The sequence below is a fragment of the Vanessa atalanta genome, chromosome 23, assembly GCF_905147765.1.
Source record: "Vanessa atalanta chromosome 23, ilVanAtal1.2, whole genome shotgun sequence".
In the NCBI taxonomy this organism is placed as follows: Eukaryota; Metazoa; Arthropoda; class Insecta; order Lepidoptera; family Nymphalidae; genus Vanessa; species Vanessa atalanta.
Genome location: NC_061893.1, coordinates 7,549,056 through 7,619,437, shown reverse-complemented (window position 1 = coordinate 7,619,437; position 70,382 = coordinate 7,549,056). Strand labels below are relative to the sequence as shown.

The 70,382-nt window shown below is 31.8% G+C and overlaps 4 protein-coding genes and 1 non-coding gene across 5 annotated transcripts; 4 read left to right on the top strand and 1 right to left on the bottom strand.

The window, feature by feature from the left end:
* The first annotated feature begins 4,271 nt into the window (after positions 1–4,271).
* On the top strand, positions 4,272–6,314 carry LOC125073153 (sperm flagellar protein 1-like). The gene is made up of 5 exons (XM_047683865.1): positions 4,272–4,422; positions 4,753–4,962; positions 5,229–5,333; positions 5,474–5,619; positions 5,783–6,314. The coding sequence occupies exons 1-5, from the start codon at positions 4,305–4,307 to the stop codon at positions 6,299–6,301; spliced, it is 1,098 nt and encodes a 365-aa protein (XP_047539821.1). The 5' UTR covers positions 4,272–4,304; the 3' UTR covers positions 6,302–6,314.
* A 264-nt stretch (positions 6,315–6,578) lies between these two features.
* On the bottom strand, positions 6,579–24,056 carry LOC125073017. Its single transcript, XM_047683679.1, has 18 exons — positions 23,999–24,056; positions 19,184–19,367; positions 18,695–18,842; positions 18,069–18,238; positions 17,441–17,580; positions 14,819–14,969; positions 14,348–14,506; positions 13,428–13,558; positions 12,499–12,572; positions 12,025–12,109; positions 11,800–11,862; positions 11,195–11,271; positions 10,503–10,562; positions 9,949–10,021; positions 9,262–9,391; positions 8,194–8,406; positions 7,530–7,650; positions 6,579–6,687 (listed from the first exon to the last, which is right to left on the bottom strand). Exons 2-18 carry the CDS (start codon positions 19,365–19,367, stop codon positions 6,579–6,581), a joined length of 2,088 nt encoding a protein of 695 aa, XP_047539635.1. The 5' UTR covers positions 23,999–24,056.
* Trnal-aag lies at positions 16,190–16,271 on the top strand. Its single transcript has one exon. It is a non-coding gene; the product is annotated as a tRNA-Leu (tRNA).
* LOC125073016 (serine/arginine repetitive matrix protein 2-like) lies at positions 21,085–32,748 on the top strand. The gene is made up of 8 exons (XM_047683678.1): positions 21,085–21,280; positions 24,281–24,507; positions 24,639–26,105; positions 26,180–28,722; positions 28,981–29,100; positions 29,294–29,434; positions 30,172–30,308; positions 30,560–32,748. Exons 2-8 carry the CDS (start codon positions 24,283–24,285, stop codon positions 30,721–30,723), a joined length of 4,797 nt encoding a protein of 1,598 aa, XP_047539634.1. The 5' UTR covers positions 21,085–21,280; positions 24,281–24,282; the 3' UTR covers positions 30,724–32,748.
* An 8,175-nt stretch (positions 32,749–40,923) lies between these two features.
* LOC125073094 (homeobox protein HMX3-B-like) lies at positions 40,924–70,181 on the top strand. The gene is made up of 4 exons (XM_047683789.1): positions 40,924–41,116; positions 53,487–53,801; positions 65,134–65,237; positions 68,901–70,181. The coding sequence occupies exons 2-4, from the start codon at positions 53,518–53,520 to the stop codon at positions 69,542–69,544; spliced, it is 1,032 nt and encodes a 343-aa protein (XP_047539745.1). The 5' UTR covers positions 40,924–41,116; positions 53,487–53,517; the 3' UTR covers positions 69,545–70,181.
* The last annotated feature ends 201 nt before the right edge of the window (positions 70,182–70,382 follow it).

Sequence of the window (70,382 nt, the reverse complement as noted above, 5' to 3'; positions counted from 1 at the left end):
TGCTCCTAAGCCGTCAAATAAGTGTCAAGTCGCTCGATATAGACAACTTCACACTTCAATGTTTATATTCTATACATATGATAAAATTGGAATGTCTGTTTGTAATATTAATATAACCACTTTACATACAATACGTATATATACGAAAATAACACTTTTTTGTTTTTTAATTTTTTTTCTGTCTGTCTGTTTGTTCCGGCTAATCTGTGGAACGACTGAACCGATTTTGACGGGATTTTCACTGGCAGAAATCTGATGTAATAAAGAGCCACTTAAGCAACAGTGATAACTTTTTTGTTAAATTCAAATGCGCACGAAGTCGCGCGCACATCTAGTTTTATTATAAATTAAAATTGTGAAAGTTTTTTTTGTGAGTGAGTTTTAAAGTTTTGGTGAAAAAAAAGGAATTACATCTATAATTATAATAATTATTGTATTTAATTATTTACAGGCATTATAAGCTATTTTATTTATATTTACGGGAAAATAAAATACACGCACCTTTTTGGTTATTTTTCAATAATTTTAGGTAAACACTATTATAACATTTCAACTTATACACATTTTGAATACTTGTAAAGTTATATTACGCTTATTAATGTTATAAACTTATGCTAGCCAGTGTACGCAAATAGGCATTATATAGAAAGTGTTTATTTCCGAAGTAACAGACAGACAAACGAAAGGTTGTACTACTACTTGTTGTGTGTTGACACATTGACACACATTTCTGCGATTCAGTCGCCATGAGATATTTTAAAAGCAAAAACATGTAAATGGATGTTATTTTTAAAAATACAATAAAACTATTTCGACAATTGATGTATAATGAACGAATGAATTATCTTTTTCTCCTATTCTTGTGTTAGTAGACATTGACCAGAATTTATACAGCCAAAAGTGTCATTCGCATAGTCAATTGTTTTTATTCAATTGTGTTAATATATGTAAGTGGTTTTTAGGAATATGTCTAAACAAAATTTGTAAAAATTTGTAATTGTCTATGGTTCATTTAATGTATTTAAGAAAATATCTATTTATTTTGGCAGTATGGTTAAGGTCTGTGCCGGGTACCCTTTAAGTAATTAAAACGAATTTTATAGAGTAGCGGAACTTACGGCTTTACCCGTGCGAAATTATTAGAATACAAACTTCCAAACCCCGTTTTTCTCCCTTATTTTACGAAATTCCACCAGAGATTCGTAAAAATTCATTCTTAGCAGATATAAGGAACCTACCTGCCAAATTTCAAGTTTGTAGGTGTTATAGTTTCTGAAATTTCGTGATTAATTATATGTTATTACTCCTGCCTGTTTCTACTCATATACAATGATCTATCTAATTAATTTGACGTAAAAGAAAAAAAAAAGTCCCGCTGTGTTTCTTTCGCCGGTTCTTCTCAGGTCAGGGTGTTTTCTTTTTCCGAACCGGTGGTAGTGTTTAATTTGACCATCAATAAGAAAGTGTAATACTTCTATATTGAATAAAGGAATTTGAGTTTGAGTTTATTTCGCTTTTATATACATCAATTAAAAGATAAACAAGACGAAATACTGTTCGTGATACTAATGCAATAGTTATTTCTACAACTAGCTCATCCAATGTTCTCGAATGACATAAGAAATTTAGAATTTAATATGAAATGATAACTATTATTATATACACGCTTATGGGGAGAATGAACATCAGGGCGCTCGGAACTTTATAGTGCAAAAACAAAAGCGAATACAAAAGCAATAGTGCGAAACGACGCGTATTATTGTTAATACGTCAAAAGTGCTGTCACCTTAATTTAATTAATTATTGGCGAATTAACAAATTATTTATACATGCCATCGGCTCATGACGCAGATCCCGGAACCTCGTTTCAAAACCCAGGTAGGGTTCAAATGGGATGGTTTAGCGGATATCACGTTTGAGTAATTTTATTGATTAATATCAAGGCATCGTCCAGTTGAACCTGATTTTTTATTTCTCTCCAATCAGTGCACCGTATATTTCTTAGCATTGAATTTCGACCAATAAGCGGCCACTACTAACATAATGAATTTCACCTTAACTGTAATAAAACCCTTTTATATCGATGCTAGAAAGCGTGATATCAACAAACGGCAAAAACTGTTTTCACAGTTAAGATTACGTTTTGATTGTTATGATGTCGATTTAGATACATGCCGACAGACAAATGCAATTTCTCCCAATAGTATTCGAGATCTTCGCTTCAATATTATATTCATACTAGTAACCTGTTCCGGTTTCGCTCGGATAACATTATTTATATATGACATTAATATTAAAGGACAAACTTATAAAGAAATGATCTGGTTAGCAAGGGCCTTCGCTGGCGTACGGAGAACACTTCATCAAAGTTTTATCACAATGAGATGAATACTTTGGAACGTATAGAAGACAAATATACAAGTATTCATTTTTATTTAATACCAATTGTTGCCCGCAGCTTCGCTTGAAAGAGCAACAGATAGATAGACAGACAGAGTTACTTTTATATTTATAATATTAGTATGATAAGACACCATTGAATTGTGCTCGGCGTTGAATCGAAATATCGCAAATAAACCTGCATGTGTCTAATTTCAACGAAATTCTGACACACGTGTTTATGTCAACCGGCATCGGAATAGCGTGGTGAAATAAACTCTAAAGCTGCTCATCAAAGGGAGCGGAGGCCTTACCCAGCAGTGGAACATTTACAGGCTTTACTTTATGCTTTTAAATTTTTATTTATTAAGAATATATATATATATATATATATATATATATAGTAAGTATAATGAAAGTTATGAGTAATAGTGAAATAGATACAGTAGGAACTTTCCCCCGTTTATTTTACGAGAGAGATTTACGCCATTTTTAATTTTAGAGTTATCGCGGAACCGTGAGTTGCAATCTCCAGTTTCCGACCTGAATGCCACTGATAATAATTATTAGAGTGAAACTAAAAATTCTTAAGTTCTATTGTAAGTAATTATACGCTGCTATACAAAGTTTGGAAAGCTACATGATACCCGCGGAACTCTACAGAAATCTTTTACATCTCTATTGAGTATACATATTATATTTAAATATCAGCTCGCTGTGCACACACACCGTCTTCACCGCGCGCCCATTTTATATATCCTCTTTTCCCGCGCTTTTGCGATGTGTCACTCGAAATGACAGATGCATAAATACACAGATAATATAAATTTATATAAAATATAAATCTAATGCTAATGAATATATTATTATAGATCTCTGTACACTACAACTAGTATTACTATTTGAACCCCAAAAGGGTTTTGATTTCTAAAGATACATTTTTAGTACTACTCCTCACTATTTATAGAGCATACATTTTAAATTTCATCTCTCTTAATTCAAAAACATAGAACTTTCATACAAACTTCCAAGCCCTGTTTTACCCATTTGGGCTGGACTTTCCTAAAATTCCTTAGCGGATGCCTACACCGTATAAAGAACCTACCTGCCAAATTTCAAGTTTGTAGGTGTTATAGTTTCTGAGGTTTCGTGATTAATCAGAGTGGTATTTCGCTTTTATATATATATATATATAGTATTTGCAGGAAGAAGAACAAATAATGCGTTGTCCGATTTCCATAACCCATATTGAAGTTGTGGGGGAAACAGAGGGTAGAAGCCAATTCCTTGCCGATAAGTAGCACAATAACCTGCAACATCGAGACCAGACATCCAAACATTCAGGTGGTGGGCGATCGTGCACGACCGCACGTGAAGTTTGCTTGTCTTTTCCAAATGATTCAAGTATTCATTCAATACCTTAACATCTAAAACCGCATTGTTGTTGAATAGAGTACTTACTCTATCCAACAACAAAAGCACAGTTTGTGCGCTTCTCTATTTAGAGAACATACAACTGTTGGAATATTTAATATCACACACACACATTCACTCGCTTAATAAATGCTTCTAGAAGATTCACGGGTATGATAATAAAATTTAATTTCAACAATGTTACCTATTAATTTGAAATAAAAAATAAATTAGACGTGTTAAATACTTTATATTATGATTACTATGATTTCTCATGTTTATAATTTATTCATAAGATAATGAATAATACCCGTTTAAAAAAATATATACGATCTTTACACATATTAAATTTAAGAAAAAAAAATTATTATAAAATATATATACCTGGCCATCAAGACAGTTTCAATAAAAATGACATAACATACACGGCAAAGATGCGAAATTTATATTTACAAAGAAACCGAGTTGAATATTTATTATAATAAACTACAATTAGTGAAAATAAAAAAAAAATGTCCACTCTAGATTTACCAATGCCGCTAACAGACATCGAATCAATTTTAGCCTGGGTCGACACCTACAAGTTATCCAGACCCACCAGGAAGATTAATAGAGATTTTTCTGATGCTGGTATATAATATTCTGAATATATAATTTTACTCGATTCGTTGAAGAACTTATTTTTAATACATACAAAACAAAATTAATGTGTTTAAAAGTTAGATAAACAGAAAGATCGTGATATTTTTAATATACAACAGAAATTCAAATATAAGAATATTCGGTTAAACTACAAAATAAACGGTATCTTTAGCAGTAGCGAAGTTCAAAGTCTTTAGCACCGTTTTTTAGTTTTTAAAAGATTTCTCATGTAACACAATATCAGTTTATTTAATGTTTTAATATTTTTTTCGCAAAAACCATCGTATGTCCAAAAACATTTCACTTTTATTTCCGTAGTTCTTCTTGCTGAAATCCTAAGCGTTCACTATCCAAAGCTGGTTGAGATGCACAATTACCCGCCAAGAAACAGTCATTCTCTGAAGCTGAACAACTGGATGACGCTAAACAGAAAGGTGTTGAAGAAACTAAAGCTTAATTTGTGTACCAACACGATGGAACGGCTGGCAAACTGTGCACCGGGGCTGATCGAGCGAGTGCTTGTTATGGGTGAGTACATTTCTTTACCTTAAAAATGTGACTAGCATGAATGAATGAATTAATTTATAGCCAGTACCACTCCAGATGATTGAAGCACTCTAACGATACTCCAAACATCTAAATCTGCTCATGCGTTTAAAACTTAAGGTGGAATAAAGAAATTCCCATATTAATACAATCGAGGCAGTTGCTAACATATTATATTCTTTGAATTCCTCGTGTTCCCATACATCAAAATTGCTTGGTTAACAAATATATTCAATATGTGTTTCTAGTCAGAGATAAAATACATCGAGATGATGATATCAATAAAAGTTTGAAAGAAGCTGAGCAAAACGTATCCAGCGGTGGCAGCTACTACGAAGCCTGTGGAGATGACGGTATATTGATTGATTAAATGATTTTTTTTTTATAAATTAAGGATAGACAATGATCTATAATGGAATATATTATGTTAGCTACAGATTATTTTACGTTACAGTACGAGTATATGCTCTGTTCAATGTAATTTTAATTACAGAACACATATTAGTTGTTCCCGTTAAAACCAGAGTTAATGGTATACTAGAAACCATTCAAAAGAAGGTAGTTAGCCATGATTCATATCTTGCAATCAAAGAAGAACTGAAAGATGCCAGAGATTGCTCCGAAGTCCTGAAACAGAAGGTATTTAAATACAGAAATATTATATGATTTATAATTTTTTGACGCTTTTTGACTATATTGATAATATTAATACATTTCTAGGATAGAAAAAAATTGTTTTAAGATGATTTTGTGTCTGTTTTTTTCATATACGTATAAAAATGAATTGTTTATAAATAAACAGGTTGAACATTTGGATAACTTACTTAAATTAAAAGAAGAGAGGATAGAGGAATTACAAAAACAATTAGAAAGGAAACAAACAAGACGTAAAGAAGTGGAAGCTCTTCAGAACAGTCTGTCAATTCCTTTTGAAATAGAACCACCTTCACCTAAAATAATTGAACTCGTCAAAATACCGAGTAGAACATTATCCATAAAATCATTGGAATCTGAAGGAAGATTAGTCAAAGAAGAATCCAGGATTCCTATACCCGTATCGGATCAAGCTAAATCTAAGCCAAGTATAACTGAAGTCACGTCGAAAGACTTTACTGAAGAACAATGCGTTAACGTTGAAAAAGTTAAATCGGATGTTTTTAAGGAAATTGAAATAACGGATGAGAAAAATTCTGAACATGTTCATGATAATCAAGATTTTTCAAATGAAATTAATGCATTTGTAAATTTAGAAGCTACAATTCAAAACGTAATTAAAGAAACATGTGATACGCTTTGTGAGAACTTCAGCGAAAAAACTTAAGATTAATCAACACATATATATATATATATTTATATGCCTATGTGTTGATTAAAGACGATACACAAATATCACAATCTCCCTAAAGAATATTACAATCATGATTATTTTCTAGATTTTACAGTTTGCTTAATTTAGGATTAAAAGATCTCTGTTTTTCAATATTTTATAATTTAGCTATTATTTATTTAATTTAGAAATAAAAATATACAAAACTTTTAAAATTCACATTTATTGTTTTGCTATTTATTCTTTTGTTTTTCAATTTCGTATCAAATTATCAACAACGAATATTTGCTTGAAATATGTCGTACAGGCTTGGGTGTTGTTTTAATATGTTTTTGATCTCATGCAATCTATTTCGGGTAGAATTCTTAACCTTATCATACCTAAAACAAAAGATCATTAATTAAACATCCTTATAATAATATTGCATTGATTTCAAGGATTAAATTAATATAGTTTAGTTTTCTTATGTCTATTTAAATCTTTATTCTTTACTCGAGTAATATCATACTGAATTGAATTGTCAATGGGTAATAAATATTTTTAATTAAGGACAAAAATTTGAAAGTGTCAGCCATATGCTGTTCTAAATGGAGGTACATATTTTGCAGTCTTATTGGCAACGGCAATGGCTATCGTTATATTTTTCCATTACGGATCGAAAATGAATTGTATTAAAAATTTAGAACACGATATAAACTGAAAAATATTAAGATTACCTACTGATGTCAGAGCTGTTTGCAAGCTTGTATAAGTATCTACTGTGCATTTATGGACAAAAGGGGATTTAGACTTAGGTCTAAAACCAGGAGTTTTTGAGTAAATTTTAAGACTACAGTTAAAAATATGCTAGCTATACAGTGTAAGTTGGAAAATTTACCAGATTATAATTAATTTATTGAAATAATTTGCGTTTGTTTACTTAATCTGGGATATCACATCTAAATATCTAAATTTCAAAGTCTGGTAAAAATAAAAGGACAAGAAGGATGAACTAGTTTGAACCAGTAGGAAAAAACATAAATACATAATACTTTGGATCGACCGACGTTCCAGTTAGGAAGTGACAATCCCTTTAATACAGACTTCAAGGACGTAACATGTAAAATTATTTGTAGCACATTGACTATGTTGACAAATATTTCTCACAGTGTCAATCTCTTATTTACTTTGTTTGCCTGTTACAGATGAATAAACGAAAACAAAGATCCATATAGGTACTTACGTATTTTCTCTACTCTCATCTCGTCCAATAACTTTGAATCGATTAAATTCAATGCTATCATCGAAGAAACATTCCGCATCGATTTCGTTAACTTTTTGTTTAACGGGAATCAAATCTGCCACTGTAAAAGTTAGAGTCGCTACGTTATTACGACATTTCATACATTTTGGTCTTTCTACAAACGAAATCGTCAATCGCCATGTGACTTTTGTTTATTCTATGTCAATATATTAATAGTTGTGTAAAAGAGCAAACCGAAAAAAGGTATTTCCTATTTCGAACACGTAATATAATTAATTAAAATATTTAAACGAATTATTAGTATTTAAACGATTGATTGACAACTTCTCAGCCGTCGTTGGTGGAGCTCCAAACTTTTGGTTGGACCCACAAAAAATGTTTAGGGTTTCCTGTGTATTCTCAGTAGCTGCCCGTTATCTGAAAGTCAGTATGTTTACTTTCCCGTACCTAGAAAAGCACGTCGAACTGTTGGTACCTACTGCGCATGAACTGGTTCTTGTCAATTTTGCCGTCTTATCTTATTATAACTATGAGGGAATAAGGAGTGCACTCGGGTTTGTAATCATACTTTTGCATTATAATATATTCCACGCAGTTGATTAGTCTATAAAATTATACAGGGAGGACCATGATTTGTACTTACCAGTAAAGACGTGTTGTGTGCTAGACACTGGTGATGGACTTGGTACTCGACAGGTGCAGGGTGGTAACGACATTGATATGTCTGATGTCTGCACAGCTACTCCATCTAGACTGGGCGTCCAGGATAGCAGAGGATTTATTTCGGTTACATCGAAATCAACCTTTTCTCTCTTTTTCTTCTCTTCTATTCTCTTTTTTAGGATTTCCAGTTGTTCTGCAATAAATTTTATAGCTTTACAATACATCAGGTAATTCCCCTCGGGGTACATGTCAGTCACCTCCTCGTGAAGTACCCTGGCCGGCTTGAGCTTGCTCATCGGCCACGGCTAAGACTGGCGGGAGGGATACCGCGGGGCTGCTCCTGGTACGTCCCTGATCGGCGTCAGGGCGGACCATGTGAGTGGCCTCGTTGGCTAGGAGGGAGTGAGAGAGCTCGCTACTCGAGCCTCCCAGGTGTTTTACACCGGCGGTCAGCGGCGGAGCCTATCATCTTATCCGCCGCAAGGCGTCAGCTTCGTTGACGCTCAACCTCCAGTGGCGGACTCGGTCATTCAACAGTTTTGTATATGTACTATATTATGTGTAATAAAAATCCATTGATTTAGTTAAATTCATCTTCGCGTGATAGTTTTTTTTTGAAATTTCAAACTAGTACTCAAAAGTACCTATATCTTACTAATATTTATACTAGTATGTATACATATATGTATAATGTATATCGTATCTTGTTTCACAGTACAAAATAAATATCAACGCTGCCGACGATTAAAATTCCATGAGTGTATATTCATATGAAGGTCTTGATTAGATCATTAGATAGATTAAAATACTGCCTGCAATCTGCTTTAAGAAGCTCAATATATCGTGTCAAGGGAGAGGCCTATGTCCAGTAGTCGGCTGAAACGGGTGATCATAATGATGATGTCATCAATAAACCTAAAATTTGACGCTGAACCGTCCAACAAATAATACAAAAATTACACGAAAAGCACGTAATATGTCTGTGGAGAAACGATTTTATCAGAAAAAAGGGCTTATTTGTTAAAATACGATAAACTGAGCATGTCACCTGGCGAGCAAGCTTCGTATTCGTCGTAAGTCTGTTCAATGTGCGTGAATGGACTGGCCCGCATATATGCGGGGAGACTCCGTATGAACGAGTCCACTTGTAACTTCTGACATTTCTCCATTGGACAAATCTGATATTGACGCAAATATTATTATATTAATACGATCAGTTTATTATTGTTATTAATTTAATATAGAAAACTACTATCGAAAGTGCAAGCTACTAAAAAAATGGTGTCGCTTTCTTAGCCGACCTCAAAAAGGGTTTATCGATTCAGTCTGATTCAGTCTAATTTTTTTATGTATTTTGCTCGATAGCTTCACTAATTGTGTGTAACCTTTAAAAACTTTGATAAGCCTTATTCTATACAATGAAAATACCCTTTAACTACATAACTAAAGTAAAGATAATTGTTGCGAAGAATACAATCTAAATAAATATTATAAAGAGGTAAGATTTATTTCTTTACATTTAGGAGGTAATTTCCGGAAGTTACGATTCCACTCTAAATTAATTTCACTGGTAGGTAAAACTATATTATTCTTACGTGCTACAAATATAAATCATATTTATATCACATAATTGTACAAATAAATAGCACCCGAGCGAAGTCGGACCGAGTCGAATAATTACATAATTAGTAAGCATATAACCCCAATTATAAGACGCATAGATCTTCAAACTTACCTTTTCGTAATTAATCTTGTGATCAAGGTCTGGCACGTGTGAAATTATTTGCAAGCTGTCGTTATGTACGCTTCTGTCATTTTAGAAAAAAAAAACATGTTTTAGATGTGTATTTGTAGCCCTATCAGTTACAGTAGATTCTCGCTTCTCCGGATACCAATCAGCAAATAGGGTCTTGTATATAGTGTTATCTATATTTTCAAATATTTTTTATTTTGTTAAACCTATTTCCTTTCATTAGCTTAATTGAATACTACCAGTTTAATTACAGGCACAAGGGACATAACATCTTATCAACCTTAGGAAGGTGCATTAGCGATGTAAGAAATGGTTAAGTTTTTTTACGGTGCTAATGTCTATAGTTGGTGCTGAATACTTATCATTAAGTGGCATAATCGAGCATCCGCAAACCGATGCCATAAAAACTGACTGCTCTGAATCAATCCGTGTTCAGCAAAAGCAAGAGGAAATCGACCTGATTATTATTAGTATCTTAATTTGTTAACAAGAGTATTTATATGTAAATCGAAAACATATATTTGTGTATACTTAACCCAAGAGTTGACATTGATTCATCGCCGACGTCTTCATCTTCCATTTGAGACGCGGTCTCCCTGTGTTATGTGAGAACTATTAATATTCTAATTATTTCATGTTTTGTATTCAAAATTGCATATTTTACAAATACTATTATCATTAATTTATTGTTGTTACAAATTATTTCGTAATTTTAAATTGCCTACAGTAAATGTCCGATGTGAGATATATGTCTTATATTAATCTTTCCAAACAAATGTTGGATATGTATTTCAATGTAGATTAGTCAAGAAACTAAGGTATGTTATAGTGCGCCAACGTCACGGACGGAAATTAACACGAATGGAGATTTATCAGGTGCAGGTCCCACGATTATATTTGAGAACACGGGATATAATAAAGAAACGGCCAATAAATGTCACACTACTGGGCTTTGGCTTCCTCCCTGTTTAATAAGAAAGTTAGGAGCTAATTCCACCATGCAGCTGCTTAAGTTTTTCTTCCAACATGCAGGTTACCTTACGATGTTTTTCTTCACCGCAGAGATCGGACAAACTGATGATAACTGATGCTTGTCGATGTTTTAGCCCAAAATCTATGCTTTTGGTTCAGGTGTGAGTCATCTTGTACTCGGCTCATGAGTGTACTAGCGAACAACATAATATACAACAGAGCACACTGATATTAATTGATTATACAAAAAGTCCACCTGGGTACCGGTTCATGTTCTTCTACCTCTTCATGTTCTGGTCCTGCTTCCGAATACATTTCATTAAAGATTGAGTCCTGAATTTATGTTATAATTATTTAATAGGTACATGGTAACAAGGGCTATAAAATTATTTTTAACGAAACTCAGAAAACAATTATTTAATTAAATTGATACTAATACTATAAATGCAAAAGAATTATCTGTGTATTTGTCTGTGAGTTTGATGAAATTGGGTTTGAAGCAAGCTTTAACCCCAAGAAATTTATTAGGTTTTTTTATGCCTAACATGCCTTCTATGCCTGCCTTAAATGATGATATATTTTTTTAAGAATTATAGACATCGATATTGTTTGAACGATCACCATAATATAATAATTACTTATAAGTTCATAAAAAAAACCTCATAAGTATAACTAAAGACATCCCTCCAGGTGTCCCTTGTGCCTGTAAAACATTTTCATTCCCAAAAGTCGTAATTTGTCAATTTAACCGATTAATATTTACTTAATTGCCAATTGGTTACTTACCATCAAGAGGCACATTTGCCAGTCTATCTGTCTATTATTAATAATCAATCAGCATGAAATCAAAAGCACGCTTACGATTTTATTTCCAATATTAAGCACAACTCTTCCATGATCGATCGTCTGTCTTTGCTTTTCTCGCTGAAAAACGTAATCAGTTATAATTATCTTACGGCTGTATTTACTTTGAATATTCAATTAAGAGATAAATTTCATAATATGTACTGATAAATAAATTGTAATAGATTTTTTCCAATAATATTCAGTGGATAACGGCTAGTGATTCAAAAGGGCAACAGTTACCAATTTTGTCGTCGATGCAATTTCCATGGAATCTCTTGCTCCGAGTAGTGTATTTTTATGTGTATGTGGTGTTCCATTTGACGTACTGCGAATTTATATAAACAAATATATTATTCGTTATCCTTATATAAATTATCTTATGTATTATTATATATCTAATAGTATAAAGTGAGAGTCGTATGCATCTGTTTCTTAAGCCGGTAAAAAATAATACATACATATATCCAAATATCCATAACATCCCTGATATATTATTTTAATGTTAATATTCTTTATTGTGCGCCACATAACATAAAATACAGAAATCTTAGGACAAACACAAAACAAAAATACAAAAATATAAATAAATATTTAATGTGTTGTACAACTGGCGGACTTATAGCTAATTAACCATCTCTTCCAGACAACCTAATATATACAATGTAACACGACAATAAATTAATATCGTGAAATAAACATTTGTAAAAAACTAACATCATTTTTAAGATAGACCCCATGTTGGCACGGATGTCAACAGAAGCGGTTGTTATACGTCGGCTCGTTTCGGACTGGAAAAAAGTATATCAAAAATCAAAAATAAAATATTCTTTATTCAATTAAGCTCACTAAAGCACTTCCGAATCGTCAAGTGTTAAATTAAACTTGAAGTTTTGTAAAGTACATTCTAACGAGAAGAACCAGCAAGAAACTCAGTAGTTACTCTTTTTCACGATTTTAAATACAGAGTATGTCAGTAACGTACAATTAAAATTTTATATATCCTGCCTAGAAATTAATAAATACAAAGTGCACGCCTTGTATTAAGTAATATTACGTATTTATCAATGATTTCTTGACATCAGCTTTAATTTTTTTTTTAATTTATAGATATTCTATCAAAATCAAAAAATCTAAATCAAAATATACTTTATTCAAGTAGGCTTTTACAAGCACTTTTGAAGCGTCATTCAACAAACTAATTAAAGTAAAACTACCACTGGTTCGAAATGTAGATTCTACCGAGAAGAACCGGCAAGAAACTCAGTAGTTACTCTTTTTCAACATCTAAAAATACAGCCATGTTAGTTAAATACAATTATCAACACTAGTCAACAAGCATTAACTCCACGCTTTTTTATTATCAATATAATCTTGTATCGAATAATATGCCTTCTTTACTAATGTACTTTTTACAAATGCCTTGACTCTATGAAACGGCAAAGGTAAAAATGTCTGCGGAATTTTATTATAGAAGCGAACACCTTGCCTCAAGAATGATTTATTGACTTATCATCATAACAGTTGTTGTTTTTATATATTACCTTTTATTCTGCTGATAGTTCTTATATAACTCGAGTGAAATCAGATCAGACTAACCAGCTAGTCGCCAATGATCGCCAAATGAACGGAATAAATATACTCACTCCATGCGAAAATGTCTGATGTTCTGTTTGGGTGCACTCCCATTTTCCGGGCGAAGGCATTCCTCTCAAGTATTCATTCTTTATGACGTCCGAGTGCGGACATTTCGATTTCAGGAACATTTCATTGAAAACTATGTAAAAAAGCCACAAGAACAATTAAAATGCAAATTTTACTTATTCAAGAACATTTGTTTCGATTCTAGCTTATTTGAATAATATTTGTGTAATCGGGTTAAGTTCATTGTCTGCATTGTTACTAGAGTAGTTCTAAAATGTAACTAATTATTTTATATGAAATTGTTATAATATTATTATTGAAATTTTAATTCTATTCAGATATGAATTTAATTCAGTTTAATTTATTGCTCAATACAATTCATCCATGACAATTATTTTTGTTATACGGTGTTAATATTATGTTGTATATTGTTTGGTAATGTGTTTTTAAAATTATGGTCTGAGGTGGTCGAAATTAATGCTTATTATTATTATTTAAAAGAAATATTTATAAGATTAAAAAAAATACTAATTTTATGAACTGCCGTTACTAGCAACCGAATTATAACCGAAATTAAATACTGCATTACAGAGGCTAAAATTAAGCAAGCAAGATTTAAAGTCATTCGAATTTGCTTTTTTAATAATTTTACAGCCGTATAGGATTAAAGCTATCAAGCTTCGTTCTGCTACACATGGGATCTGTCAATTATATATTTTTTTGGATCGGAATTGCGACCATTCCACCCGGTCGCGATTTGTACCACGTAACTTTTTTTTAAATTTTTATTTGGATATAGTTAAGGCCTTGATGTCAATAATTCTCAGGTTCATCATGTTTATAAAATTAAGCCCAAAATAAGTGTTTCTCATGACATTTTAAGGTCTAATTAAAGTCTACAATTTGTTTAGTATTTATATACCGTATTCTTTCCACTTCTTTGGCGCTGATTTAGCAGCTTTCACAGATTTTAATACTTCTCTTCGTTGCGGCGGATTGAAGTCAGCCATGTCTCCAAACATGACGAATGGTCGATTATCATCATCCATCATCTCCCACCATTGCTTACTAGGCTCAATTTCTGGTAGGAAATATTGGTTTAATTTCAGTAGAATATACTACAGTCTACATTGAAATAATACTTCCAGGTAAGATGGCGTTTATAGGATGATGTACTGATTGATTTTTTTTTCTTTTAAAAGTAGAATAGCAACGCCCTTATTGAGGTATCACAAATATTCCTTTTTACTAATTCGTCAATGACGTATGAAGCTTGTTTTAGTACAGCGAAGGAAAGAAGCCCAAGCGTTTAGGATGGCCCCCATTGCGTTATTGGCACTTAAATTACATATTTAATTATCTTACTGTAATCAAGCAAGTTTACTATACGTACCTTCTTTAACGGGAATTTCTTCATCTTCGCATGGATCTTCTTGGGGATTATCTTCTATGGGTGCATCTATCTTAAATAAGGCTGGTAAATCGAGCAGAAACTGGTTCGCTTCTGAAGTTCCTCCGACGAAATTGTTTACGAAATTTTGGAACTAACAAATGGTGTATTGTTAAATAAAATATCGTTTACATATTTGGTATTCTTAACGACATCAGCACCAAAATTTATTAAAAAAATAACCAATACAGACACATATATATGTATATACCTATGCAGAGTTTTTTCCTAACGATAGACAAACAATTTTGAGTTTCAATATATTGTAATAAATTTTAAGTAAAACTTAAAACTTGGTCAATGTTAATTTTGTATATATTTAGAGACGAACTAAAAAATATATTTTGTAAAATGTTGGCTCAATGGCTCAAAAATGGACGTTTCATTATTTCGTTCTTTCATTATGTTTCATTGTTTATAGCCAAGCCTAAGAAATATGGTATAGGCACTTGCATATGCGGTATTAGTAAACGCGTTAATAATCACGTCCATATTGCCAAATCGACACGATTTATGTCATTCTTCCCAGCTCACTAAAACTATTTAAATATATTAAAAACATTGCAGTATTATTGTTTAGATATAAAATATTGCCTTTTTACGTTTTTGGATTAGGAGAAATGGTTTATTTTATGACTTATAATTGAAATTCTGATTCAATGGAAACGTACTAAGCACTATATTTAAATTAATATTAGAATTCGGTACTCATTGGGCTCTGAATAAGATTATTATTTAGTATAACAACAAAGCTGGTATTTCAGATAGAATAATCAGAGAGTAAAAAAAATGAATAAAAGTGAAACAATTCTTAAAATTTCACGGCATCGACTCTAGATAAGGTTATCTTTATCTATAAGTTATTTGACCTCAATATACTGATTGAGATAATTGTTTAATTTAGTTTTTGACAACTCATTAGTACGTTCAAAGAGATATTGATTGAAGAAAGTTTCGTTAAGGCGACATTTTATACACCTGAGTCTTCATAAAAGTAAATTTGCAACATTTTGTACTAAAATTATATATAATTTCAATACAATGTTGAAATTACTTTAAGGCGTATAACATCAAAGTTATAAGAAAAATACACTATTAATCTATTTAAATTTGTACTTTATGGAATACTCCGTAGAATCGAAGAAACAGAGGAAACGTACTTTCATAATTAAATACTCCTAATCTTTTAATAATTCATAGGTTTACGTATTGTATGTTAACCACAATGACGATGTATCTGGATCACGTAAAAATAGATCGTAGATACGGGAAAACATTTCAAACTAGTTGTATTATTTTTACAATATCGTCACGGGTAGCGTGGCCGAGCGGTCTAAGGCGCTGGTTTAAGGCACCAGTCTCTTCGGAGGCGTGGGTTCGAATCCCACCGCTGCCAATATCTTTTTGGGAATATGTCATTATAATTTTATAGTATTCTAATATTGCGCTTTGCATCTCAAAACTTCGAATTTAAATTTTGTCATCAATATTTCTGGTATATTTACCTTTTGCTAAGAATATTTAATATGTTATTTAAAGTTAGGTTATTTTAGTACCTACATCATTGCATTGATAGACATGCGTTTTGGCACATGTATAAGGATGTCCTCAGGTTAGATGGAGTGACGACAAACGAAATGATTTGAGCGCTTACTATATAAAAGCCGAAGAATGAATGTGAGCTAACAATGATAATGATCATCACATTGATAACACCATCAAATAGGGATGGTCAAATCTTGACGTAACATAGTCCTAACCTGACCTATTCCGATCGGAGAAGGAGTAAAGATAAACAAAACAGATTTTCATGTTCCATGCGATTTGCTTATAGCTCTGCTCTATACAATACAAACAGCTCCTTATTAATGTATCTTTATTAACATATAATACAGCACCATTAGATGCACTCTCTTTTCCGTCACTCATAATCCGATGGTACGGGAAATCCGACAAATACGACAGGAAAAAATCAGGCACAGAACCAACAGCATTACGTACTTATTGAGGCATATGAGTGCACACACTTCCAACTGCCAGACACGAGACTGCTACTGAAAAATTTTCGACTGAAAAACCCAATAAATTTTCAATTTCAATCGGCTCAACCAGGGATTTTAGCACAAGACCTCGAGATCTGCGGCCTTATAGCCAGTAGACCAACAAGACAGTCGAAAATACTACGCTTGTGAGCCGAGATGGCCCAGTGGTTAGAACGCGTGCATATTAACCGAAGATTTCGGGTTCAAGCCCAGGCAGGCACTACTGAATTTTCATATGCTTAATTTGTGTTTATAATTTATCTCGTACTCGGCGCTGAAGGAAAACATCGTGAGGAAACCTGCATGTGTCTAATTTCAACGAAATTCTGCCACATGTGTATTCCGCCAACCCGCATTGGAGAAGCGTGGACTATGCTCCAAACCTTCTCCCCAAAGGGAGAGGAGGCCCTAGCCCAGCAGTGGGAAATTTACAGCCTGTAATGTAATGTATGTAAAAATGTAATGATATATCGATTATATGTATCAATAATATAAGAGGTTGAGTAAATATGTATGTACATACATGCTTAACAACTTTCATCATCTTCTCTCGCCATTCGTTATCAACTCTAGCTGCAGTCTTGTAACCTCGCGAGAGACGCAATATAAGAGATTGGCTCTCAGCTAAAATATTCTGCAAGCCTTGTATATAATTGGTGTATTCTGTAAAAAAATTACGAGTTTATACGAAACCTACCTGTAAGTAATTTTTTTTTTTAATTAAAACTGAATAAAACGGTATCCCATATCCTAATTCAGGACATATCCTAGGTACTTATTAATTATAAGTTCAAATAACATCCTTTAAGAGAAGACAACTGATACACATCAACTCAGCGAAGAAGCTGTAACAAATCATTACTTGTTCTTGAACAAAAAGTAAAATTCAGTTTGTTGTTATTCTGTGTGGTGCTTCACTTTTTTTCGAGATATGAAAGTGAAAAGTGGCTGTATCTCTTTACAGAAAACCCAATAACTTTAAGTTATTACCTAATGGATTAACGTTTAAGCTAACCACTTTTTTCACCAAAGGGAAATCGTTTAAAAATGCTTGAGTCCTGGTGGGGTTAAGCCAATAGACTAAAAAGGCGTACATGGCATTTATAATATAAATAAAATAAAGTGTAAAGTTTCCGACAATCTTTGCTAACCTTCAGTTAACTTCATTTTTTCAAGTTTACTCTTCCGTCTCTCGGAGCACATGATGTACATCAAACCTGCCAAATTCTTGCATTCCAGCTGAGTTTGAAGAGCTGATATTTTCTCTTTGCGTTCTCTGTGTGCTTCTCGTAACATGTACGAAGTTCTTACTTGTTCGTTTCTTTCAATGTAAAATAGATGATTGTTGATGTTAGTGGTACTAAAGAGTCATTCTTAGTGTAATTTAAACTATGTAAGGTTTTATCGTCAGCGCAATGACTTTGTATGATATAATTTATATTTTTCATAGTTACAATTTGTGGCTGGGGGTGGCCATCATCAGGTGTTTGGTTTCCCTGAATGTGATAAAGAAAAATTAACACCATGTCTACTGTTAGTTAAAAGCCCTCCTCTCCTTTTAGGGAGACGATTTTTGGATGTTATGGCCCTTTTCCCAGCGAGGCGGACATGCACAATACCTGTATTATTCAATTGTTTATATTAAGTTAAATCATTTTCACCAATTTTCGTTGGAACAGCGTTGGTAAAAGTATCAAAGCCATTTCCTTTGAAAATAAGCGATAAAAATAAAGATTGCGTCTAATCATGAGCAATTGTATAAAATAGTAGTTCTCACTGCAGTATGAATTCGAATCGGTCTTTCAAACGTTCCACCTCATTCTTGAGCCTCTCTTGAATTAATCCCTCCATTTCCATTTCTTTTTGACTTAACTTTTTTTTTATTTCTTCAGCGAGTTTCTCTTCATATTCCGCGTCTATGGCGGCTAGCGGTAAATAATGCATAAACAGTTAAAATTTATTACATCGTTTACTCGTTAAACTGCACCTTTTTTGCATCGTATCAGCTCAGGTTACAAAAAGGTAGATGGAGCGTGCGGAACATTATAATGCAGCAACAAAAGCGAATACAAATTCTCGATTGCTTTTATATTCATTATTGCTTTCTTATAATTTCGCGTTCATTATGCAATAAATTACACGTCATAATTTAACGGTCTTTGCGTGATGTGCGTTCAAAAGATATAGATAATTAGATTGATTAGCAATGATTGCACAGTCACCAACAATTTTAAAGTCAAACATAATAATACTCTATATAAAATACCTTTGCATGGACAAAATACAACTTTATCGTTTTCTTTGTTTTCATTTTCTTGGGCAGCTGTTGGTCCAGAAGCATTGATTGTCATCGAAGGCGTTATGGAAGCATGATCTTCGCGGATCACTTCCAAAACGTCTGTGATTTCTGCCATTTTTAACATACATTCCGGACTCGAGTGAAGAGACATCTGGAGTGAAGTTGATTTTTATATAATTACGAAACAAGAAACAACGGCAACGCATAACGTAAATACATATTTGTTACACAATATACTAGTAGGTACATATGTCAAATACCTAACTCAATAAAAATTATATACACGGCAGATTACATCAGATTGGCAGATTAACACTAGTCTCTTAGGTCATGTCGTTATGAAATTGTAGTAGATTCATCAGAAGACTGATAATAAATATATTTTATACATGGTGTTGAGATTCTAACGCCTACTGAGTTAGCGTGACATGACACGATACGTGATTGGTCTTTTTTTATAATATTGGCAACCTGGTGGTAAAAGGGCTAAAGTATATTTTTAGCCAAATAATTAACAAATAAATAAATGTAATTGTGCTAAATCACCGTAAGACTGTCATTAATAATAGGTATCAAAAACATAATATAAAAAACAACAACATCTACTCATTCTAGATTCCTATTCTGATTACCAAAAATAAGGCACACAGTTATGTATTTTGACATTAGCATGTGGTGAACAAGCGTATATAACAATAAAATAGTAAAAATACCTTGCCTGATTTTATATTTTAAGTAATCAAATACCAGCTTTTGCAAAATATTTTTTTAAATTATGTAATTATTTATAAAATTGTAATTTATATAAATTGTCTAAGCTTTTTAAAAAATAATAAGCAATATTAATAATAATACACATTATTTTATTAAAAAGAAACTGTTAGTGCCTCTTAATATATAAAAGCAAAAACTTGTTGAAGCGTTATTGCCTAAAAACTTTTTATTTCTAAAAATATGGAAAATTTCATGGTGTGGTAACTGGTGTATTAAAAATATATTTAAAAAGCAAAACACGTTGATTCGATGACATCTACGGATAACCTTTTCGCCTTTTTTTAATAATTGGACATAAAGGACCACGTGGTACTATTGCAATTGTTATTCCCGTTGTATTTATTTATCAAGGATGAGTAAATATAAGGTAATAAGTAGAACAAAATATAATAATTGTTTTAAAATTATTCAAATTTTATTATTATTATAAAAAGTCGTAAATTATTTAAAATATCATGTATAAAATGATATGGTTTATATAGAAAAGGTTTTACTTTATTCAACCTTTTGGTATTTTTAAAATATGATGACTTAAAAAAAAATTAAAAAAGATTTTGATCAACAGATTTTTGACTTCGTGTAGTAATCAGTTGAACAACCTACGCTCTACTTTTTGCACATACCGTAATTAACTCCAAATAATCACACCGTCACCAACTCACCGTTGTTGCTATATCTGTTTACGCAAAAAAATTAGGTCATTGCACTTTTTTGAATGTGATGCATTCACAGATTACTATTATTTAATCTTAGATTAAAAAAAGCTTTTATTTAATAATTTAAGATCCAGGTAAATCAGCATTAACAAACATAAAGTCTTCAAATCTTTGTTCTTGATATATTTTAAACGCTTAAAAAGTTTAGTAAATTTATGTATTGCCTTATTCTTGGTATTTTCTATGATTATCAGTCATTTAGATATTATATACGAGTACGTAAAGCAATAGGCTTTATAAGACCATTAAATATTATTATTTTTTACTAATATAAATACATTTCTAATATTTTTTTTTCTATGACAGCCATGTGTTTTTATACCACCTGTCAAAAATATTAACGATGGCAACATCATAAATAAGAGTTTGCTGTCGTGCGTGAAGTTTGTAGCATGTGATGTTTCATGAAGTGTTAATTTTTTTACGAAAAACTAATAAAATATTGGACTGTTTTGTGCCTGAAAGTGTTATGAAAGTATAACTATTAGTGCTACAAAACTTGTGAATAGTGTATATAGTGTCATTGTATCAAAATAATATTACATGGATAAAGCCGTCACTTGAGGTTGTTAAGGTTAGTGCTTTTTTCGTCTGTTGTTTGTCTTAAAATAGATTTCAGTGCGGGTTGCAATGATATTTCAGATTTGTTTGTGTAACGGCTTCATGTGACTTTTCAATTTTTTCATGAGACCTTGAACTAGAAACTTGTATCAACCTTTTTCGTTATCAAGGTTAGGATTGAGTGCGCGCGTTTTATGTCATTCCGCTGATGTTTATTTTGCTTTACATAATTGTTCCAACTTCCAAATGTATCATATCATTATTAGATTACTCAACAAATAGTCTTTATCATTATTATTTCGATTTAAAATCATTACATCAAAACTTATTATGATTTTTCGGACTTAACCTCAACATGCTCATGTTATTTTTTTTCACGAGTTTCGTTTTGTTAAAATAACCGTTATGTACTGTAAGTGCGAGAGTCGTAGTCGATTTGTGGCATTTTCATGGCGTTTTTTTTTTGGCAAGAATATAATGTTTGTGTCACATGATCCTAAGCTTTTCCTCATAGTTTGACATTTCGATGTAATTTTAAACGCGTATCTTTTGACAGTATCACTTATCGGCCCTTGATTGATAACAGAGAAATAACCAATTTAACACGCGTTTATATGAGATAATAGCGAAAATTGAGACAATTATTTGAATAACAACTAAATAAACTAATTTATCTTAAAAATAAACTTGAATTGTCTTTATAAACTCATGCATAGGTGAATTAATAAAATGTATGAAATGGAGATATTTCAAAATATATCAATTTTTTTAACCATGTTTCTAACTCTTAATGTGTATTATACATCATTTTTATTAAAAATGAAATACCAACATAATAATTGGTTCTAAACAACAAAAAATAAACACTATTAAATCTGTAAGTATATTGAGTCCAAATATTTAAATTAATGTAAGCCAAGATGGAACTTAAAGGGTAAATAAGGGATAAAATTTCATTCTAAGTCATTTGTGTAATTTATATTTTTTTTCCAAATAAAGCTTGAACTTGAACTCCACTTAACACTATAAATGTTCAACAGTGTTTATTTATGTTTTTGTATGGCAGCAGTGGAGCAAACGATTGGCATACTTTTTTAACCCTTATGGGGGTAAATCTGTTGGTAGAACCTACATTATTAGTTTAATTTTGAGAATTTGTTAACACTGATTACGTAGTATGGAAATTGTCCTCATTTGAATGTATAATTATGGGTATGACGGATATAATATCTTAGTTGCCATGGATGGAGGCATATTTTCGATGTAAGATATGGTTTTCGAACTGTGACAATGTCTATGGAAATTGGTAATCTACCATCAGGCTGAAATTCAATTATAAATAGAAACATTGGTTGAATGTAATACTTGTTGACTTTCAGGCAGAAAATATTATATCTATAATTGACTGACATAACTTTGTATTTTAAATGTTGGAAAAAGAAACTACTGAGTTTCTTGTTTCTATTTTTCTCGGTAGAATCTATATTGTAAATCAGTGATAGCTAATGTTTACTATAGTTCTGTAAAATGGCATGTGCTTGTAAAAGCCTACTTTAATAAAGTATATTTTAATTTGATTCGAAATGTTCGGTCTTGCAGAAACTTCATTCCACTGCTCGATAGGGCAGCATATAGGAATAATAATTTGTTTTTAATTGAAATTATATTCGTAATAACAAGATATATATATTTACACAGTCAAATATATTTAATATAGTTGACTGTGAAGTTCCAATACAGTTTCAATTATTTTATGGAAATATTCACATTTGTTTAAAGAAATCGTTACAGTTATTTAATTCACTACAACTAATAAAATGTTTGCTGTGGGCTACATTTTAAATATATAAAAACCAAAATATAATGTTGTGAATATATTTGTAAGGAATATGCTGTTTTATGACATTATTGTATATGTTTATGTATATATTTTACTAGTTGTTATTATGTTTTAGTAATTGGTCGTTAGGTAGTATGCATAAATAGGTAGCCTATGTCCTTCTGTGAGTTCAAGTTTGCTTCACCAAAGTCGGTTCAGTGGGTTGGCCATGAAAGAGTAACAGTCAGATAGTGTTACTTTCGCATTTATTAATGTTACTAGTTGTCGCCCACGGCTTCGCTCGCGTTTTAGGGGTTGGTTGTCACATGTTAGACAAAAAAAGTAGCCTATGTCCTTCCTTGCAGTTCAAAATTCAGTTCATTAGTTTGGTAATGGAACAGGGACAGACAGACAGACAGACTATCACATTTATAATATTAGTATAGAAAGATAGATAAATGCGAAAGTATTGATTATATGTGTTTGTTGGAAATGAATAGTGTTGCAAACCTCTATAAAAATTATTCCCTATGTTACAACATGTATGTTAATGGTGCTATATAAACAAGTGCAAACAACAACTGTACAAAGTTACAATTAAGTCAGTTTAACAATGCAAGAAAGCAAACATAACACTTAACAAATATAATTTTTTCGATAATAGCATTATTTGTTTTTGTCCACCAGTGTGACAAACATTAAATATTTATTTATATTTAATGTTTGTCACACTGGTGTATATATGTCTAGCTTATGTATGAATACACATATTTGATTCTTTGAACAATAGGATGAGGGCAATATTCAAGATAAATTTAACCAAGTTATGTTAAACTTAGTCCAGATTATTTGCCAAGAATTTTCCCAATGTCATTTTAATTGTTCAGTTAATAATATTCAACACAATTGTACCTTAAAATATCCTTGCTTGTTGCCGAATATGAATTATTGATTTCCTTTTTCGTTTTTTTTTTGGTTTTTTGTTGTTTTAGTCAGCTGCTTTATGTCAAATTGACATTTATTTTATTTGATTATTAATGGCCAGTATTTTTTTTATAAGTTTTCATAACACTTTTTTTAATGAAGCATATTTATCTTTGTATTGATGTATATAAAAACATTGGATGTGATTACACGTTAAGCGATATTTATATAGATTCTTTAAATTTGTAAAAATGTTTTATATCTTTGCAGAAATGGAGTCGCATATATTAAATATGTACCATCAAGCTCCATACCGAAGTATTGGGCATAAAATAATGCGCTCCACGAGTGAATCACTTTCATCAGAAAGCAGTTGTAATCAAAATAGCCCAGAATACTCTCAGAACCAACAAACAAGTCAATATGAGGACGAGAGCAATGAGGGCGAATATTGGAACCACAGCGAGAGCCACCGAGTGTGGAGTCAAAATCAAAATGTGAGTCTTTAACCACACTGCTCCAGGTAACAAAAATTGTATGCATAGACAGAAAATACAAGAAAATATCTTAAAAATGGTAAGCTCATTGATTATTATTAAGGTTAAATAATGAATATGTTAATTTTCAGGTTAATATAACTCAATCAAATCAAGATACAAGTATAGATGAGGATGAAAATATAGAGATTCAAGAAGTATCTATAGATGATAAAAACTCAGATTCCAATGACCAAATGGATTTATTGGAAGCTGAAAACATGGAAGAAAATTCGCTCGTTGAAGGCGATGATTATGACGTCATACAAGTTTTTGCCGTTGATCCCGATTTAGATCTTGAGGCTTCATCTGATGAGGAACAAGATTATAGCATAAATGAAGATGCAATCGAATCGGATGATGGTGAATACTTAATACCAGAAGATAGAACCCGTAATGAAAGCCATCTTAAACATGATAATCAATCAAACAATATATGTCAAGATAGCTTAGGAATCAATTTTGATACACCTGTAGTTTCAAATGTCGATGAATATTTTATAAAAGAAAATGAAAAACACATATTGGAGGTTAAGGATGAGCCAGTTGTTAAAGATGTTGATGAATATTTCATTAAAGACAATAAAGAACCAGAACCCGAACCGGAGCCTCCGAATGTTGATGACTTTTTTGTCAAAGAAAAATTGCCAGAAGAGACTGATTTTCGGATATCAAAGACTGTTCCTAATGTTAATGAATTTTTCGTTATTGATAGCTCTACCGCTGTTAAAGAACAGGAAATTGAAGAAATTGATGATGAAAATGCGGATCCCGTAGCTGAAGTCTCAATAAATGAATCTGACTTGGAAGTGCTTCCAAATATCGAAGATTTGAAGCGTTATCTTTTGGAGGATATGCCATATACAAAACTGAAAAATGCGCAAAAGGCATGTTCAGTGTCACTTCCTCATTCGCCTATGCATAATATTTGCATGGATATAGATGCAAAAACTTGTTTGAGTTTTGAGGATCTCAATCTTGACTTGTCAGATCTTACTTTTGAAAGTGATAAAGAGAAGTCAGGTACGAGTGTAAAAAGCGATGACCTACCGCGTACTCTAACAGAAGAAGATGTTAACAGTTTCCTCATAACTGATAAAGCAGCATCAAAAGAAGTTGTTAAAAATGAAGATGATTTCAATCCTCAAGACATGGATATTGATCGTCCTGTTGATTCAATAATTAGCAATGTAGATCCTGCCTCTCCTATTGCAATACCCGACATAAAGCGTACTTCTACACCAATACCAGCACCGAACGTTTTAGAATTCTGCATAGAAAAAACATCCGTAAAGAAAGAGCCAGATATAAAAGTAGAGGTGGATGATTTTGTTGATGTTGAATCTTGCAACGATGCTGTTATACCGGTTTTGGAAGCTAATAATTTAAATTCACTTCTGGAACAGTTTGAAGCAACTGAAAAGCTTAACATTAAACACAGAGAACCAATTGTCAACGTGAGCGAGCCTAAGGTTAAAAGCTACACAAATTTGACAAGTGGTATGCGATTACAGGATGCTGGCGTTCAACTAAACAAAACCAAAATGCGACAAATACTGGTAAGTACCAACATACTCACATAACTTTCAGGTCTTTTTAAAGGGGATGTTATCCTACCTTATAATTATTACAGATGCCGTCGAAGGTTAATACTGTGATCAGGAGATCACCCAGCCCTGTTCACTCTGATCATGACTATTGCTCGTCGAAAAAGCGTCACAGCCTTCCTAATCTGAAGGGAGGACAAAGTTTACTAAAACCTGAGGTTTTATCCAGCAACAGCAGGATATTAAACTCCAGGCATAGGTCTTGTAAGAATAAAAAAGTCGTGTATCATCTTAGTAGTGACGATGAAAGTGAGTCGAGCGATGCTAAGAAAAATAAAATAATCATAAACAATCGTGCTAGTGATGACAGTGACATTAAAACAAATAAAAAATCTAGTATAAAACTAAGTGTTAAACCGCCAGTTAACTCTAATCATCGTAAGAAAATATCACAAAACCATAACATTTCAAACGATAGTGGTATTGATAAAAGTAACGGTTCTGTGATGGTGAAAAATGCTTGTAAAGCAAGTGATACTCCTTGTAGTCAAAATTCTAACGGTAGCATTAAGTTAACTATTAAAAATAAATCTGAAGTTATAATCAAAAACTGTGATGCTAGGGACATACATAAAGATACGGCTATTGAAAAACCTAAAACTAGTAGCTCTTGTAGTAGTAGTTCGAATAAAATACCGACCAATATAAGCAATGTTAAAAGTGTTGATTCATTAGATAGAAATAAAAATAAAGATGTGAGTTGTGTAGATAAGCACGTTTTAAATGTGAAACAAGAAGTCAATTCAAAACCAGAACATTTTTATGCTGCTTTGTTTAGTAATAAACACGATGTGCAAGTTCCTCTATCAATTGATGTAAAAACCGAAATTAAAACCAACGATGAAGAAAATAAAGTAACAGTTGATATCCCAACTGTAACCGAAATTGAACAACCGCTAAAAAAGAAAAAGCTGAATCTCCAAGAGTATAAGTTAAGACGTGGCGTTAGTTCAAATAATAGCTCAGCACAAGTCAGTCCCGAAGCGATATTTCCGGATATACCCTGCAATCTTAATTTTGATAAGGATTTCAAAATTGCTATCCACCAAGGACCTTCTACTAATGTTTTAATTCCTAAGGAGCATGCCAATGCTGAAGTTTCTAAAACTATTTTTGATCCTATCAGAGAAGCTTCTAGAAAAATCTTAATGAATAATAAAAAACAAAAAGCTGAAGCAATGAGAAAAAGAGATGAAGATATTGTTATGAGCAAGATACCAAAAGTGGAAAATTTGGAACTGCAACCATTAATAAGTGATGCGGAAATGATGAAAATTGTTGGCATGACTCCAGAAGTTTTACCTATGCCAATTGCAACTCCAATTAGAGAAGAAAAGATTCAACAACCGAAAGATTATGATGAAATTGTTCTAGTTAGCATAGGAACTAATACTGAAGAAAATTTGTTTCAACAAGTTGAAAAAGTATCTGAGAGCAAAAAACGAAAATCTGAATCGCCACAAACAGAAAGCAAATCAACAATCAATTTCAAAATAAAGAAATCTGATCATGTATTAAAGCATAACGTTTTTGATTCTGTGAAAAACCATAGAAGTCCTGCTGATGATAAAAATCGTTCCGACACCAAAATCGATACGGAGAGATTCAAAGATATTACTGCAACGCTTAAAAGCGTAGAGAAACAAGTCGAACCTAAAATTTTAAGTAATTCATTGTTTGCTAGTATACAAGATGTGGTAATGAAAAAGGCCCCAATGACTGCTGCCTCAACATCAAACGGGGATCATAAACCATATAAATTGAACTCTCCTTCAGACAAACGTGAAGTGTTTAAATATACAAAGACGACAATCGTTAGAGAATACGATACTAGCGCTGACCACGGTGAAGACAAAGTTATACTCCACTTGGAAAAGAATAGAAAGAAACCTGATCATATTACAATCAATATTCAAACTGATTCTACTTCTGAGTTTGCTGATTTAGCTAAAATAGTTGATAAAGTGATTAGAAAAGAGCCCAGTGCATCACCGAGAAAAAGAAACGATAGTGATATGTCTATGTCTAGTGAAGGCAGTCCAGTTCGTACTAAAAAGGTTCCAAATGTTACACCGACTAAGTCTGATGATAGAGTCGCTGCTGTTAAACCGAGAACAGAAACTAGACGACAGACGGAGCAATCTCAATGCAAAGAGAAAAGGTCTCGGTCAAGGGATCGATACGATGTTAAATACAGAAGATCTAGATCACACTCTCGTGGCCATAGAAGGAAACGGTCCCCTAGTCGTAATAGATCAAGATCTCGTGGTCGTTACCGTCGCTACAGGCGGTCAGACTCGCCTTATAGAAGGAAAAGACGATCGAGGACAAGATCACCGTATCGTTCCACAAGACGTTCTCCGTCCGTCAGAAGGGATTACAGATCGAACCGTTCTCGTTCAAGATCGAAGCACGTCGACCAAAACAAATCGAGAAGTCCAGTTCCTAAGAAACGCCCAAGTCCGCAGTACAATGTAAATAATAACGAAAAAAAGCCCGCGAAATCTTTAACGCCACCGTTAAGAAAGCCGACTGTGTCTGAAAGTTCTGAATCGTCAACATCTTCCAGGTTTGTAAGAAATCGTATTTTATTTAGGCAAAATAAAGAAAAAAAATATTGCCTATGTATCTTTACCCGATTAATTTTCCGAAATTCTTAAAAAACGAGGTTGTCCCGTGGTTTTGTTATTCTGCTATTAATCAATAATCTTAGAATAACTATTCCAACATGCACAAGTGAATGTGATTAAAATTTTGTGTTGAAATGTTAATGTTGGAAATGAAAAAATATTGAATTGTAAGTTAATTTGATTATATAAATTTATAGTTCATCGTCATCAAGTAGTTCATCAGCGTCATCAAAATCTCGAAGATCATGCAGTTCGTTCAGAAAAGATGATAACTTCAGGGCGAAGAGTTACCGAAGTTCCTATAGCTCAGAAGATAGGTGAGGATCACATGGTCAAAGCGATGATAAAAATTATTCTCCGAACCTATCATATAACTAAGCAAAGAGTTTAGCTTATCATTATTTAAAATAACTTAAAAATTATCTGAAAAAAATATGTAATTCCTGGTAGGTGACAATGTACGAAGTCTCATAACATATATGCTTATATAAAAATAATATTTTATTTTAGGGAGAGCAACACGCCTGTTGAAGAGAGACGCATAGTTTTCGTGGGAAGGTTAGAAAAGGACGTAACAAAAACTGCACTAAGAGCTCAATTTGTTAAGTTCGGACCCGTCAGTGAAGTCCGCTTACATTCAAAGGAGGATGGGTAAGATATATTTTTCTAAAAGTATGTCAAAGGGATAAAATATACATCTAATGATAACTTCTCATCTACCTTATATATTAATTTGTAGTCTGATATTCCTCTTACATTAAACAAATATAACTGAAACAGCAACAAGATGCAATATCGAATTAACCATAGAAGACCTGTTAAAGACATGTTGCGGAATGATGTCAAATCAAAAATCAGTATTATGGACGTATGCAGTGGCATTATACTCCATAATACAATCAGTATTATGGAGTATTATCGACTGCATCATTTATCAATCCACAACAAATATTTGATAGCAACAGTTGCTGTACTTTAACCGTAATATGGGGCTATACTGATGGGTATGGTATGGCTATGGTATCTATAGTCCATTTTAATGGCAGCAGGACCAAAGATAAACAAAACTTAGATTTACATATTTCATGAGATTCGCTACTAAGTCTGCTCTATTATGAACTACACACAGTTCATGATTATTATTATTACATTTATAATACAACATTAAATACCATTTTTTCGCTGTTTTTTTTTTATTTACATCTCGACCTCATATGATGTAAAATTTGCTCAGTGCAATGTTCAAAGTTGCTTGAACATCCTGCCATTGGAATTAACTTTACATAATTATCCATTAACTCAATTGTATTATTGAAATCAATTATATAAATTATTTCATATAATGCCTAAATTAAAGGTATGCAGATTAATAGATTTTCGTTTTCTAGAACCCGCTACGGTTTCGTAACTTTCCAAAGGCCAAGGGACGCTTGGTCGGCTGTGGAAGCAGCGAGCTCTTTCCCACAGTACGATGTGGGCTTCGGAGGCCGCAGAGCATTCTGCAGGCAGAGCTATGCAGATCTTGGTAAGTTTTATATAGCAATTGCAGGTTTTAACTGTTTAGACTTTTTCGTGAACGTTGTCGTACTTGGTGTCGAGTTAGAGATAATTATTTCCAGGAAACATTTTCGTTTTTAAAAATGTCTAACGTAACATTACAGGATTTTGTACTTCAGAAGGAAATTTATTATCCAATTGTACGGATAATATTCTTTTAAAGTGCGTATGTCAGTATAAAAAAGTAAAGCGACTCATACAACATTTTATTTTTAACAGATGGTCTAGAAGCTAAGTACACTGAGAGCGCATTTCACGGCCAAGCAGCGCTACCAATTCGTCGAAACGACGATATGTCATTCGAACAAATGTTACTAGATATAAAAAAGAAATTAAATAAACGAAAAGGTGATAAAAATCGCAACGATGAAAATACAGCTTGACGATTACTTAATTTTAGCCTCATTTCAATTACACGTGTAGTGTTAACTGCGTTACCTGTGCTTGTGAAAGTGACACCTGACTTTTGAAGTTTTTGCCCATTAACTGACAGCTGTCATTGTCAAGTTAATGATGCGTTCCGTTGTGCAATCGAAAAGACATTTTGAATTGTTGTGCTCTCAACGTACCTCTTTAGTTAAATTGTTTTAGTACATTTTTTTCTTTACTGATTTATTTTTTGTAAATAGTAGTATAGTAACGTACATAGTTTTATGTACGATTTTAACGCTACCTCTTATGTCTAACAGTACATATAATTTTGGCATTGTTATTATTATTTTTTTGGTTTTATCTTTAATCGGAAAATTTTAAATTTCGTTTGCCGTGATGTATGTTTAGCTTAAAAAAATAAAACAGATGTTTTTTTAATTAATTATCACAGCAATATCTTGTGGAAATATCCATAGAGGCTCATGTACATTTATAGGACTAACAAAACCGTTGGATTCGACATTTGTATGATTTTGTGTTTTTTTTTCAAGTTCTAATCCTAGTTTCGCTTGAATAAATTCTCTGCGATGTTACCTTCAATTTATCATTACAATTGTTGTATTTTCGTTTTTAAAAGTTAATCGTATGAATATTACGAATTTTATGTATATATTATCTGTAAGTGTATAACTCATAGCTTATTTAGTTATTTTAGACTTACAATGTAACATTTACTTAGCCACCGAGCCGTGGTACAGATTATGTATAAAAAATCCAACAAGGAATAAAATTTTGCAAAATTAAAAAAAAAAATAGTTTATAATAAATAAAACCTTTTTTGAGAACAAAACTTTATTAAAAAAAAAAGTAAATGGTAGCTAGAATGTATGAATGAAGAACAAAATGCTTCCAATGCAAATGCTAGTGCCAAAAGTTGTTTTGTTCCTAACTTTTTTTTTTTAATTAAATCAGCTTGTTAACAGGGGTTTATTAAATATAGGCAGCTTAAATGCATATTTTTTGTCAATTATAATGAAAATATATTTTGCATTCATGAAATATATACCCATAGACAATAAAGTATCACTACAGCCATAGACTGCGCTTTTTATTCTATATACAGATGTCCAGTTAAAAAATAGTAGCTTTATAAATCGAACAACCTAATGTCAAGCTTTAATACTTCCCTTTTTGTTCCTGATGTATGCTATAAGCAAATACCGTGCATTGTCGGCTGATATTTTAATAATTATATACATATATAACTTCATATCTAGTCTTCTATCAGAGTCTTTAGTATAGTTTACCAATGCATTCACGAAGCGATCTCCTTCAAGTTAAATTGTTGTACATTAGTCCATTAGTATGACACTCGTTCGGGCTTACAAGATGTCTTGGTGTGTGTGAGACAAAAGAGTAGAGACAGTAAAAAAAAAAAAGATTTTATTTGTTAATGAACAACGATAGTTCACACTCACCCCGTGCGCCCCTTATCAGAATCTATAACATGAGTATTTGTCTCTTTAAAAAAACATTTTTTTTTTTAATATTTTAAATTCTTAATTACAAATATGTTCATACATTCTTTTATATCTGTAGATATAGAAAAAATGGTTTGGATATATTAATATGTAAAGTATTGGTTTTTTTTTTGAATAAAAATTGGTCAAAATTAAAATAAAAAATAACCATTAAGTGGTTCACTTAATCGTAATCTAAATATATTATTCAAGTAGGATCTTAGAAGTTTTTGAGGGGGCTTTATATTAAATTAAAATTAAAGTCTGAAGATTTATTTTTTCCTCTAAATTTTTATTAGATTTATCCACTATATGAAAGTTAAGTAATTTATCATATTAAAAATATCAGCCGATAAAACTCGAATGTGCGCTCTCTCATAGAACACGTGTCGTCATATAATATTGCCGCTTTTAAAGACTTCTAATACAGACTGCATAGATTTGAATAGCTGTTCGCCTTTTGATTAGATATTTAAAAAAGCAAAATAAAAAAAAAAAACGAAATATACCCCTATCGGTTTTGATAAAAGTTTTAAAAACAAACCGTGGTAATATACAATGTTATTTAAAAATAAGTCATACCTGCATAAAAAAAAAACAGATTTTTTATAAATAATATCCATCGGTTTGAATTGTTTCAATAAAATTTATACAAAAAAGGAAAATGTTTATGAAATTAAACTTTTTATATTGAACCAATTTAGTCTTAAAATCTTACAGTGACATTTTCTTGTATAATAAATAACATTGAAGTGGACTATATCAATAGTTGAAGAATTCCCACGTCGAATTGACGTTTATTTAATTATCTGTGCGTTAGTTGTATGGAGAAAAAAAAGAAAACCTAGTCAATGTAAGTAGATGATATTGTGTTTTCTCGTTGTGATGATATTTATTTTAATAATAATATTAAGCATATTTAAATATGACTTTAAGTTTTTAAATTTTAAGCTCATTCGTATTGATTATATTGATTAGCTGCGATTTATTTTCTTCATTTTTAAACCACTTGGCAACACTTTATGTACGTATATATCGTTAACTATAAGAAAGGCTGTAAAATTACAAATATTTAGAGCAATTAAAGAAATTTAAAAAAAAATGTATTATCTGTTATTGCCTATATTAAGTCGCTTACGACCTGTCGCATGGATTGGCCACATAAATAACTGCCAGATCCCCTTTGGCAACATACTTATTCGATAACTTTAAATATAATTAGTATACGAAACATGAAGAATATAATTCAGCCTTAATTAAAAACCGAAAAAAAAAGTGTTTAAAAATGTTTTTTTTTAATTACGTTTCATCATTAAATGATACTATATTATATCATTTTACGGATTAAGACTTAATACTCATAATTAAAAAAAATCTTTAAACAACTCATGATGTCATAATTATGTTTATCATCAAACATTTATTTGCTCTTCCATTATTCTAGTTCCAATTTTAGTTACTAATTAAAAACAGCTTTCATTTTTCATACTTGTAACAACGATACATTTGCGCGGGAAAATTTTTCGTTGGACAGATTATGTCATAATCATAATATTTATATTGTTTTACGCGTTTATTTGTAAGATGAATTATGTTTCTGATTGATATAGATTATATAACCTTAATTATAAGGATAAAAAAAACTTCAATAGAATTTGATTTGAGAAAAATAAAATTTGTAATGTCACATTTTGTCATTAGGGTTTGTTTTATTATGTACATAAATAAATCTTAATTAAAGATATGTACAAACTATAAGCATCACTCTCTAAACTACGATTGGTATTCGTTTATAAGGATCTAGTTTCCTGTGCTCTGCAGTTTTTCGTGAATTTTGACTTTGCATATTTCATACATTATTGCACATTGGTTGAGTCAGGACACAATTTATATACAGCCTATACATACAATACAGCCTTATAACAATGCCCTAGAAATGGATTATCTACCGCAGAAATAATTATTTAAACTCAACTTGGACTTTTAGAGATAAGCACGTTCAATAAAAAAAAACCCAGTAAACTATAATTATTATCAAGAATATAGTTTAAAAAATACAATATTAAGTGTATTAATAATACTGAATTACACCAATTTATAATATATTTATAAAATGGTAACAGTAACGAAACTAAAGATCATTGTGGCTAGAAGCAATGTTTCTCATTATTGAGTTCGAAAAAATGATTAAATAACAGTAAAAAGGTTTTGATTAATAGTTGAAACTTTTTAAATTTTTTTTTACTAAGCCCTCATACATCTGAGGGCTTAAATCTTGGACAAATTGTCATTCAATATAATATAAAAAAAAAACTTAAAGTTGAGTTCTTTACAAATTCTATTGAAGTAAACTTTATATTAAACTTCTTTTTATAGGAATTGAATACGAATTATGTAAATAAATATAACGTAATAAAAAAGTATACTTTAACAGTCAAACAATAAAGTAAAACAAAAAAAAATTGAAATCACTTAGAAATGACACGTGTATAAATAATTCAGTTGTAAAAATGATCAGTGGCTTTAGTATGTGCATTCGACGGATGCAGTAAGGATGTTTTATACGTAATGTTGTTGAGAATAAAGTATTTTGAACACAATTGTTTTTTATTAAAAAAAGGTGATCCTGATATCGTTTTGAAATTTCATTATATATAATATCATAACACATATAATATGTACATATGTTTGTAAATAATTATAATATCGTTCCAAAGAATAATATATTATTAATTTTGTTTTTTATTGTATTGTATATTGAGTAAAAATAATTAAAATTCGTAAACTAATTGTATTTGTATTGTACCGATTGATTTGACGATGTTGAAACGATATAAATTTATTTGAAAATCACGATTTATTATTTTGTAATACCTATTTGAGTTAAATTTTAAATAAAGTCATAATGTAATAACCATTATGTTACTGAGTTCTATTTTCTTTATATTTTTATTTATTGTACTATAATAGTGCCATCTATCGCCTTTAACAAGAACCATAATGTCAAGCACCACATAACATAGTTTTCTACTGCTACTCAATAAGAGATGGCGGTAAAAATAAAAAATATTCTAAATAATTTTCAAGTACATATATATATAAATTTATTTTAGCCGCAAATAATAGTAATCTTTTGAAATAGTATAATAATTTTAAAATTAAATATAAATTTTATATTCTTATATTTTGATTTATCTTTTTAATACGAGATGGCGCTTAAGCTTGGTATTTAACTTCTATTATTAAAAATTCAAAACGAAACGAAAGTAAATATTTTTATTGTTTTTTTTTTTATAGTAGTCTTATTTATTTAAACAATATATTATTGTTACATGAAATACTACTACATTGATAGTGAACATTCTGGTGAGATACAATTTAGAGTGATAGGAGGGCTGGCTAATTTAAATTAACAATTTCAATCTTACTTATTGCATATAAAATACCCTTTATGATGATAATGGCCAACTATGTATACATATACTATACTGATATGTTACTCATAGTTAACTACGCTGCACAGATCGTGTACAAGTGTGTGCGCAGAAATCAGACATAGATGCACTCTATTGCCTCATCGCCCGCCGAGAGCTCAGGCGATGGACCAATAACTTAACTAGCTCTCCGAGGTACGTTAGTGTAAACACTGTCGTCGTCCAAATACCGGGCTTGGTAGTGAGATTTTTTTTACTTAAGTAATAATATTTTATTGGTCCAACGGGTTTTAAACCCAAGACCTCGTAATCCAGTCCTATGAGCTTACCACTGGACAAACTAGGCATGAATACATAACATTTTACACTCGCTCACCAGTGCGATAAATAATAAGGGAGAGATGTCTACAAATTCCTACCGCCAAGTTAATGTGTAATACTAGTTGTAGCCCGTTACTTCGTATTTTAGGAGTTAGATGCTTGGTATAAAAAGTAGAATGTGTTCTTCCTTGGAGTTCAAGCTCACTTCATAACAAATTTCATCGAATTCGGTTCAGTAGTTTGGCTGTGGAAGCGTAACAGACTGACAGTTACAATTGCATTTATAATATTAGTTAATAATGGAGTTGTGGAGTTCCTTGTCGATTCTTCTTGGTTGAATTTTCATTCTAGAAGGTAGCTGTATGTATTATTATCATACTAAAACTCTTGTTATATTCCTTATTAATATTTTAATCTTAATGATAAAAATCGTTTGTCTTGCTAAACTACCAGTATTAACGCCCAGCCAAAACTATTTAATCTAGAAAGCTGATGAACAATTTCAAGACGAGAGATTATGCATCCTCGAGACATGCTTGTTACATCCTATCAAGTATGTCGTCAAGTTTATATTGCGGAATAAAAACCAGTAATAAGTCTGAAAAAAGTACCAAACTTTTATGGAAGTCCCTACTTAACCAATGAAGATATAAAAAGCCCCTAAAGATTCCTACAAGGGCAATTATAGGAGTAAATTAGTCATTAGGGCGAATACGCACCAACACTCGGAAACGCTCGAGGCTGCCACACCATAAATATATTTTATTATTAAATCTTCTTACTTTTATTACTATTGCAACATTCATTGCTACTTTTACTTGACTATGTTTAAAGCTTTTCGTGTTACAGCGCGCAATGGTCACCGTGCTCAGTGTATGTTTCTTGTTTCGGATTTTTTTGGTAAGGGTGAGGTTTCATTTCGCCTAAGGGCTAAAGGGTATTAGTGAATGGTTAAGGGGCCTCGTGAAGACACATTTCCGTATATCCGTTTGTTTGTGAGAACGTTATTTAGGAAGTTTTGGCTAATTTATAAATTTAACTTATTATCTTCACATATTTTTTTTATAATTCCATTTACTTATAAATATGTACGGAATTAATGTATGTTTTGGTATTTATACGTGTTATATGCTTGTCTTCCTCCGACGTCTCGTAGTTATGTTGGTTTTGAATCTCGAGGTCAATTTTAGACCAATCGAATCAGATTTCTTTCATAATTCTCAGAAATCAGCCGGATAATTAAAGCTGGCTGCGTTTTCGTGTTCAGAGAGTAGACGGATCAGCCGCTGTGCGTATGAATTCTCTAATCGTTTTGGATATCATACTTGATTATGAGAGTAAGGGTCCTTATCCTCATTTTTTAATTTTAGGAAGAAGAGAGACTTGTGTTCACGAACAATGTTTCACTGTACTATCCTAGGCAATTGGAATACCAATCAAGTCAGTGTTGACAATGAGCTCCGTATCAACGCCATCTTAATCCATTTTTGGCCCTGGGGCGAGTAAAAACTGACTCGAGATATATAGCGAAAATCAGACTCGCACTTGACCAGTTTTTATAATTACTCTCAGTATTTCCAGTAACTCAAAAAAAAACCTTTTACTTTCTCTAAATATTATTGTTGAGTTCAAACAATAATAGAAAAAAAACAGTTCAATAAAATATATTGGTCTTTTGGAGCCGCAGCCTCAGCCCGGCGTCCTTATGGAAAAGATGGTACTGCTCCTTGATCAAAATTGGTCAGGAAGATATAATTGATATTTATTAGTATAACTTAATTCTTAATTAATTAAACAACAATAATTAATCTCTGCTGGAAGATGCCTTTTTATCTCGCTGGAAAAACGTTTTACGAATTTCCCTGTAATGTTGGGTATGTGAGACTTTCCCAGGACGCCTAGTGCGCCCTAGTTCACTGGACTACCTACTAACAACCAGCACTACTCTTTCCGTCTCTTCGCTCTTCTCTTCTCTCGAGGGAGTCGGGAACGCTTCCGAATGCTACCGTGACGGTATACAGGAAGCCTCTCTTAAGATTATTCCACCACGCTGCTTTTGGTGAAAGTCATTCTTCATTACACAGACACGTAAGAGAAGGTGTTTGTACGTTGAAGTTACGATATTCGGACAAGATAAACCAATTTTATGATCAGATCAAGGGATCATCTCTTATTAAGTTGTTTTTTTTTTAATTACCAAAGCAAAAGTTTGAATTCAATGTAAGCTGTGTAAACTCTTATATATTAATTGCGTAAGGCGATCTTTGTTCCAGTGATTATGGGACGATGGCTGCATATTAAAAATCGGTTACAGTCTCATTTTGAAGAGCTCCAGCCGTAGACATGCAGAAAATTATAGATAATTCTTGATTGCAATTTACTAAATTGCTATGATTTAACAAAGAATTAATTTAAGACAGCGGAAAAGAGTCACTGGCCGATTAGATACTCTATACTACGGCTGTATAAGAAAAAAAAAATGAAAACGTAAACATTCTAACTGAACTAATGTATACTATTTGATAAAAAAAATTGTATTCAAAAGAGGTTTCATCATTTTGGCGCCAAATGCAAACGAGTGATATAGGTTTCGAAGTACCAAAAATAAATCTTTTGAATAAACACGAAGTTTGGGTGACCCACTGATTAATTTTAATAATGTCAACACTAAGAATTAAATATTATATGATATTAATATTAAATAATAAAAAAATATATCTTTAAGGAATTAGTAAGTAATCGACAAGATAAGTAAACGAACAAGTATGATTATTGTTTTCCTTTTCCTGTCACGTTTCTGCTATTATTATAAAAATCTGCCAATATATGTTGTAATAGAGATGACATTATGATATTAATCGACCATAAAGTTTAGTTCAGTAACTATACTATACAAATTCGGATATCTGCACCAACATAATGATGAAATAAATTAATCTTACTTTACCTACATGCCTTATGTATTTAATTTTCTGTACGCTTAGATCTTTTAAACTACGCAACGGTTTTAATGCGGTTTTCATCAAAAAAATATTTATAATACATGTATATTATAGGAGAGAAAAGCCGAGATGGAATAGGTCGGAGGACGGGTAAATGGGCCACCAGATGGTAAGTTGTCATGGTCATGGTGACCACTAATCTTTTGCCTATAGTTACACTGGCTCACTCATCCTTAAAAACTGGAACACACAATACTAAGTATTGCTGCTTGGCGGTAGAATATCCGCCGAGATGGCCCAGTGGTTAGAACGCGTGCATCTTAACCGATGATTTCGGGTTCAAACCCAGGCAGGCACCACTGAATTTTCATGTGCTTAATTTGTGTTTATAATTCATCTCGTGCTCGGCGGTGAAGGAAAACATCGTGGGGAAACCTGCATGTGTCTAATTTCAACGAAATTCTGCCACATGTGTATTCCGCCAACCCGCATTGGAGCAGCGTGGTGGAATATGCTCCAAACCTTCTCCTCAAAGGGAGAGGAGGCCTTTATCCCAGCAGTGGGACATTTACGGGCTGCTAATGCTAAAAAAAAAAATGGTAGAATATCTGAAGAGTGGGTGGTACCACAAGACGTGCATAAAGCCCTACCATTAATTTTGCTTTCCTAGCTAAAAACCATTATTATTTTAATATTTGTTCTTAAATCTATAAGGTATAGATAGAACCTTATTGTATCCTTGTGCAACTGGGACGAAACGCTAGTTCAATATATATGATTAGGTTCTGCCCGCGGCTTCGTCTGTGTGTGAGGGAGACAGCAGGCGTTATGTACACTGTGCTATTTTATGTAAAATTTCATGATCGTCGGTTGAGTATTTGAGACGTGTAATCTTAACAAACGAACATTTTCGTATTTATAATATCAATCAGGATTACGCTAGTTGATTCATCTTTAAAACCGGAATTCAGCAATACAAAGAATTGCTATTATGCGCTAGAATACACTACCCAGGAATATATTGAATTTCTTCTTCAATTAACCGTATGTAGTAACATGTAACTACTTATTCTAATAAATCGCATTAGTACAATGTCTTCGTAAATATATTATTATAAGTAATATTTCATAGAAGCGTATTAGAATAATATTATATAAATGTGTTTAGGCCTGCAGTTCCTATGCCTTGGAAAAGGTATTTTGGGTGAATGATTTTTCGAGGTCTTAATTCTCTTTAATAGTCTCTAGCTGGTCTGACTTAGTCAAATTTGTCTGCAGAGTTGTCGGATTGGAATTAAGAGTAAATCTGTGTTCGTACACAATTCTGAGTTTAATAATTCGTGCGTAGATAAACGATCCTCTTTTTTTTAAATAATAATTATTTTACAATCATAATTGTAATTGTTTTAATTTTTTCAATCTTAATCGTTAAGATCTTTTTGTAACTGGCTGTTTTTAATTGAAACGAAATCTATTTATAAATATAATAACAATTCAGATTATATACCAAATATAAAAAAAAATCAAATAAAACATTTTAATATTAAAAAAAAAAACGGCCACGAAGAATACTTGTTACAGACGAAGTTTTCTTGCAAATGACTCGATATAAACTTAATTATAAAAAAGGTAATTTAAATTTAAAAATAGAATATTAAATTAAATAATATATTAAATACGTTACAAATGAAATAAACCTTCAATACCGCATACCTCCAGTCTCACAATATCGAAAGTATCAACCCTTAATTTTGTTAGACACTCACTAGTACTGTAGTCACTCTTGCCGATCGATTACTTCTCAACAATTTCACTTTGCACCCTCGACACCCTTACGTACTTATTATAAGGGTCGGTTTACCGTAAAAGGGATGTCTTCATTAGAGAGGGACGGCTATATGGGGATGGTTGGTTATTTCGAGGGGTGGTCTTCGTATTGTGACGCCCCAAATTGTAAGGGTAGCTGCCAGTCATACGGGTGCTGTAGACACCGGCGCATGTTCCTTAGGTATACCTACCTGACACGACACTATCGAAATAAAACGGTTGTTCTTTTTTTTTTTTTAAATAACGCGGTGAACTGTTTGTGACATGGATTCTGATTAAACATTTATTTCGATTTTAGTGTTGTGGATTGATTTATTGAAAAAGTGGAGATTATGAGGGATGCCTGATTTCAGTTGAGAGGTAAGTTTTGTTATTATTTTTAATATTTAATTTGAACAACTCGAAAAAATGTCTTTGAATATTATCTATGGATTTTATTTTATAACAATTTTAAAATTTGTTTTGGTGAATAATATTATAAATTAAGGTATCATTAACAGTTAAAGTTAAAAAAATTTGTTATTTTGTAATGCATGTAATTTTAAATAACTAATATAAATCTAATTATACACTTTAAATATTTTCTACGTTTAATATTTTAATTATACGTTTGTATTGATCTTGAATTACATATTTGACATTCTGAATAAATTGACCGCCTTTAAATTTAAACATTTGTATATGTAATGTTCGCAATAAAAAAAGTACAATTTCGCTAAATTTATTAAATACAAATAGTGCTTTTGATCATAAATCGCTTTAAGCACTTCATTATGTTGTGCATTAAATAACAGCGTTAAACGCACCTTAAATAAAGACGGCTGTATCTTGTTTAATTGGTGACGAGCACAACTGTCTTCTTCCTTCAAATGTCAAATCAATAATGAAAAAAAGAGAGAAATAATTTTACTTAAACAGCCGATAAGCTTTGTTTAAAAGCCTTTAATATTTTATTCTGCCAACAAAATAACATATTTGGATTATATTATAATTTGTAATTTGTATTTACATTTTGATGTAAAGAGTTATGAAAGCGCTATTAAAATTATCTTAATATTAGATAGCCCGTTTATTGAGGATTATAAGGCTATATAATAACTTCCATATTATACAGTCATTTGTTTTAGATTTAAGGCGAATAAATGACTTTAAAAATGTACCGATGTAAGCTTTAGTAAAATAAATTGATTGACATTTAAATAACACTAAATAACGTACAAAACATTACTAAGTTTCGTTACCAAAGTTAAATCAGTGGTAGCACCGTCGCATTATCTAACAATATAAGCGTGTTTAACTTGCAATAAATAAATATCAACATTATGTTTAAAAAAACGAATACAATAAAACTGAAGAGTTTGTTTGTTGAAACGCGGTAATCTCTGAAAGGATCGGTCAGTGTTGAAAAATTGATTTTGCATTTTATAGCCCAATTATTGAGGAAAGCTAAAGGCTATAAAATCTGCCTACGGCGGTGTGACGTTTTATGCGGTAGAAGTGGAGTAACAGTTTTAAGATAAAGTTAGGTACTTATGTAATACTCTTTGAATGTTTATATAGTTTTACATAAACTTTAAGACAATTTATATATTGTAACATGGCAATTGTTATTAATATATCTTTATTTTTCTTCTCGGCTGTGCTGACACATTTAAGGGATATATACATAAATGTATTATATATTTAAATATCTTGTTAAGGTTATATGTATAATTATTTAATGTACTTTTAATAAAGTACCTAATCTCTCATTTAAAACCAATGATATAGTTTTATTACACGCTGTTAACATTATTCGTTGGATGTAAATGAACAGTAAAGTTTTTGTATGATAAATTGAAAAAAGATTTTCGATGAATCGGTATGACCTAGTTGTTAGGATCTTCATGAAAGATTTCAGGTTCAAATCGGCCAAGGAATTTCCAATTCATCTTGAGCTCCGTTGAAAGAAGGATCCCGTATTCATATGTAACTCTGCCAACATTGTTATATTAGCTAAAGTTTAGTTTCTCGATGTAAGGAATGTTACTGTCACTTCGACGACATACTTGATCTTTAATCCATTTTCTCTTTGTAATTTTAACATTATATGTGTAATGATTTATATGTCTAGATGGAATGTCAAAGCAAAGTAAAAAAAAAAAATACTGGGTAAAACAGTAAGTCAATAAAATAGTGTGACGTTTGGCGAGTGTTAAGGGTAGCTGTCACGCACACCAAGATAATAAAATTAGCTCGTTTGTTTTAGTTCTATTGTAGTACATTTTATCGAGACAAAATCTAAGCGTGATATTAGTACATGTAAGAAATGTAGTTGTACATAAATAAAATTGCCTTCAACGGTAGGCTGAATAGCGTAATCCCTTAGGCCTCAATTATTCATCAAACACTGTCACATGTAAAATTTATAGTTTTCGTGTAATTAACTAATTTGAATACACTTATATTAATTAATATCGCTTTACTTAATAGCCGAAGATTAGTTTACGTTTGGGGATGTTCGTACCTATAATATTTTTTTTTTAATAAAATTATTGTTAACGATTTTACGTCGATGGAGATGTTTTAATCCATTTATTAAAAACCTGTAAATGAAAACCTCTCGAGGACCCTATATATGTATGTATCACAACGATGATGGTGATTTACACGTATGACGGTTTTCATAATGTGCATGAGGGCAATTCTACTCACATATAAGGGTTCTGCAGTGCGATTCTGTAATTTATTCAATTCGTATCTACGAAGTGACTGCTTACAGAATAGAAAGGTCGGTTGTCAATATTTCACGATGAGATCATTCGTGTAATATTAAACCGACTTACAATGATACGCCGTTTTGATACGTGCATTATATAATTTTATCTAATTCTGACATTTCAAGCTCGTTTTCAGCGGTGACTTTCGAGTTTTTAGTTACGGAATAGAGTAACTGATTCTATTTCGACTATCACTCACAAAAATAAACCTCATCTTAATCGTAGCTGAGGACTAATTGTAATTATTTATATCGGTTACAATACGATCCTGATTATATTACGATCCAACTTCGAACGAATCGCAACTGGATTGTTGCGTTAGTATAATTCATAAACGGCTGAACAGCAAAGATTACGTTTCGATACAGTTGCGATAACGTAACAATTTGTCAGTAGAATTAGCGCCCCACGTAAGGAACCACCTTACAGTGTTTTTCTCAATCGTTGAACACGAAATATATGTTAAATGTTGGTGCTTGATCGAGTTTAAACTACGATTACTATGTTCTAGCCGGGCCTTCAGTGTTCAGTAACTCGGATACACGTACCGAAATAAAAGTGCTTAGAATCATTAAATCTTAAATAATATAATCTATCTTTTAAGGAAATGTTAACGAGAATTTTAAATTAACGCTTGTCACGTTAATAGCAGTGCTACATCATAATACTATATGAACTTATGGCTTCACCCGTGCAGAATTTATAGAACTTTACCTATAACACACAAACCGCTGCCATTTTAATACCTCGAGGGTTCAATTAAAAAAGCAACCTTTGTCCTTACTCGGACTCAAACTTCTTCACACCGAATTTCATCTAATTCGGCTCAGCGGCTTAAGCGTGAAGTAACAGAGATACTTTCGTTATATCCGAAACGCGATCTATCTTCTGTTATAAGTTTTATGTTTATTGGTTTAGCATTTTTCTCAGTTAAGCATTACAAAATTAACATATCCTCGTTTATTAAAATAGATAGATTTTATTTTAATAAATTACTTATATATGTATTTAACTTATGTATATTATGTGTTATGTAGTTAACATATAAATGTAATAATTCGTAAACGATGGCTCGTAAAATAACGATTCGTTAAATATTACATTTAACGAATATAGCACGTTATTACAAACCGTTTCGTGATTTCGAGATTCGTAGAAACATGAAACGTCTAAGGCTCCACAGCTGGCAGATTATTGGCAATATCACTGTCATACACTCGAGAAATGCCAGCGCGATTGCGATATTTGCAATTGGCCATCTTGGTCGGAAAACGGATAGGTTTACATTATTATTATTAGGTATGATTTTATTTGAAAAAATGTAGGCGATTAGCAAATGGACGGTTTGATGGTAAGTAACGTAAGTAAATAAGTAATATTAACGTATCTTTACATTGTCTATGCGTCACCAATCTTGGGAACTTAAATGTTACGTCGCTTGTGGGTGTTGCCATACTTCCCAACTCACCATTGAAATCATAACTCAACAATGCTAAGTATTTCCGTTTGGCTTTAGGACATGTGCTTACCTACCCAGACGTGCTTGCACAACTCGACAAAGGCCGAATACACAACATTTGACATTGAATTGACATGATATCATTGGTCGAGAGCTTGAACAATCTTTGACATTCATTATGGGTTTGCGACAATCGGCATTTTGAACTGTAGAAGCTGCTAGAACAATTTGAAGTCAAATTCAAGTTGTTATAAGTAGTTAAGTGGTATAGTGTTGTATTATAAATAAAGATATATTAATTAAGAACTGTTAATATTGTATAATATAGCTGAGATATTAAATAATTGCAAGGAATACGTAAATCTTTATTCTTTCTTCAATCGATCTAAATATTCTTTATTCGAGTAGGCTCAAAAGTACTTTTGAATCGTTATGTTGTTGAGTGTTTAAAATGTGTGAATTAAATTTAAAGCTAACACCAAGGTTCGGAAAGTAGATTCTACTGTAAACATCCGGCAAGAAACTCAGTAGATAATTTTTTCCCCCATTCAAATTACAGAGTATGTCAGTAAAGAACAATTTAATTGTTATATATCCTGCCTAGAAGTCAATAAATACTAACCACGCTTTTTTTATCTTTAATATAACATTGTATTGAAGGTTTTTTTGATATGAGTTTTTAATTTTTTAATAGGTAATATTGCTGTGGAATCTTATTATAGAAACTAATACTGTGCGCCAGGATGGATGTACGTATTAACCTTGTGAAGTCGAAAACTTGACGTCATTAGTTTACCTTTTTTTTTATAGGCTAAATACTTACATTTTAGACTGTAATTGCATACGTTCGTATAAAATTGGCCACTAATAAAAATTAACATTAATTATACAATGTAATATTAATATCAGAGCAATAAAGATTAATATAAAGGATAACAGATAATGAAAAGTCTCACTCCATTGTTATTACACGGCTAATAACTAAATGAATTTTTAACAGTTCCCCGCGAAATCGTAAAACATTACAAAGTCTAATTCAACCCTTTACGATGCTAAGATGTGCTCCGGTCGTCCATTACACCGTGGTCACTTTTATAACGAAAAAAAAGGTCATTTATAATAAAATAATAATCTTTTGACATTCATCGCAATATAGATTTTAATGTCATAAATAATATATATCGCCTTAATATATCGTGCATAAAAAAATAAAAATTGTTTATGCGCAGCTGGTAAATTCACTTATTCACCTAACTTTATTTTTACCATTTATATACGAAATCAAGTATAATGTAATGATATAAACGTCATTTATGTGTGCGTCTGTGTGACTCAACACGTAACAATAACTGGACTGTCACAATTTATTATTAAACGTCATGCAAATATAACATCGAATACAGTTCTATTGGTTTTAAATAATTACTACGTTCTATTTGAATAAGTTTTAATCGCCATCAATAAGTACAACTTTTGTTATTTTTGTGAAATATTGAATATTGATAATCGACTATTAATTATATTAATTATTACATTGAAAGGATACAAGTATCTAAATAGCGTGACACCGTGAGTTGACATTCGACGTTTTACGACTGAGATACGAAGTGTTTCATAATTTTATGTGTACGTATTCTTACAATGTTAAGATTTGAACTCACAGCCTGCTGTTAAGTTTCACGTATCCTATTAACTATTCATCGACCCCCTTTACACACGACTGTCCAAAAGGAGTGTAATGTTTTCACCGTTCATGTACATGTGTATATGACCTTCTTTATAGATCCAAAATTTTAAATGTCTTAATAGATTTAGGTGTATGGATATCGCTAGAGGATTCTAACGACATCATCCCTAATGACAGTTGCCATAATCAATCAATCAGAATGACATGGCATATTCTTAATTTATCTGGTATAAGTTTATTAGTGAAATTATTTTTTGTTAAATAATTATTAAAAAATTCCAAATATCACCCGCACCACCTAGATGTCCGAAAATCCACAACAGCGCGATTTTTAAGACATTTTCTGCCTCGCACAACCACTCTGTGGAACCAGCTTTCGCCGGCGATTTTTCCGAACCGATACGACTTGGGAACCTTCAAGAAAAGAGCGTACTCTTTCCTGAAAGGCCGGCAACGCACCTGCAAGCCCCCCGGTGTTGCAGATGTCCATGGGCGGTGGTAGTCACTTTCCATCAGGTGAGCCTCCTGCTCGTTTGCCACCTTATGACATAAAAAAAAAAAAAAAAAAAAATTAAAAACAAGTTTAACGGTGTGATACGAGGACGTGACAGTTCGATTAGCATCCGAGGGTTAGAGCGTCGTAAAGTTACGGGTTAGATGCTATCGACAAGTGGCCATCTGTCATGACGCAATCTTGTTAAGTTAGGGCCTTTATGTATATTAATTAGTTCGCCTTTATATCTTTTCATACATTTAAAAGAACTATTCTATTTTAATATATAATGAAAACCCGTATTGACGACTTATTATTGTAAAGTAATAAAAATATGCTTTCCATTGTTGTATGAGTGGCATTGGCATAGTAAGACATTTTAACAGTACCTTGCATTGAGATAGCGCCACAACTTCGGGAACAGGGATGTTATGTCCCTTGTGCCTGTAAATATCTCACCCTTCGAACGCCAACATAGTTATACTAAATATTACTGCTTCGTGGTAGAATATTTGAAGAAAAGGTGGTACCGATCTCTACGCAGGGCTTGAACAAAACCTTTTCACCTATAATTTTAATCCTTCCCCCGTCGGAGTTCGCTTCAATCAGCTGCTCAGCCCTAAACAAATATTTGTTACGAACAGAAACTTGTTATCATTAATTTAACAGCCTTCTATTAATACTGCCTTTTATATGTGTCCCCTTCTAATTGCCGCTCTTATTAAAAATATAGTTTTGAGCAAGTTTCAATACGTACTGTCCAACTGACGGTTCGCTCACGACGTTTTCCGAACAGCAAAGATGACGTCACGGCGTTTTTCGACAAAGGCAGCCACGAGATATGCAATATACAAGATTTATACTACTTTAATTTTCCACGAAATTTTACACTTACCTTGTGAGTATAAATAAATACACAAAATACTATTTATTGTAACCATATATCCTTAAAGTATAAAAAAGAATAAACTGTAAAAAAAATATCTCTATTATCGGTAGAATTAAACGAATATCAAAAATCGAACTTCAGTTTAATCTCACATCAAATATTTTGACACAACATTATACAAGCAACAAACGCTCATAATTAAAAATTATAAAAAAATCGATTTGAAAAATTAATCGCGCGATAAAAATCGTTTATAAAAAGTATCGATTACATACTTTACACTCGAACGAATATTTGGGTATCGATTTAGAATTACCACGATATCGTATTACTGATACCGAAATAAACATCCCTTATTTATAATCTGTGGCTCGAACCACTTGGTAATGATTTTATTCAAACCTGGGTAAAACATATTTAATTAAGGAATAAGATACCAATCAGAGGGAGAGAGACAGAGATAAAAAAAATAAGAAGTTGGAAAGCTTAATCATAATGTCTGTCTATTAAAACATTTTAGAAGGATTAGTTTCAACTGGGCATCTCCATATGTTAGTACAGACAATAATGACGATGTTCTGACTGAATCTGGTCACGGCGGACATTTTAAATAAAGCCTAGCTTTATGTAAAGGAGATATTACAATGCACAATATTTGTCAGGAAGGAGTGTTCATACACGAGACCAAGGGCTTCATGTGCTTTTCGAGGTTAGGGAGTGTATATATTCTTAAATAGCTCTGCCCGCGACTTCGTGCGCTCCGTTAGTCGGAACAAACAGACAGACAGACAGACAGAAATTGAAAAAACCTGGAATCGTAGCCTGTTAATATTGGCTCACTCCCGATTTAAAGCAGAAGACAAAATTAGTAAGAAATGCTGTTTTGCCGTAGAATTAATGTGTAAAGTTTATACAACCTTAAGTAGGTACCATCTACTTAAGGTTGTATAAATCAGTATTTCACAAGTATATTTGGTGGTGCGAACAGTGTAAGAACTAATTTATATGTCTGCCTGTGGTAACTGCCCAGACCACACATTTGGCAATTTATTCCCGTGCTAAAAAGCCAGCCACATACTCGCTACTTGCACGCTTATATTAAACAAATATTTGACATAAGCGGGAGTCATACTTGCGACCATTACACGATCATTTGTACCGTGCGACAACAGCCAGTAAATATTACATTTCGGATGTAAGGCCTTTTCATTAAGATGAGTCATTTTGTTGTGAATTGTCAGAATTGTGTGAGAATTTCGTGTAAAGTTTTTTATCTAATCAAGAAGTGAGTTATAAATAAAAAAATCGATAATAGTGTAATATAATTAATTATTAATATATCGAATAGATTTTCGAAATAATCTTACTCGAAAACATTTTACAATCCCGAATTTCCATTAAACATTTTTCATCCACGATAAATTTTACATCGACAATTTAATCGAAACGTCCGTTCAAATACACATGTTTAAAATACCAAAAGTGGCAATCGAACGTTTTCCCAATGAAAAGCGTGTTTCAACGAATATTATTGCGATGGTATCAAAATTCGGATCTACCGCCCTTGTTTAAATTACAACTATTACATTAATTTGTGTGAAACCTTTTCCTGTTTTAACGTATTGAATCGAAATTTCGACTCGAATGTTCGGTCAGCGGTTTGTTTCAGTTTCTTTCAGTTTTCAACTTTAGGATTTGTGTTTTCTTGTGTATTGACATTGAATACGTCTTAAAATTTCTTCTAAGATTTACGGTTTTAGTGTTGATTTTGTTTTACATAGAGACGGTTTTCTTATTTTATTTTTTTTGTTTTCGTAAGGCTGAGTAGCGGATTACCTTCGTCTATAGATTCTGAGTATAAGAAATATAAATAGCTCCTTACTTACTTATCGCTAAAACATAGTATTTCAGATGTTATATTCCTTGTGCTGGTTCAATTATTCTTCTTCTTCAACCTTGATTTCAGTAATGCAACATTACTTTAACGGTTCTTTAACGATAGAATTATAAATCAGTGGATGGTAACCTAAACTAAAGTAGATGGTAAAGCTGAACGATTAAAGAACGTATCTGTGTTTGGGCAACATTTGTAAACTATCATAATTCTTGGGTAGTTCATATCTTTCATCCAGCCGTCGTTATTTATTAACTATACTTCTATACTAATTTTATAAAAGTGAAAGTAACTCTGTCTGTCTGTCGCTCTTTCACTGCCAAACCAATGAACCGAAATTGACAAAATTTGCTATGAAGCTAACTTGAACTCCAAGGAAGGACATAGTCATAACCACTAACGCGAGCGAAGCCGTACGCGACAACTAGTTCTACAAAAAGCACAAATCTATATTTAATAATAATAATTCTAAATAAAGAATTTATAATAAAAATGTAATCTAAACTACTCATTGACCAAAGAGGGGTAGCCATTTTAACTCGAGACGTTTAACTGATCTATAATTCAGTATCTTAAGTGCGTTATTGTTCTTAGCTTATTAGGGATGTCCCACGGGCACAGATTATATAAAGAGGATCCCGCATCCCTCCCCGTGAATAAATAACAAGTTAACTGATAAAAATATTATTCTTTTTAATGGATTTGCGTTTGTTTAAGATTTTTATAAGATTAATGTCATGGCTCAACGATTGATGTTAGCGACTTGATTTCAACTGTATATGTATCATAGTTTTTAAATTCTTGTTGTATTTTATTTATTAGTAACCTCTGAATCGAAAGAGTATCTGAGTGAAGTCTAGAAGTGGAGTATTTAAGAGCTTTATTTTCTTTTTTTTTTTGTCATATAATGACAGCTAGTACTTTCTTGTTATGGATGAATTTGAGTCAAGCACATGACTGAGTTTCGAATGTGACAATTGTGTAATTCTAAAACATCTATACAGATAATAAAATTGGAGTGTCTGATTGTAATATTAAAATAACCGCTTTTTACTAAACGCATATGTATGTATACACGGTACATATACCAGAATAACATTTTTTACAATTTTTGTATGTATGCCTGTCTGTCTGTTTGTTCCGGATAATCTCTGAAACGGCTGGACCAATTTAAGCTGATGTAATAAGGAGTAACTTAGGGTGCAAGAATCACTTTGTTGTTAAATTCAAACACATACGAAGTCACGGGTACAGCTAATTTATAAAATAATGCATACATGTATATACAAATTGATGAGAAAAGTAATCTACATTGTATCCAGTGAGATTTATCAATACGTTTACTCTAACGCATAATCAAGTATATAAACCATATGCGACACACATACGCACACACACGCACATATTACATGCACAAATCAAGTGAGAGAATACAATTTTAATGCAGTACATATATTTAAATAAATAAAAACTCAAATTAAAAAAATAATATTTTGATTGTTATAAATATTAATATTTTGGCTAGGGAAGAGGGAGATTATCGAGAAGACACTTAAAAGAAAATCTCCGCCCAAAGCTTCAAAATGTAAATATTTATAAAGAATATCTTTTATATTATTTAAATTGGCATTACCATATTTATTTCCCTGGTAAATGATACTTAAACGGGTAGGTCGAAGTTACAGAAGAGGGGCGTTTCCCCTTAAATCAAAATTTCCTAAATCCCTTCTGAGTGCGTCTTTTCATTACGTATTCACCAACTTTATTTTAAGCTTCGATGTATTATAATTTAAGCTGTAAGACAGATGGACCAGACAATCTTTTATGTATACATTTTTTCTAAACTCATGTCTGGTATGCGTTATGTGTCGCCTGGGAGTTAATCGGTTCTCACACAAAACACATACATTTTTACCATGTAGGTACATAGCTACTAAGTTTCTAGATGAATATTCTAGATAAACATTCCGAACCGGTGGCTTGACATTAAATAAAATAATTAACGACTTATCATTTTGCTTGTAAGAGTCTTGAATATGGCACTTACAGTATGATTTGATGAACGGACGTAGCTTAAAATAAAAATGTTTCAAAATTGAATTCTTCTGGATGCCTTTGCTTGTGTTACTGATGCCGACGGTTCCAGAATTACTAACACTGACATGATCTTGTGGATTTTTATCTCTGTCGCCATTGGTATAAAATTATTGGTACACTAGCTGTTACCCGCCCGCTTCGCTCGACGTTTTAAAATGTATTTATAATAATAATTAATATTATAAATAACTAATTTATTATAAATGGAAGCCAACTTTTTTATTTTGAATATATTAATTGCACATATAAGATCATAGAACAAAGTGTCATAAAAAGAATATTTATGAAGAAATTCGACAAAAAAAATTGAGTGTACAGATAGACCATAGATTTATATAGTAGTATAGATATAGATAGATATAGATATATAGCCTATTATTTGCGCAATCACATGTTCTTACTGTATATAAATTTTGTAAAGATTGGTTCAACCGTTCTTGAGTTATAGCGGGACATACAGACTGACAAAAATTTCAAAAATGGTAAAACTGATGTCAACGGGTCATAAAACGAATAATTATGACGAAATTCGACAAAAAAAATTAGATTACCTTTGTCTACAGATACTGACTATAAGAAATATAAATAGCTCCTTACTTACTTATAAAATAGTATTTAAGATGTTGTATTCCTTGTGCTGGCTCACTCATTCTTCATCTTCAACCTTGAATACAGTAATGCAACATATTAGTCTTTAACGGTATAATTATAAATCACTGGATGGTAACCCAAACAAGTCTGACAAAAATGACAAAGTTATCAGACAGATAATAAAAGAATAATTAAGTTTTCAGTACAGACAGACACTACAGATTTATATAGTAGTATAGATATATTGTTAATTGTCGTACGCGGTTCCCTCGCGTTTTAGGAGTCGGTCGTCAGGTATAAGGTATGATTAGCCTATTTCCTACCTCGGAGATCAATCGCTCCATAGCAAATTTCATCAAATTCGGTTAAGTGGTTTGGTAGCGAAAGAGTATCAGATAGATGGTAAGGATGATTGAATTAGAGTTGAGTTGAGTTGAGTTAATAAATTATTTAATCATGACTCAGTTAGTTTTAAATAATATACATATATGTCAATTAACTGATTTCATCTATACATGTAATAAAATTGGAGTGTCGGTATAAATACCAAAATAACATTTTTTTCAATTTTTGTCTGTCTGTCTGCTTTTTTGTTTGGCTAATCTCTGGAACGGCTGGACCGATTTTGATGGGACTTTCACTGGCTAGATATCTGATGTAAAAAGTAGTAACTTAGGCTACAACAATAATATTTTAACGCGCATGAAGTCGCGGGCACAGCTGTTTGTCAAAATTTCTTACAGCTCAAATATAATAAGCAACAAATCACGGGTTATTCAAGAGAAATAAATCAAAATAAAGGTCGTGTAGTTACTCAAATGTATTCTTTTAAAATTGTTTAATATTTCATATACCTTACAGGTCACAACTAAACGATGCGCTGAGACCCAAAATGGATTCCCCCGTTTCATCCCAAGACAACGACATCGAAGTGAACGTCGTATCCGGAGCGAGCAGCCCCGACATCCCTTCTTCCCCTTCTAGAAGAGACCAGAAGAGCCCATTTTATGATTTAAAGAAGGATAAAGAAGAGAAGGCCACTGGCAGTGCTCCCTACACGAGTTTCTCTATAAGTTCTATACTTAATCGGGCTGAACCTAGAAGGGAATCGAACGTTCTAGAAGCAGCGTTAGCCGCTAATCATTTTGGCAGCGCCAATGATGCTATGCTATCGAGGTACGTTTTAAAAGCTTTTTTATTGACTTTGGTTTAGAATAAAACTTAGTTAAACCAATTTTGATAAGTATAGTGTTACTAGAATTCTAGAACTTTCTGGAAGCTGACGTCATTGAATGTTATAAAAGAGAGGGTAATTTTTTTGAGAATTTTATATGTGTTGGCATATTATATTGCAAACGAAATATGCAGATGATATCCTATGTATGTAGGTATGCGAAAATGTCTTAGGTGTTTCTGCGCAGGTAATTGCACATACAATAGGGTATCTAGTCTAGTCAGCATGGTTGAGAATTTATTTACAGTGTGAGGACAGCTACTCGTAAAAAGCCACTGTCTGTGGTTAGAGATGAACACTTGCCATGGCGTTGTGTGTTCCACTATACAGGTTTTTATCAATAGACATAGCAAGACCGCAGATTACCGGATTCGAATTTGACATCAAATCTAGAAATTAAAAAATATCAAGGTTTTCTGCCAAAAAAATTTACCAGTTGTGAGTAAAACCTTTTTTCTGGTGCCTGATCTGTCTCTGGTCGTGTCATATTACCGTCGCTGACAATAAAAGTAAAGTGCAACTCAACTTTTCATAATCAAACTCATTGATATTCTTAACTAAGAACTCTTCTAACTTAAAAAGTATATTCAATATTTATTCCATTAAGCAAATAAAGTGGCGATGAGTTACTTAACTAACGACGTAACTTCAACTTAGTTTAAGAAGTAAGCGGCTATTAGTATTGACCGGTTAAAAGTGCTGCTGTTTATGGCTTAGTACTTTAATTCATAAGTCAAACGTAAAAAAAAAAGTTGGAACACTAACATTATGTAATTATTCACCTTGAGATTAATTGATTTACAATATATTTAATACTAATTTGATTATAAGTACTATTAACCAACACATGATAATTTTATTACAATTATTGTTATTTCTTTAATATATAAAAAAAATGTATTTATATATTTTTACACAGGCGATTATAAAAAAAAAATTGTTTAGATCTTCTTATATTCACACAATGATTTAAAAAAAAATACGATTTCAAATTTAGAATGTTTATAGCTTTTTAATGAGAACATATTTTATCTAGAGTTATTTATTATTATAAATGAAAATTATTATAGTTTCAAATCTAATACAGCATAACTGCTCAATGAAACTTTGAACTAGGTAATTGTCATCTACTGAGTCGATTGAAGCATCTTGCGATGATCGAATATGCTTCGTTTAGACGACTTGACTGCAAATTAAACTTCGAAATTTGTCATGGAGATTGAAAATGGTTACAAAGGTTCGTGACTAAATTAATTGTCTGGTTCATAGGCACGTGTTAGTATAAATGTAAATATACTTTATTCAAATAATATCGTTATATTTCAAGGTTAATTTCCTTATAAAACTATATTATAATGAATTACGATTAATCGTTGTATATTTTTTTTTATTTAACAGTTTTCAGTAATTTCCACGTAATAACAGAGAGATTGAAACGTTTTATTGATAATTAGAATTAATGCAATTATCACAGAGTATATAAAAATAGTATCAGGACTAGAAAACAACATATAGCATGGTAACCAAAATGAGTCTTACGCAAAAATAATTGGTAATATATCGTATTCTATTACACTGTATATAAAAATATTATTATTTGAGATGGTAATTAGTAAAAAGATCTCTCACTGCAGGGTATGAGCTTTCTTAGTAGCTTGGTATACCAAGTTTAACCAGTATGGGGTATCTGTGTAACAGATTTTCAAAGATACATGCTGGATTCATGCGAGCAAGTCGTCAGTCTACGAATTTCGATGAGTTATATCAATTAATATTACAATTTATTTTGTATTGACTTCAGTTTAAAGGTCATTGAACCTATTGGATTCGATGAAAATTATTCGAATTGGACATTGAGTCAGCTTGCTCAATATACTAGCATGTTTAATTGTGTAAGATCGATTCGATAGTTTAAGCTTAGTTAAACGTCTAACCGATCTAATTTTTGGTATTTAGCTATTAATTATTAAACGACAATATCCGTTTGATAAAATGAGTTACTCTTGTACGTCTAATTATATTTACTACCTAGGCTTTCCTCGGCTCTAATAATAATTACCTATCTATATTTTTTTTCTATCAAATATTTTTCTACAAAGAAAGCTAGGTATAAAGGTAGACTTTAAAAGCAAAACCTTACTCGGTACAACAAACAAAAAAACGTAAGCCAAATCGCTGGAGGCGTTTTCGAGATTTACGAAATTATTTTATGCACATTAATTACTCGTCCGTTATTAGATATGAGAACTTATGTATGAGTTTGTAGAAATATTATAAATACACACACACACACACACATATATATATGTGTGTGATTATATATATATATATATAATCAAATGTTTGAAATCATTTTTCACAACTTTCTATTTCTTTAAATAGACATACGTTTATGTATAGTAATATGTTTATATGTCCCTCTTTTTCTGCAAATTTAAAATCACTATAAGCTTAAAAAATATATTTTAAATATTAATTATAATTGACAACTAACAGTCGATATTGCAACAAGGACATTTAAGCGTTTATATATTTAAAGGTTTTCTTTGTATGAATAGTAAAAAATATGCTCAAATAACATTTTATTCAAATGATAACGCACTTTTGAATAAAATATATTATTATTAATGAATCCAGTTTTCCCATAGTCACCGAGTGGACGCATCGAAATGAATATCTATAATGAAATCTTTATTTAAAAGATAAATTCCGTACTCGCTCAAGCCACTCGCCCGTCTAAACGCACACGATCGATTTGGTAGATTAAGCCCAGTAGCGACCGCGTTGGTCGGTTCCGATCATGATCCGATGGTATACCACTACAACTTTACAACTAACTTCATTCAAATCGCCCCTCAGTTAGTGGAGGGTTAATTATTTAAAGCGTTCGTGTTTCGATTTTTGAATTTCGTTTAAAAGGAAAATGTTGCAGATTAAAAATAGTTAAAATACGGTAGCGTTAATAGCGTTATTATAACGAAACTTACTTAGAATTTGTAACGAAAAAATATAGAAAATTATTAGAACGTTTTAAAACGACGTATTAATTGTACTTTGAAGTTTTATTGAGACAAAATGTAATTGAGGTCAGCTTGATCAAAACAAAAGAATATTAACATAAGAAGTAATGCGTAGTTATTTCAAGCACATAAAATGTTTGATAATAGATAAACGTGTTATTAAAATTATTATTATTGGGAATTAAGATTTTATTTCTCTTGTGCCTGTAATAACACTGGCTCAGACACCCTTCAAACTGGAACACAACAATGATCAATATTTTGGTTTGGTGGTAGAACATGTCATGAGTACCTACTTAGAGGGGCATGCACAAAAACAAGTAAAATATATAATTTTATTTTATTATATTGCGAACTCTTTCAAATGAAATGCTTCATAATAATTCGATATCTTAGTCGAAATTAATACTCTTATCTCAAACCCCTACACATACACACAGTCTCAAATCAAAGAATTCAGGAAAGGTATTCCAAGAGACGTGTAAGAAGTTCGTAATCTTTGTAACCCTCGTCGTATAAAAACAAGCCTACAATCCATTTAATCCGTATGAAGGAAACATCATTACCCCATCTAATCAAGGGTTACAAGTAGTTTCCCCTTTATGGGGTAAAAACGGACCTTTTATCTAGGTAGAATCGCAGTTGGTTTTACGCAGCGGCCGACAAGACTACAAATTGGCCTTGTAAACAACTTGATGGAGGTTTGACGGTCTGTCTTGATTATTTAGATTGGCAACATTTCGTAACTTTGGTTATACATACAAATAAATAAATTGTTATGTAACTAATCATTTTATAATTTGTAATGTATTACATTTTTTTTTTATTTATGGAAATGGCAGCCCAAGAAACTTTCAAATCTACTGTTGCTAAAATATATTATTTTTTATAAATACTGAAAATTGGAAACAATTACAAAACTACACAAGTAAAATGGAACGCAATAAACTAATTTCATTTGAATACTTATTTGTCAAAAATTAAAGCTAATAAAAAACCAATTTCAACTAAAATGTTTTAATAACATTGTAAACATAATTAAGATTTTAACAGCAACTTGTGAAAGCAAATTAAAACAAACGAGAAACAATAAATTATCATTAATTATGTCACCGACAATCTAAATGGCAAGAATTAAACATTTAAAGTTAAAGAATATTGTCTTCATTTTCCACCCTCTAGTCTTAATTACGCCTACAGTGACGGCGGACATTTTGTTTAGCGTTGTAAACAATCTGTCATTGTTCGCGCCATTATTGTTGACGTAAACTTTTTTTTTTTAATTCTTTATACTTTAGTATTTTACTTTATTCTTGTCCTTTTGCGTTTTTTCAAATCGGCTAATTACGTAACTTAAGATGGAAAAGAAATTGATTAAAAGGATTAGGGCCATTATATATTTTTTTATTTGGCCGATTTTGTTTGGATTAACTTTTATAAAGAGTTTCGATAGGCCGCAGGGTAGATTTTGTCAATATTGTAATATTTAAGGGGCCTTTAAGACGATGGATCATCAGATATTTTGTTGAAAAAACATTTTGAATGTTTTTTTAATTACTTCTTAAAAATCTGGCCTTTGTCTTTATGTATAAATTTTTTAAATTTGTAAGCAAGATTTTAATTTGTTTTTGTTTTATTGTCTTTACCAGTGTTCTTTGTTATCTGTATAATAATAAAGTTTTGATATGGCAGTATATTATTGTCTTCGTTATATTTTAATAAAATCTTATGTTTAAAGAAAGTTTTATGTTATCTTTGTTCGAATGCTATGACACATGAGCACAACATAAACTCACTTACCCGTTTCTATACATAGTACGACTACATGTAGTAAATTTATAAAATATTATACTAAAATTTCATGAATGGCTTTCCTTACCCCATAAATATAATGGAATCTTTTGATAAACACCCTTATTTAAACACCTAATAACAGAAAATATGCTGCACCCCAAATCTTGGTATCTTTAGGGTGAGTTACTTGCCCTTCTTAAGTATAAATAACTTAACGATTATTGTGGCATAAGTTATGGGTTTTAAGCGATAGTGGTACTTAGTATAAATTAAAAAAAAACTGTATAAATGTAATCACTGTGTAGGATTAGATTAGCCAGCGTTTAGTGCTTGAATTATCTTAAATAATTCCATATTTACGTGTCATGAAACACATTTAAAACATGTAATCACAGAGTTCGTTATTTTATTATTATAAACAGTCTGTTGCTTAATTTAGTATGAAGAATAGAGTACATTTTTAATATATAATGTACTACTATTATTGATAACGTTAAGTGCTTAAATACATACAAATATGAATTAAAAATAGTTACTGTATAAATCTGGAGCGCGTGGAATGGTAGCAGCATTTCCCCGTTGAATCACAATTCCGATCCTCTGGGCTAAAAACGAACCAGCCCTCCTGTCACCAGTGGATGCAATAAGGCGAGGTGTTATACTTTTATTATTAATAATATTAAAAAAAAAACATGTGATTTATTTTTTAAAGAATTATTAACATTACGGCATTATCTACACAAATAAGAATTAAACATAGTTACTGTATTAATAATGAACATGTAGAATGGTGGCGAGGTTGCTGGCAGCATATCCCTGTTGATAATAAAATACATATACGTATATCATTAAATATACTCTGATAATTATTTAGTAATAAAGGATTTATGTTTAAAAAAATACGGTACGTTTTTATTTCCGCTCCGCCTGTGTTCTTAAGCCCTATCTCAACTAAGTATATACCGAGGGTAGGAACCCACTTTCTTATCCCTTAAGAGAATTTCAGATTCCATTTTTGTTTTCTACTGAATACCTACGTTTTTTTTTCCTTTTTAAGATAATATTCTGTAAGCTGATATGGGATTAGTTGGAAGTCAGGTAAATATAAATTATAATTTTGTCGATCAACTTTTATGAATATTTATTCGTTCCTGGTACATTATTTATGCTTTTTGTGGTATAATTTTTAACTTGGCTATCTTTTTCAAAATTGAATGTGTTCTATATTTAAATATTTTGAAAAATGTAAATTAAAAAGGTCCCAAGTATTATCACTAATAATAATAATTAAAGCACATTACAATGTCCCACACAAGATTATAGAGGTGATAAAAAATCACGTACTTGCTATACTTTGACTTATTTTTCATAGTTTGGATAGGCGTAGACATTATCTCATATACAATGCGCCAACAATCTTGGGAGCTAAAATGTTATATCCCGTGTTCTTGTTACACTGGCTCACTAACGCTTCAAACCAGAATACAAAAATAATAAGTATTGCTGTTTGCTGGCAGATATGACTGGGTGGTACCTACTCATACAGGCTTGCACGAAGCCCTACCACAATGTAAAAATAATCTTGTACAGATTATAAAGACATATAATCTATTGACAAGAAATATATTTTCAATTACTACTTATAATAAATTTATAAACTTGTAATTGGGACTATCCCAAACAAATCTTGTATAAAAATTATTGTTCTTTTTTCTCTAAAGTATTTATGACTATATATACCACTAGAATAAATTTGAGTATTTTTAAAATATAACAACAAATTAAAGCTATTGATAGAAGATAACTTCTATTTAAGAGAAGACGTAGCTCACTCTTGGGACATTTAGAAACTGTTAAAGGAACTACCACTTGTTTTCAGCCGCCGCTGATCTTGTTCAATTTCCAAGATAAAGCTGATGTCACAGAACATCATAAAAAAATCAATGCATAAAATTTACTACGAACATACACATTGCGAAAGAACAATCTAGAAAACATACTTATGTATTTGTAATAATTAATAATAAGAATAAATAAATATAACTCACCAAAAATGGTTACAAACTCCATTACACAATTGCCCTAAGAACACTTTTTAAGCAAAAAGAATACGCTAATTCGTATTTTGGAGGTTAACGTGAGCAAAAAATATATATTAACAATCTCACGGAATGTTTTATTAAAGAGAAGTGTATAGAGAATTAACTCGGCACGGCTTTACCAATGTGCTGTGGAGAACTAAAAAACTAAGTGTTCTCATTGTAAACTAACAACACGAGCAAAAAGGAAACGTTTACCAAGAGGTTTCAGAACACAAAGAGAGTTTTTAATATATGTCCCGTACAAAAGAATATCAAGCCTCCATGCATCTCTATTTCAAACATAAAAGCCTAAACCTATTGTGGGATCTATGAAGTCTTAGCGCTGACTTAGTTTCAACAAAATGTAACCGAAAAAACGAGACGCGGAAGTAATGTTAGCGTATTTTTTTTTTTAATTTAACTATGACCAAGGAATGGCTCAGATTATATGACATGTTGATTATGGAGGTTTGGATGTGGAAATTCAGCCATGGACGAATGAGGTTTTATTAGATTATTAGTGTTGATAGTGAAAGAAGAAGTTTCACACACATAATTTTATGCTGCTGCTGAGCTGAATAAATGACGTCATAATTTATTGATGACGACGATATATCTATGCGTTTACTGTCCCAGAAGGTATTAAAAGGAGAAGTGACTCTTGGTTATCCAAGCTAGCCAGTGGATTTTTTACGAGTTGTGCCTAATACTACTGAAGTTAGAGAAGTTATACTTCGCTTTAATAATATATGTTGTTCAGTAAATGTACAAAAATATTTTAAATAATAGTAACATTATATTTACTTTATCTGTTTTACTAAGTTTACTATAATAATTATGATGATGTCTTTTGTAATCTGGTGTTGCAACATTTTAAGCAGAATTTTTTGAACTACGAGGTTTGCAAATGATTACAGCTGTACAAAATTATTTATAATGTTTTGACTATTTCTCACTTGACAATGATAGACCGATGATTGACAAAGAAGCTAGTTCTTGTAAACCGAAGAAGAAGGAAATGTGTTTATTGCAGATAAAATATTTTTAATTTAAAAGAAATATTCTGTAGTGTTCGCAAAAATTGGACTCAAAATTTCAATAAAATTACATTTTATCTTTAATATAAAAATGTTCCATTATAAAAGAATACTAGTTATATTCTATTGACATTTAAGCAATGAAAGCTGTAGACACCCGTTGAATAGTCGTTACGAGGCGTATTGTCGTCTGTAACCTAGGAAATAAGTGAAAAGATATCTCTGAGAAGCTTTTAAACGCGTCCGAGAATACCTCCCTATCTGTAAAACCAACAAAAGACTCCCGTGTCGCTTGCACGGACAACAGATACAACTAAACACTTTATGCTATAAAAGAAAGTACAAACGCCATTATTAGTAACAAGCGTAGAGTGTCGGGCGGACGCGCCGCGGCAAAAAGAGTGAGCGGGTGACGCGCATCGATTTTTATACCCCTCAAGAGAGGCGGGGTCATGAGCCGGCCAATCAGAACGCGGTGAGCCGACCAATCACGGCGTGGCTTCTTCCTTTCCGCTTTTAAAGGAAGCAGTACTTTATCGAGTAATGGAATTTCAGTTTGGAACTTCTCTGCGGGGATTAAATGCGGGACCGATGCAAATTGGTAATGTCCCGATTCTTTTTTTGTGCGCTATTGACTCTTGAGTTCCGGTCTTCGTTTTGATTTTAACGATATATCTATTATGTACACTTAATATACTTTTAGATTGTCATTTGTATGCTGAAAATAGAGTTCATTCGTCGCTCTTTCAATATGATTAAGAAATATAAAATATAAATAGTTATAGTAATATATATGTATCAGTTTTATTTATTAATTAAAAACAATGACGGTGATTGCAATTATCACTTGAGTTACTAATTAGGTACTTAAGTTTAGTATTCTTAAATATATAAAACAATATTTGATAGGAAAAAATCATTATAGTCGCGTTCACGCTCAGTTGACTGACTGAGACAGTTATTTGAGCAAAATATACTTGAGCAATAAAGTCGTTTCAAAAAAGTTTGTCGTTGAAAATTATTTCTTAATATCGTGAGTGTTTAAAATATTAAGATAATAATATATAATCCGATCATTAATTTAAATTTAAATAAGATGTAATGTCACAGTCGTATCTTCATGCTAAAATATAATCCATTAGTTTCATGACTGACTAAAATATAGTCGATAAACAAATAGAGAGGCCGCAATCGTTATTGTTTCGAATATCGATAAATGTGGCGCTCGATGCAGAGCGAGACAATGGCGCGGGATAGTGATGGGAGTTACTCAATATTATTGTTCTTTCGCTTACAATAAACTCTATGCTATAGGTTTTTTACTTATATAAAACTATATATTTATTTAAAGACTTTATTGACCACCACAAAGTGAATGGAGCAAAAGGCGGACTTAATGCCGAAAGGCATTTTCTGCCAGACAACATTTAGGTCAAACAGAAAACCATGAAAGCGGTAATAAATAATTAACAATACATCAAAATGTATATAGTTATATATAAAACTATAGAAAAAAACTTTGTTGCTTAAAAAAATACTAAAATGAAAATATAGAGTTTAGTTGTAATATTTTTAAGTTAACTTAATTATTACTTATTACTCAAGGCCACTCTTAAATTATCGTTAGATTATTTATGTAAAATTAATTTAGACTATCGATAGTCTTAAAAATTAATATTATGTTAGAATTTATTCTACTACGAACTGGAACCATGAACGGTAAGGCTACGGCGTAGATTCCGTAGCATCTTCGTAGCTCGTAGACTCTCTTGCATTTTCCAGATATGATTTTAAAAAGTCATATAATTTACGTACTACTATTGTATTTATATTTATATCTGTTTACTGTTTAAATTAAGATAAAATTATTTTTTAAATAAGTTAATTATTTTTTCATAATTCTGCCTTGATGAACTTATTATTCGTTAAAGAATTACTTAAATAACTATTAGTTTAAGCCTAAATTGGAACTTATATAATAGTTTAGTTTTAATTGTATTATATCGAGACCTTGAAATAGAAAATTAAAGTTAAGTTCAGTTAAAATTTATTATATTCAAGAGCGGAGCCGTCGCGGTAAACGCGATATTTCGCCTTTAATTTCGAATTATATAATTTTCTTGTTTGCAGTCGAACATATCGGACTAATGTGCAAAAAACATTTGTAAATCATATAAAACTATGTATACATATCTATAATCATATGTTATTTTTGCTGCCAGCATTTTTAACGTAGATGATTTGTAGAGTGTGGCCATTTTGAATTTCGAATTATTTATGGTACATATGAGTCTTTATTTTTTTTAATAATTAGGCAGATTGGTAATTGGCCTATCTGATGGTAAGTAGACACTACCACCCATATACATTAGCTCTGTAAACATATAACAAAAAAGCGCTGCGATTGTATTGTTACTATAAAATAATTAATTTTAGTTCAGACTTTCAAATTGTCTGTCAAACAAATAACTGTTCTTCAAATTAACATACTAATTACGGTTACATATATTTATCGATATTTATCAAAATCAAGTTATACTACATCACTACTGCCAACACTCCCAAGAGCGCTCCAATCCTCTTTGTTCTCGACAATCGATAGTTATACATCGATACCTGATCGGCCCGTAAGCGAGCGGGCTTGTTTATGTCACTGGTGAATTTATATCAAACAAACAAAAAAAAAAACATTTTACTTTAGTGATTTATTACTTACACACTTATTTCTACTTTAGCTTAGTTTAGTTTGATGTTTTGCGTCTCTTCCGTTTAAAAATAGAATAGGTTTTTTTCAAAAGTTGCCATAGAAGAATATTTATTTTTTAATATTGTAAGATTTATACTTATATTACATACATATATAATTGTATATAACTAACATCACTTGAGAAAGAATTACTACCGTTTCTTGTCTGTTCTTGGTAGAGTCTGCATTCCGAACCGGTGGTAGCTACATATAATATAGTTTGTTAAATGACGAATAAGGTTTTATACATGACTGGGTTCGATCGCGTGTTAGTTTGCCTATGATTTAAATCATAATACACGTTATATAATTATGTTATATTAATATATATAGGTATTTATTTAAATCCGCCCAGCCGTTGCGACATTGAGTAATAAATATCCTAATATCAAAGAAAGTCATTTATAATATTAATTGAATTATGAAATTATTATATTACGATGACAGATTGACAGATTGTTCAGTATAACTGATTAATTCTTAAAAATATTGTCGTAGATCATACATCTTTGTCGTATTTAAACATGAACAAATTCTGTTTATCTTAGTTGGTAGAGCTAAAATCTGCTAAAGTTAATTTCATAATATTGTTGCAGACTCGGCCTAATATCGCAATGGAGTGCACTAGCTGGTCGGTACGGGGGCCTCGTTCCAGCCCCTTGGTACTGGCAGAGGCCTCACGAAAGGACACCACCTAGAGGTAATTATAAAACTCTAATTCACGAAACACTAATTTGGTTCAGCAATATCACGCCTATTAATAAACTTTGAACTTCGTGCAGAGGTTGTAGTGTCACAAAATGCTCCATCTCTTTTTTTCGAATGTCGAATTACTGGTGAAAGATAGAGAGAAAACATTGTGAAAATGTTCACCCGCTAGTCAACATTTTGTTGATAACCCCGTTCAAGTTTATAATGTCACTGTGTAAATGTATTAATCGCATTAGTAAAACAAAACATATAAAACCTTAAACGTAAACCTCTTTAGAGTGTTGCCATAATGAAAAATATTGTAATAATTACAACGCACGATATAGTCACCACAGAACACGGTGACACCGTGAATGATGTCACCGTTACAAGGATTAGCATTGCTACGGCCTCGGCGTAATCAATTGTCGCGTACTGTGATTTGTGAGGCTCGGATTACCATTTTGGAGCCAGAATTTAACTCATGGTATATTTTTGTTCTCAAGCCTAGATGCCCCAGTGGTTAAAACATATGAGTCTTGAACGAAGATTGTGGCTTTAAGTCCGGAGAAGCGTGTTGATAAGTTAAGCCGTAACCGCTTATTTTGAAATCGGTCGATGTGAAAACAAGATATTATATATCTTTAAGTACTGGTTTTAAAAATCTGATTCGATAAAAACGAAGACAAAATCGTGGCTGAATTATTTACTCCTTTGCAAAGCAAAACTTTTTTTTATTTTATTTAAAGGAGCTAAAAGCAATCCTTTAATTCTCAAGATATGTTATCACCTGACCTTGATTTTATTCAGATGAACCTGCAAGTAGTCACTCATTTTATAATATGAATAACATAAGCACAATTAAAATATATCCGATATGAAAATCAACGATATATTCAGATATTGTATAATGAACCTTATTTGTTATAAGATAAGATTTAAATTTATTATTAAACACGTTTTAAAGTTAACCATAACACACATAACAATTGATCTCTATGGTTAGTATCAGCTGATTGTATTATGTTGCAACATCGATTTTGTATAAACCCGATGATTTTATAAAGGGAGGCTAAGATTTACACATGTGTTTGTAAGCACACACACGCAGCTGATTGAGTATAATATAGATACGTATTTGAGGTATCAACGACTAGTACATAAAAGATTGTTTCTTAAAATTTAATGACTCCCTATATATTCTTTCAAAGTCTCTTCTCATAAATACATGCCGAACGTGTCCGTCTTTATACATAACCAGCAACTCGTCTATATATATATATATATATTATGATATACACAAAGCACTCAGGAATAATGTAGTTTTCAGTGGAAAATCTTTAGAATTGCATTAATGTTCCTGAGATTACCTCCTACATACAAACAAACAAATTTTACCACTTTATAATAATAATATAGATTAAATGACGTTTTAAAAAAATCAGTTACAGTTATATTTGGAGTTTGTTATATTGAGCTACTAATGGCTATATAAGTCAAAATATTACGTATAAAAATGTAGCACATAAACTCAAAAGAGTATCGCTTAAAAGAGCATATACAACAATGCCTATTATAAAATTGTTTACAATTTTTTTTAATCATAAACCTAAAAATCTGTCCAAGTATTATCTTAGATATTCTCTCTACATTGAAACCATGTCAAAACTTTCAATATATTTTCTCGAACAATGTACTCGAACAAGTCTTAAACAACATACTTCCAATATATTTTCCAAAGATTCATACAGAAACTATCGATTGAAATCGAAGTAGACAAACTCTTCATTAATTCATCCGAGCGTCCCATTGTCTGTACGACAAGCGAATATTTCTCACATTCACATTTGTATGTTAGCAGGCTATATTTATGGTAAACAAGCAATCGTCATCTCGTCTGCTCTCTCAACCCCGCTCATTTCGCTTTAATTTTCCAAAACCCATCTCCGGGGAAAACAAAGCGAGCGCCATTTCACGCGATCCAAACCGACCGAACAATGCTTTTCTAGCATCCTACATTTATACGTATAGCAACACTGGCGAATTGTCAAACATACGTCTGTCTCGCTCGCACGCGCAGGTTACCCGCTTATCGCGATTCGCACCAAAAGCTATGTAACGTTCGGTGATGTCGCATGCGGTTCTTTTAATTTTCGAATGCGGTTTGTTCGGATTGCTGTGAGTGCATTTGTTGGCCTCTTTTATTTTTTATGGTGATCGAAGTTGACTACCGTCAGGAATGAGCGCTCCAAATAAATAGAATTTTTTCTCTGTAAACGATATTCTATCCGTATATTGTATACTTATGTTTCAATTGAAATGTGACTGGTTTCATTTAATAGTATTTTTACTGATGCAGTAGTTTAAAAATAAACATGCAGTTTTATTAATTCACGCAGCAGGGTATTAGAAATATATTAGTTTTAGTTATTTAAATTAGGATTTTAAAAATAACATTAGAAGCTATTAAATAATTACTAAACAATTCAGTATTCATAAACTGCTTAACTAGTAAGCGTTTGTGTAAACAGCAAGCCAACGGTAACAAAGGATTACTTGATATGGCTTCTAAAATCAATGCGAATCACTGCTGTCCAACCATTTTATTTGAACCAATTCATCGAAGTCTAGACGTTAAAACAGAGGTCATTTTACACTGTTCGGTGATCCTAAAAGTGACTAACTTTGCGCAAGCTAATTTATACCTTATTTTTTGTTTATAGAGTACAAAATAAAATGTCAGTAACGGGAGTGTTCCCGATTCGGTTGTAGTGATTCATTCAACAGCGTTGATGACATTTGACTTCGCGCCTTCGAGACTCGTTCGAATTTTGAATTTACATGCGCGCGTTTTGTGTTTAATTATTTTGAATTGCGATTGGTAGAAAGAAGGATTTAATATTAGTAGTTATTAAAAAAAAGCACATTCAAGCGTTAAAAGGCATTTGTTTTAGATAGTTTAACATTTAGAATATTTTATAAATTGTTTTTATAATCCGATTCCGAGCAGAACAAATAGTTAATTATATTATAATTATTACTGTATGGCTTCGATGTCTATTAAACGGACAACAAGAAATACCCGCCAAATTACCTAATCAAGGGCGTAATGGCGTAAAATCCCGATTAGATTATTAACTGTAATTGGATCGGAAATGTAATCGAAATGAATGTGTATTTGTTTTTTTAATAGAAACCTTTTAAATAGTAAACGTATTTAAGCTTATACGTGAATTAAAGTATACATACGTTATTTCGTATTTTTCTTAAACGAGTTCAGTGATCGAATAGGTTACGTTTAGTTTTTTTTTTAATATTACTTATGACATACGCTTAAAGATATAATTCCTAATATTATATTTATTTAGTATACATAATCGGTCAATTATAAAGATTTTGAAATTATTAGTTTAATTCGACGAGTTATTCTAGATTGGATATACATTATAATGGACTAAGATATTTTACTTCTGAAGTAATGACATGACATTATATAAAATATAGATATATTCACTTGGCTTCCATACAATAAAAGCATAATTTGTTAAGTATTTTTTAAATACAAACAAATTGATTGTAGTTCTATAATACCTTTGATACTAATAACTTAAATAAAACTTACATAAAGACTTATGTTATTAGAACTTGGCCTAACTCAAACATATTGTTACAGAGGATTCCATAAACAACGAGGAAGGCTCAGCAGGGGGCTCACCAAGACCTCGTAGTCCACCCCGCGCCCCTTCTCCGCCGTCACCCTCCCGTTCTTCCCCCCGTTCTCCGCGCCTTCACCCTGCGCTCTATCCACAACAACCGGACGTTCAAGACTCAGACCCTGATGTCGATGAAAGCGATGACTTCGACAAAGATGAAAAACGGGATCCCACCTCCAGTCTCGGAAAGAGAAAGAAGAAAACACGGACTGTTTTCTCTCGTTCTCAAGTATTCCAACTGGAATCTACCTTCGACATGAAGCGATACCTCAGCAGCTCCGAGCGCGCCGGTCTTGCTGCAAGCCTTCACCTCACCGAGACGCAAGTGAAGATCTGGTTTCAAAATCGCAGGAATAAATGGAAGAGACAATTGGCCGCAGAATTGGAAGCCGCTAATATGGCGCACGCGGCTCAAAGATTGGTGCGTGTACCAATTCTATACCACGAGTCTAGACCTACGTCGATGCCACACACGCCGATGCCGATTCATCCTCAGTTTTCCAACGAAACCGGTGTCTACTTCCCCCCTCAAGCGCCACAACAGCTCCAGCCGCTTCCAGCGTCTCCCGTTACGTCTAGAGCACCGCTGTCCAGTCTAGTGTAGTGTCCGCTTGAAGCCGCTCGAAGAAACGACGCGGCCGATGGACACTTTTAAAAATGGAACGTGTTTTTTTACTTTTTAAAGGCGCGGACTAGTCATAACAGTGAGTGTCATAGCTGTCAAATGCCAAATTAAGAATCATAATTGTATTTTGTAATTGATAATTTAGTTGTGAGTAGTTAAATTATAGAAATTAATGTAACGTACAAAATCGTTGTCATTCCACATTGTATATTATTGTAAATATAAATGTTTTAATGTCTTCTTGTATTTATTCTGTGCTAAGCTAGTTAATATTGTAAATAGACATAGCGAATCGGTGATCGGAGTGCTTGTTGCGACGTGCTATTGTTTCAACATTATTATTGCGTACGTGTTTATAATTATTTGCAATAAACATTAATATTTATTTTCTAATTTAATAATAAATTAAAAAAAAAAAAAATTACAAAATTAAATTGTCTCGTTAAAGGATGTGTAAAAAAGTTCAAAAATGGTAGAAATTTAAGTCCAACGCTAGCCAACCCAGTTGAGTAGTCCTTATTTTGTATAAAGTGTTGCCATTGTCAGTGTCATTCTATAATTGCTAGCCTAATGCTTGATTCTAAATATTAATGTTATCGATAGCGGACTATCTTTAAAATTACAAATATTATAATAATGCTGAGATAAAGCGGCGAATAAAGACATCACGCAAAATAAAAAAAAAAACAGTTTTTTATTTATCTTTTACAAATCGCTAAGAATATCTTTTCTAATATTTAAAATTCAAAAGCACCTCTGTCTGTCTGTCTGTCTTTTATATTTTCATGGCCAAGCCACTGAACCGAATTTGATGAAA

Coding starts and splice junctions, on each gene's coding strand:
- LOC125073017 (XM_047683679.1), bottom strand. CDS start 19,367: ATGTCTCTTCACTCGAGTCCGGAATGTATGTTAAAAATGGCAGAAATC. Junction 14,507..14,818: donor AGAAATTCCCGTTAAAGAAG/GTACGTATAGTA, acceptor ATTTCCTACCAG/AAATTGAGCCTAGTAAGCAA. Junction 12,573..13,427: donor ATCAGACATTTTCGCATGGA/GTGAGTATATTT, acceptor ACTTTTTTCCAG/TCCGAAACGAGCCGACGTAT.
- LOC125073094 (XM_047683789.1), top strand. CDS start 53,518: ATGGATTCCCCCGTTTCATCCCAAGACAACGACATCGAAGTGAACGTC. Junction 53,802..65,133: donor AATGATGCTATGCTATCGAG/GTACGTTTTAAA, acceptor ATATTGTTGCAG/ACTCGGCCTAATATCGCAAT. Junction 65,238..68,900: donor CGAAAGGACACCACCTAGAG/GTAATTATAAAA, acceptor ATATTGTTACAG/AGGATTCCATAAACAACGAG.
- LOC125073016 (XM_047683678.1), top strand. CDS start 24,283: ATGGAGTCGCATATATTAAATATGTACCATCAAGCTCCATACCGAAGT. Junction 28,723..28,980: donor GAATCGTCAACATCTTCCAG/GTTTGTAAGAAA, acceptor ATAAATTTATAG/TTCATCGTCATCAAGTAGTT. Junction 29,101..29,293: donor TCCTATAGCTCAGAAGATAG/GTGAGGATCACA, acceptor ATTTTATTTTAG/GGAGAGCAACACGCCTGTTG.
- LOC125073153 (XM_047683865.1), top strand. CDS start 4,305: ATGTCCACTCTAGATTTACCAATGCCGCTAACAGACATCGAATCAATT. Junction 4,963..5,228: donor CGAGCGAGTGCTTGTTATGG/GTGAGTACATTT, acceptor ATGTGTTTCTAG/TCAGAGATAAAATACATCGA. Junction 5,334..5,473: donor CGAAGCCTGTGGAGATGACG/GTATATTGATTG, acceptor TTTTAATTACAG/AACACATATTAGTTGTTCCC.